Below are 72,089 nucleotides of genomic sequence, written 5' to 3'. Positions count from 1 at the left end.
AATTAGTTTATTGTTCCGCGCTGTCTCTTAAGTTATGCCAACATATTTGCAATTTGCATATTTCACCATGAGCAACAGCAACAGGACAACGCACCAGTGCCAGCCTTCAACTTTGCAGCCTTCACCTAGGCATCCTTCAACTTTTCGTGCGTCGCTGCTTGGTCGATGAGAAAGGTAGCAAGCTCACAAGCAAGCTACGCGCACAGTCCTGCCGTTAATCGAACGATTTTTTAATTAAACACAATAAATTGAATTTTTTATACGAAATTATCATACGGCCGAGCGGCAGCCAATCAAGCGCGCCGAGAGTAGGAGGCGATTAATAGAAGGAGAGGCATATAAGGGAAGCAAGAAAACAGTAATATTCGATTTGAGTTGCTGAAAATCTTTTTCAAAAAGCGTATGGAAATAATAGCATAAGTACATATGTACCAAAAATTGGGCCGATTCTGCGAAGTTACGGAAATTTAGCGTGAAATACCTGTAATATATATATACATATGTATATATAGCATATTAATATCTGTTGAAAATTAAAAAAAGTAATAAAAAAGTAATTAAAACGTGTAAAAACAACAGAGTAAACAATAATAACTTTAAGTGACTGAAAGTTATATTGCGCACCCGCGCAGGCGCACAGCCAACCACTCACTTACTGAGTGTATTTATATGTATGTATATACAGCCTTCAATCGCTACAGAAATCCGCGGTTATCCTTGAAATAGTGCAATGGCCGTAGATAGGCAATGCACACGGTCAGCAGATTCCTTTGACGCCCCACAACAATACGAAGCTGGCCGCCGCTCATACGCCACGACGCAAACGCCCGTCAACGCAAGCAGCAAGGTAAATACGGCGATGGAGGCTTGAGATAAAAATCAACGAATCGTATTCGAGCGGCTGAAACAATTTGCGATTAAAATAAATAACAGCAACAACAACAAAAACAACATACAACAAAAAAATAAAGAAAATATTGCTCTACATATGTGTGTGTGTGTGTTTCGGAAGGAGCAGCGCGCAACAATTCGCAACAGATAAAATTGGCAACAAAAGTCTGTGTGTGTATTTGTATTTGCTGATATACAAACACACACACACATAAGCATTGTATTGTATATCACAATGTGTATAATGCTTTATGCAAACAAAGTAAAGCAACGCGAAACACGCCGCACCAGGCGTACACCATTCGTACAGCAACAAAACTCGATTAACTCTTGCGCCGCATTAATTTTAATTCGACAGCCGCACCGAAGCGCGACAGGCTGTGCTGAATTGAACCGTGTTGCCGCCGTCGCCGCCGCCGTTTAATACTTCTTATAGTTGCCATTGTTTTGTTCGCGCCACATAGCCCGGCAGTTGCTGCCATTTTAGCTATAGCGAAACTGATTTTTAAATTACCTTTTCTTTTTTATTTATTTTTTGGCCTTTTTATATTTATTATTATTATTATTTTTTTTAATTTTATTCCATCTTTTTGTTACCGTTCTATCTTTTTTAATTGCCTGCTTTCTTCAGAAGTTAGAAATATTATTTTAATTTTTTTGGAACTCCAAATACATATGTAATTTTTCAATACACAAAGGTTTGAAGGAATGTTAAGAACTTTTTTTTTATATATTGTATACTTCCTGCAATTATCTCCTCCGCAGTTCCATTTTGTATTGTGCGAATTTCTTGAGAAATGAAGCAATCTGAAACCATTTCGAAAGCAAATCTATAATTAATTTTGGGTTGACCTAGGTATGTATGTATATAAAAATTTTGAAATAAAAAAATAGTTTTCAAATCAATTTTTCAATACCAAAAAAATTTGTTGTTAACACATAAAATTTTCAATACCAATAATATTTTTTTTTTGTTAACAAATCAACTTTTTAATTTTGGGTTAACATAGGTAACTTTTATAAAACTTAGAAAATTTTGAAAAAAAATTTGGTTTCAAAATTTTTAAAAGTTTCAATTTCAAAAATTTGTTTCGTTGAAAAATCTATATTTAGTTTTGGTTGACTTCGTATATAAAAATTTTTAGATATACAAAATTTTTGAAATAAAAAATTAGATTCAAATAAATTTTTAATAGCAATACCAATTTTTTTTGTTAACAAATCAATAATTAATTTTGGGTTAACATTGATAACTTTTATAAAAAATATTAATTTGTTTTTGCTGATATGATAACATTTTTATTTCAAAATTAATGTTTCCATACCAAAAAATAAAAAATTAAAAATAGTTGGAAAATCTATATCTTTAAATTTTACAAAAAATTTTAAAAGTATTAAAACAAAAAAATTAATTTCAAAATTAATATTTCAATATCAAAAAAAAAATGTTTAGTAGGAAAATCCATTTTTTTAAATTTTATAAAAAAATTTGAAATTATTAAAATAAAAAATTTAATTTCAAAATTAAATTTTCAATACCAAAAAACTTTTTTTTCGTTGAAAGTATATATAAAATCATGTAAATATATACATATTTATATATTTTTTGCGTGGGAAAATTTTTAAATTTTGGAAAAAAAAACATTCAAAATTAATTTTTCAATAACAAAAGTTGTCTATCCTTTCGGAAACCGGTATAAAAAGTTTCCGACATCGATGGTTCCGAAAAACAGCTGCTTGAAGAGAAAAAAGCATGTGCAAAATTTTAGGTGGATATGTCAGAAAACTGACAGACGAACAGTTAGAGAGACACACAGACGGACATGGTTAAATCGACTCGTCACTCTGATCATTACAGATATTCAGATATATGTGGAGGGTATATGGAATTATCAACCAAAATTCCACTAACTTTGAATGACTATTCCTTCCAACTAAAAAAAATATATTTTTATTAAATTTAAGCCCAGAGACCACCCAAAGGGTTCCTAAAATTATTTTTCACCTACAGCAGTTAGTTAATTGACTCAATTAAGGTATTGTCTAAGATACTTACTTTACCATCTGCTTAATTTAAGCTACATACACTGTTTCTATTTACTTTATCCTTCTAGAAAATCTCATTACTGATCTCGAAATTAAATAAGATTAAATTAAGTAAATAAACAATATTCTCACACACATTTTTCTTTTTTACTTTTATTTGCTATTTTTTCCTCTAAAACAAACCTAATTAAAATCGCGCTCTTGCCTTTTCTGCCGAACAGACTCATTACCGTTTTTATTACCTCATTGCTTTAATGCATTTCATATGAAATTTTCGAAATCTGATTTTCTTACGCGCTTGCTTTATTTCATCATTACATTTGCCTTTATTTGCTTACTTTGAATTTGTCTGCGCTTTTATTATTATTCACCGCATTCATTGCGCATTGCGTCTGCTTGCCTTTCCTCTCGTCTTTTTCTTGATTTCTTGGCACTGTCGGGAATTTTTATTTTATTTTCATTACGATTTTTTTCCTTCTTTTGCTTTAGCGTTCCGCACCATTCCTTTTTTAATTTGATTTTAGTTTTATGTATTCCATTTTTACCTGCCATTTCCGCTCGCGTTTATTAAACATTTATGAGTTTTAAATGAATTCGTAAAAATGGGTGGCAAAAAGGAAAGCGGCGACATGAGCAACGCTCGAGCCGCACGGACAGGTGTTGGGGCGGGCGGCGGTGCTGTGGCGGCAGTAACGAGTCCGTAATTTCAAATATAATTCCAAGTCAGAGCGACAGTGCAAATAAAATATTTTGCTTGGCCAGAAATAGCAACAAAGATAAATATGCACACACACAATCGGACGCACACACATTTGCATTTATTGATGGCGATAGCGCGCTTGCAATGACGCTGCAAAATATTTGCACGTCACTGCGCATATAAATTTTTCTTGCGCTTTGCTTTTATTTCTGTTGTAATTGTGGCATTTGGGTATTTTTTTACATAAATTTATATGGACACTTAAAAATAGAAATATATTTTCAAAGTATGCGCAATTGATTTAGCTATGGCATTATTAAATATTTAATCATTTTTCTATTTTTAAACTTTTTAAAATATTTTCGACATACATTTAGGATATACTTAGATATTTTTAACTAATTTATATTAATTTTTCTTTACAGGTAAGTTCTTACGAGGATTCAAGTATGACGTAATGTTACTATATTTATAGACGGTTGGTAAGTTCTGTGAATAAAATTTCTGATGATTTACGAAAAGCTGCAAATATAACAAAAACAAAAATAGTTGATACGTGATGTATATTTTCTAACTTCTATTTTCAAAATTTAAAATTTTTTCCCAGTTTTTGATTTAATTTTTTTTATTTTTTTAGTTTTAAAAGTTCTTATTATGATACATAGAGTACTAAGAGTACGAAAATCAGTTTACTCGAGTATAATGTATTCGTGAGATCTGAGAGCCCTATTACAGTTTTCAATCCATCTGCATTATGGTTGAAGTTTTTAAATTCGGTATTATCAATAACAGCTCAACTTGTCAAAAGAATTTCGATTGAAGTGTTGTGAACGGGTTTCAACTCTGTGCCAGTGGACTATCAAAAAATTTCAACTGCTACCAATTAGCGTATGTATTTTGGCAGCTTTTTCTTTACGCATTTAACATTTCTTTTGAAAAATTCAATTCAATTTTTATTTATTTTTTTAAACTTTAACAAAAATGTACTAATTAATTTTTTATATGCATACAAAATTTTGTTGAAATAATTTTTATATAATTTCTTATTTCATTTATAATTTCATTAATTGCCAAAATTTACCCCAATTTTTTTAAGTGCATTAGCCAATTTCGGTTCACACTTCCGCTTAACCAAAAAATTTAATTTTTTTGCTTGATTTCTCTCTGACTCATTGGTCTTCTGTGTACATGATTCACAAAATGCTGGTAATTAATAAACTGGAAGGTAAATACAAAGCACAATTTTGGGTAAAAAGTGATAAATTTAAAAGATTAAAAATTGTACATAAATATTTTGCAGAAATTATTATAGTATATCTCATTAGTAGAGTCATATTAAGCTCTTGCTTGAATTCACTTAGGTTTTCGAATATAAAAAAATTCCAAAAAATTGATATTTTTTTATTAACTACTTGCCAAATTAAAATACATTTAATATTCCTTTGCCATTGACCAAAGCTTGTCACTTCTGGCTGATTGCTTACTTCGGACAGTTCAATTATTAAGAGTGTAGATACGAATTAAGAGTTTGTTTATATGGGAGAAGCTCATAGTGTATTATTTCCTGCCAATTTCGCCAAACACACAACAAACCTCTCGTATCAGTCCATCCTGGCTTGACCACTGCTCTTCTCGGGTAAACCCAATTCGTTCAGGACCGTTTTCGCGTGACGTTGTCATAAGCGACCCACTTTTTATTGCAATTAACCATCCACTTCAAAAATGGATGCTGTTGCTATTTAACAGCGTTTCACATATGGTCATTCGGTCCATGAGTTTTTGCGTGGCAACCAATCATCGAGCTTCGTTTTGGATCCAGTCTTGTTTAGAAGGTTTATCTTAAATCCAAGTTGTGGTTTGCTTAAAAAATGAGCAGCAGAGTGAGTTACTTTATAGGCAGCCAACTGTATTTTCAAAACCACTTGTCGTAGCCAATCATCTCTTGTTCAACAAATAACCGAAAGTTTTTTCGCACGGTATCTATGCATGTATAGAAAGCATTCCTTCATACTTTCTAAATATTTGAGGCAACAATCGAATCTTCAATTTAATGTCCTGCTATTTAATACAGCTGAGCCATAAATAATAACATGCTATCACGGAATTTTCAGGTCAAACGTAAATAACGCTAAATTTATATTTTTCTCAAATATTTTCTACACATTTTAATCGAAAGAAATGAGTGGGAAAATTTAATGTAGTCACTTTAGTATCTTATAAATCTAAGTATGTGCAATAAATCTTCATATTGTAAATGCGCCCCCCAACACCGCCCACTGCACTTTTACGGCACAGAGCGTACACGAAGCCTGGCAACATAACAGTACATTAGCGGATGGCCCAGATTCGTTGCTCTCAAAACGTGAAACAACCTCGAATGGAGGCCAGTTTACGACGAAAACAAGTAGAAGATGCCGAAGAAGAAGCAGCACAGCAACAAAAACAACAGCGGGGCACCGACAATTGAACAGATGCTAAAGCTAAATATGCGCGCGACCGCGCGACTAAATATCGGTACGTGCTATATAGAGATATGGCGGACTCTGTGCATATGTATGTGTGTACGCGGCTGTGTGCCTGCAAGTGTCTTCAAGATACGACGCAATCTGCGCGAGAAAGGTGCAATCTCTAACTCAGCCAAGAAATAAACGTGCGAACGTGAGCTGCATGCCGGAGCGTAGCAAGATGCTGGGGCGATGCTAAGCGGCGTGAAGAGATGTGGTGCGCTGTGGAGCTATGTGGGACTATGCTCTGCGGTGCTAAGCTATGCTCTGTGGTGCTATGCTATGCTCTGTGGTGCTATGCTATGTTATGTAGTGCTTTGGTATGCCATGCTATGCGCTACACAGTTATACTTTCAGCGCTCGCTATGCAGCTTCGTTGACTTTTTTCTGCCCCACTTGTGAATAATTAGCGCAAAGGTAAAGTAGCGAGAGAAATCTATCAAAGGTGCCATTTACGGCTGTATGTTTGTATGTGAGTGCAGCAGCTGTTCTAAAACCGAAAGATATGGCAACAACGGCGCGCAGTTGTAGCGTAAACAAGAAGCCACCGACTGCCTGCTATCGGATTGAAACTCGCTACTGTTCGCCTGGCGATTGGCGACTTATCGCAGATAAGGCGATGACTCCGCTGGCGGCTAAAATGTAACTAAAATATCAAATCAAGTCCAAAATAAATCAAATTAGATTTGTGTGACATCAAACAAAATGAACGCTGCAAATAGATTTAATTAGATTTAATTACTTAAGTGCAAATAAGGTTAATTAACAACAATTAATGCAATTAGAAGCAGGCAACAGTGTCAGCAGCAGCACTTCATGTCACACCAAAAAGCAATAACAACTAAAAGGTCGTGGCAAAAATGACAAGCAAAAATTCGGTAACAACAACAACAATATGATAGTGCGCAAATATGAGTTGGTGAAGCGGTGAAGAAGAGCCTGATGGCGTGTGTCATAAATCAAAGTGACAAGGCGCTGAAAATTATGAAACAAACAAAACAAATAAATATATATATATTATATATGTGTACTGGGTTGTTAAAAAAACTTTTAGAAACTTTTTTTTTTAAATATCGTCCGAAAGACTGATCGGAAAGCGAATTAAATGGGATGACAGCTGATGAAAAGGTAGTTATTACCTTTTATAATCATCTAACAATCAGTGTGCTCATAACCTCAAAAACATTCGTTAATTTTTAAGCAAAATAAGATATTTTATGATTTTATGTCATTATTTTGTGAAAAAATATAATAATTTATAAAAATTATCTCGCGGCTTAAGGTTACACTTTGATCTTAAATAACTTTTGAATCAGTCGTCTTGGAAAAAAATCATCTTCGGCCTTTTTTTGAAGATCGTTAAATTTCCTGCAAGCGTAAGCTTCCAATTTTACTATACAAAATACAAGTCCAAACAAAATACATAAATATTGCTGTCCCGTTAATATCGGAAATCCAAAAACACAATTCGGCACCAGTTAATACTAATATTAAGCGCCAAAACTTTACTATAATTTTTGGTCTTTTCGAACGATATTTGAAGATGTGAATATGAAATTAAATATTTTTTTTGGTCCACCCTAATATTATGAAATATGTATGTACATATAAAATAGGGTATAGGAATAGGATTAAACTAATTTGTATGTGACTTACTCTCATTGAAATTAAATTTTTTCCACCCTAATATGTAAAGAAAAAAATTTTGGTCCACCCTAATATGTGTACATATAAAATGTAGGTAGGATTGTACTATTTTTCATATGGTTTAGTCTCATTCAACCATACATTTCTTAGAATCATCAACACTTCGCTAACTCTGCTTAATTTACTCATATCATTTGTTTGTTTTTATTTTTATTTTTTGTTTTAAATTTCATGGCTGAACTTCCTCATTTGCGTTGATAAAATAAATTAAATGATATGTGACTAAGCAACACCGACACCATGTGTGTAAAAAAACAACAAAAACCACTACAACAATGGGCATTAATTAAAGTGACTACGCTGAAGACAAAAGGCACAAATCGCTAAAACTGAAATAAAGCCCAAATGAGCGCGAAAAAATGTACATATTTACATATTTAAAACACGTTAAAGGTGCGTTGAACCCTAATTATGGAAAGCTAACAACAACAACAAAATGAAACATTCAAATAAAAAATAATGAATATTATAAAAATAAGAAAAAATAATAAAAAAGTAAAATAAAAGAAATAAAAAAAATTATGAAATCAAATATATGAGTGTGACAAATGAGTTATTTGGAAAAAATGCAGAAGACAGCTTGTTAGATACGCACAAAGAGTACGCGAAGAAGTGTATGTGCGCAAAACGCCATGACTTAAAACAATTATGCTTTTTTGGCACTTAATTACTGGTATTTTTAATGCATAAAATCATTAAAGGTCGCAGCAACTTTGATACATAATTTTTAAAACTCTGGCAGCACTTAGTTAAAAAAAAAAAATAGTTTTTCAGTGTTGGACTTATAGTTTTTTTTACATATTTAATTATTCTACTCAGCGTTTCACACAGCTTCTTAATTGAATCAATTAGATATATTAGAATCGGAGCATTTCAGGCAGCTTCTTAATTGAGTCAATTTGCAAATTGCTTTGTTACACAAAAATTAAAAAAATGCTTTCCAAAAATGCTGTTTATGAATTTAGTTGTGAATTGAGTGTTTCAGACAGCTTCCTAATTGAGTCAATTAGAAAATTGCTTTGTTAAAAAATAAAAAAACACAAGACAAGAAAGTTTTTTATGAATTTAATTGTTCTAAAGTAATATGAACTGTCTTGGCAAATTGCCTCAGTTTATATAAATATAGGAAAAAAATTAAAGGATACCAGAAATGTTTAAGAAACATCAATATTACTACTAAAATGAAATATGAATCGGATATAACAGCGTAAACAGTGTCTACGCCAATAAAGAAGAGATGAAATATGACTTAATAATTGTAGACTTTCGTGCAAACCAAAATCGTTAGACTAGGTCAAACAGAAAATCGAATTCGAATCTAATAAAAAATCCATATTGAGCCTTTCATTAATCGAATGAAAATAAAAATTAAATCCACAAAGCGAACGTACCGGTTATCATCATTAAATTTATGGCAGACAAAAAACTTAAAATAAATTGCGATTTAATTAGCGTCTCATTTCAGTTCTTTATTGAGTCAATTGGCAAAATGCCTCAATTTATTCAAAAACAGAAAAGTCAAATAGCATCTGAAATGCTTAAAAACATGTAAAATCTAGCCAAGATGGCTGAAAATGAACGCTTATGGAATAGAAATAAAACACTACATTCATCAACCAAATTGGTATGCATCTACTAATTGAGTCAATTGACAATTTGCCTTAATTTATAGTGACGGGATTTGTGAAATGTTTAAAAAAATATGAATAATCACATTAATATGGAATATGAACAAATTATACATAACGATTTCAATATTTAAGCCAATCTCCAAATTTAGTAAAAACCGAATTTTGAATCTATCGGCAAAAGCAAACAATATACACTAAAGGAAATAGTCTTCGAAAGAGTTTCTTAGGCATCATCATTTAGTTTATAGCAGACAAAGGCTTCTAAAAGCGGTTTTTAAAACGAGAAGTAGCATATATAAAAATAATTTGAATAAGTGCAGTTCAGAAAGACTTGGTATCCCTGGTATCTGTGGCAGACTGTCAATATGGTCTACATAATGTTCCTTCAAAGGAAAAAACTCTCTCTGGAGGACTAAGTGGGAAAAGATATGCAATAGAAATACCATTTATGTAACTGTTGGCTTCAGCTTTTTATTTGTCTTGCTTAACTTCTTTCCCAGTTTATAGCGAGCATCATGTTTTTATGTGTCTCAAATGGGGCATTCAAACAAATTTTTTCCATTTACCAACAGCTAATAGATTATATGACAAGCTTTTCTATGCCATCTATGCATTCGAAAGATTGAGATGACTTATCGTGTAACGACTACCATTAAAAAGCTCTTTTATAATTGTAAATTGTAAAGTTTTCAAATTTTTAAGCTTCCAGATTTTTAAAATCGTGGTGAAGTATCTACAGCGACTTGCGGAAATATAATAATATATTTAATTTATAATTATCTCCCTATATATTTGCTGTTATATTTAAATATAAGTACTTACGACTCTTTATATATTTGTTGTTACCTTTCTTGTTTCTGTTATTATACCGTAAGAACGCTGATTACAAACTTTCAAGGTGTTCGCATTGACGGCATTTTTGCAGTCAGTTCTTAATTATTTATTTCTTGTTTGCATTTGTGTTTTCCGTTACATTATTGTTTATCATTTTATGCATTCTTTATTTATTTTTTTATCTATATTTTATACTTCTTGCACTTTATCTGCGTACTTCGAGCTCTGATGATAAGAACGTATACCACGCACTTACAACTCACACACACACACACATACATAAGTATGTATTTTAGTTATCATAAAAGTTAATAGGGAGAAAAATTATCAACACCGTCGCGAAATGTAAACAAATTTTTTAATCAGTTGGATAAAATTTTTACTGCGTCAATGCTAAGTTTTATACCCTGTTCAGGGTATATTAAGTTTGCCAAGAAGTTTACAATACCCAGAGGGAAACATCGGAGATCTTATAAAATATAAAAAAATAATAATAAGGCAAAATAAGCTAATATCACTTTTCATAAGTTTACAGGCGAAGAAAAACGATATGCTAGCAACCACTGATATTGAAACAAAGCCTTAGTTTTGGTTATAAAATGGTTATATATTGGTTACTATATCATTATATCTGATAACGATAACTTAAAGTACTTTACTTGGTATGATTTAGATTAATTATTAATTTCTTGCTTAAAATTAATCTATGAATTGATTGCCTCAATGAAAAAATGTTAATGAAAATATTTTTATTTTTTTAATTCAAATATTATATTCATAGAAATTAAGCGCATAAATTAATTATCAACTCAAACTAATTGCTTAGTCAGTTTACAGAAAGGAAAGTAATATAATCATATAATATCTTACATTTATCCGTCTTGAATATGCATAAAATCAACTTCATTAGCAGAACAAATCACGGCTTTAATAAATAATAAAATTTTATTACAAAAACCCTTTCATACTATAATCTACTAAACCGGCAATCTTCATTTATTAAACTAACCAATTCATTACAGGCATTATTAATAATCATTAATTGTGGTAACTAATTAGTAATGCAAAATATGAATGAAATAAACATAAAACTCCAACAAATCAGTGAATTATATATGCAGCAAGTCAAGTCAAGCTTTAGCGCTCAGCTTGTTTTTCACATATGTATGCACATACGTATGTATTTATGTTTGTGTGAGTGTAAGTCAGCATATGTGTGAAAGGGTCTAGCACGAAAGGAATTGTGGAAAAGATTTTATTAGCATTTTTAAATGAAAGCAACGAATCGTGAATACGAAATTTATAGCGCTTAAGCCGCACTAAAATCTCATCATGGAATCAAATGTCGTAATTAATTTCTTTTATTATTATAAATATCTTCTTCTGCTTTCATACACTGCCAAAGTGATTATTAATGTCAAAGCATATATGTACATACAATTCACATTCATATAAATATTTATCAATTCATCAATGACTCAACAATACATACAGATGACATTATAAAGCTCAAAAACGATAATACAAATACAATATACATACATACATATACATACACTAGGGTGCACCCAAAAAACTGCAATAAAAGTCATCAATTTTATAATATAATTTACTATACATTTTAATATTTCCAATTATGTTATTATAAAATTTTGGTTAGCCTTTTTTCGAAATTTTTTAAAATTATTTTTCGAACATTTTTTTATATTTTTTTTGAAAAGATTTTTTAATTTTTCAAATAAATTTTTTAAATTTTTTTCAACTCTTTTTTTCCAAAATTATTTTTTCATTTGCTTTTGTTCTAATTTGAACACAAGTCAAATAATAAAATATTTTAGAATTTGTAATCTAAAAAATTATCTTTTACAATTTATAGTTGGACTTTGAACTCTAATAACTTATGAAAGAAATGACTAAACAAAAATTAGTTTTTTATATCACTCAAGAATAATTTTTATTTTTTTTTCATTCAAATACATTAAACATCCGAACAAAATAAGAAATTATTCTTGAGCTATTAGTATTTGAATTCAAAAATTGCAACATATAGACATAGAATTTAAGGGCTCGAACTTAAAACTATATATTTTTTTTGTAATTCGCAGGATATTTTCGTTATTTAAAAATAAATTAAAAAAAAAAAATTTAAAATTTTTAAAATAAAAAAATTGTTCTACCCTAATTCATATTATATATATGAATATGTACATGCTATTCAATATATTCATAAACTTGTATTATACTTGTATTTTAATTGAATAAAAGCTACTTTGCGCTCAGCTTCATTGAAAATTCCTTTCACATTTTAATTTAATTGATAAACTCTGCATCAAAATGGTTTTATTATTCAATAAGAACTTTTATTTGTATGAGCTGCTTCAATATCCAGAAATTGTAGCAAGCTGAGATAATATGTTTTAATTATAATTGGACATAATAGAACCCGCCTTTTGGGTCGCGTGCCCTTTTCACTTATGAACAGGCTATTTGGGAGAGAAAACAGCTGTAAGCAAGAGAGGAAAAGATAAGAATGTGAACTTAAAGCTACTTATCACAATGATTTTTGTTTAATTTCTCAGGAGTTGGCAAATATTTAGTGAAATTAATTGATTGGATAGAGCACCAAAATTAAGGTTATGTTTTTTAAATCCAAGCTCATACAGAATAATGATCTCACAATGCAGAAGAGGACAGTGCTACTGAAAAATAATAGTTCTTGTTGAATATTTTTTCGAAGAAGCATTTTATTTAATAAAGAAATAATTGGTGGTTTATTTTGAAAAATTTTGGACTCCCTTAATACCATAGCCGATCTCCTGTAGAAGCTCCGAAGAAATGTTTCAGGAATTAAGGAGGATTTTCCTGCTAGAAACTGTCTCAAATCCAAAAATCAAAAATGTTTTATATATTATCTCAAAAGCACAAAACCAACTCTTAAGCAAGCTGATTGTGTTTCCTGAATATTTTTTTACAAAAAATATATTTTTATCAAAAAAAGTCACCAAACAGTTTAAACCGCACTTATTATTCATAATAGCTTACGCTGCTACGTTTGTGAGTAATCACAGTTAAATGACAGTGTATTAAATTTAATGACAGCATGAATGACAATAATTGTCATGTTGACAGAGCAATATGTCAAACTACATAAGCAAGAAGTAATGACGATTATATAAGCAAATGGAAGTGGTATATACATACAAATAGCACAAATAGTAATCATAAACTGCTACTTCAACTGAAGTATTAATCAATACTTTAAGTTTGATTTATGCACATTCTGCTTCAGCAACATTTCTTTTTCATATATTCTCTCAAAGTGGCTATGAAGTGTTTGTGTGTGTCTATGACAAATACTTGCGAGTGAAATATGTGAATAATTGCAGTTCAACGAACTGAATATGGGCGGTAACGACTCTAATTTAATAATTATTATTTATTTGTGCCAAATACTTGAGAGACATAAAATTTGTAATAAAAAAAATAATTATATTAATAATGGGTATGGTGTTTACAGTGGGTAACAAAAGCTTTCAAATATAATATACAATTTTATATTTCTCTAATTTAATTAATTCTCTACAAATACAAAGTTTTTCGATTAATTTTTTATATCAATTTAATTTAACTAATTTTTTAATTTTTAAAATTTAATATCTTTATAAACAAGGAAGCAGGGCGTGTTATGCAAATTAGAATTGAAATTCTAAAATTAAACATTTTTTAATTCAATTATTTTTTTATGTTATTTAATTTAGTGAGTTTTCTACAAATAAATTTGTTTTATTAACTTTTTAACTTGATTGAATTTAAGTTTATTTAATTTTTAATTTTTTTAACATAACTTATTTTAGTTAATTTTTAAATTTTTTAAATTAAATTAAAATTTTGTAATTTTAAATTAATTATCTTTATAAACAAGAAACAGGGAATGTTATCAAATTAGAAACAAAATTCCAAAATTAAAAATTTAGTAAATTATTTGGGGCAAAATATAAATATACATAAAAATATAAATTAAAAATTAAAAATAAAAATACAAATTAATATTTTAACGTAATTTAATTAATTTTTTAATTTTATTTAATTAATTAATTTTTAAATTAATTTTTAAGTTAATTTTTAATTAATTTTTAATTAATTTAATTAATTTTTTTTATTTAATTTAATTAGCTTTTAATTTTTTTTTAATTAAATATATTTATATACTGTTGAGATTTTAAAATAATTAAAAAATTTAAAATTATTTAGGCCAAAATATAAATCTTAATAAAAATATAAATTAAAAATTACAAATTGCTTAAATTAATTTTTTAACTTAAATTTAATTTGATTTAATTAATTTTTTTAACTTTTAAAATTAACTTTAAGCTTTCTATAGATTTTTTGCAACATTTTTAATTTTTTTTTTAATTTTTAACTTTTGTTCATATATTTATCTTCATAATCTTCATATCTTTCTCCAAATTTTATAATACTTCCCTCTCAAAATTAATAAAAAAATTATTTCAGTTCCAAAAACCACATTAATTTTCAACTAGATACAACACTTTTAACAAATACTGTATACTCTTAACTTAAATATCTTTCTTATAGCTCGCCACCATTATTCACAAGCTGTCTTATTGATATAAAGTACCCATCTAATTCGTATTGAACCCGCAGCTGCCCATTAAATACACAAACACAGACACACACATACGTGCGCAAAAATTTTAGGATTAGCTATAAATATGGAAAGCACATAAAACATTTTTTTGTCATAAGCAAACATCACACACACACATACACATTATGATAAATACGCTATAAAAATTTAGCGCGCGCTTTTGCCAATTGTTGTTGTATTAGCCGCTTTTACCTTCACTTACGTTGCTATACACACACGTGACATATGTAAATATGCTCAAGCTTGCTCGAGGGAATATAAAAAGCCAAAGTGTTTCGCCTGTTGCCAGGTGTGCCTTGTTTGTTTGTAGGCCTGCTTGTAGTAAGTTATGAAAAGCCGTAAAGCAAATAATGTCAGCTACTTCGGATATAACGATATACGAGTGCTTTCGACAGTAATATATATGTTTGTGCTTACAAAATGAATAATGAATAATGGATGAATGGGCGCTGAAAATATATTTAAGCTTAGGCATTTTTTAAGAGATCTCTATTACCGCGCATATTTGTTATTGTTGTTAGCAATAAACATTAATAAATGCACAATAAACTGTTAGATCGAGGCATAGTAGGTAGACATGTGAAATCGTTAAGCTAACTGGGTTAATAGGTAGGCAAATAGGTATTTAGCGGGGTTGACGATTTTTACTGTCAATTTTCGGGAAACGAAGAATTTATAAGGCAATTAAATACTAGTTGAGCTTTGCTCAGAAATGTCGATTTCAAGTATTTCGTAAGCAAAAATAAAATTTTTGAAAAAAACTTTTTAAGAGAAATATTTCTTCGGAGATAATATGGTGGTATTTTACTGAAGGCATCGACAATCCAGCTCGGCACTTTTAAAATTCACAAAACATGATGAAAACTGTTCTCAAAATGACGGTTTTTCGACCCTTTTTATACGAATAAGTGAAATTTTTTAACAATTTTGAATTCTTAGACTTCAAATGACAAATAACAGCTAGGAATGAAAATACAATTTTTTTTAGTTGAAATTACCATCTAATCAAGTTTGACCCAGACTGACAAGAAATTATATTTTTAACTAATTTAAACCAATAACAAAATGCCAATAATTAACCCAATTTTTCTTAAACTTCCTATAAGCCTCGGTTGGTATGGCCTTGAGTGCCTTCGAGTTTTAGTTTTTTCGTTTTCGGCTCATTCTTGAAGCGTTATAGATTGTTGGACAATTATTATGTCATATTTATAAATCTGCGTCTCGTCACTAGTAATGAACACAGAGTTGTTAACTGTCTTGTCAAGTATCTCTTTTGCGTATAGGTTTGACGTGCTTCATACCCAAAACATTAACCAAAATGTTTTGAGTCCAACCATAACAGTTATTAAGACCCTCTGATATCTCTCTGTTTCTCTCTATCTTCCTCTCGCTCTTTCTCGCTCTCTCCATCTCTCCATCTCTCTCTCTCTCTCAGCCTACACAATGATTTTCAAGCACTGTTTATGAAACTTATCGTCAGCAGCAGATGTGGAGGAAAATTTTCGATGACTTCCCCACATTCAATGAACACTTTGTGTCACTCAAATATTTTTGCTCGTAGACTCCCGCAAACATTTCCGCAACATTTTCAACAACTGCGTGGCCATGATACCAATGGAAATACAAAATTTCAAGCGAACTCGTGTTCAATTTTCATTTTCCACATTCGCCACAAAAACTGTACTCAAAAAATAGCTGATATATGAACATCAAACTTCTCGCGAACAATCAACGAAAACATCGATCATTTTTTGGTTTTATAATGGACCAGTACGGGTAAATTTTGATCATATTGTAAATCATATATGTACATATGTGTATACATATGTACTTTTTAATATTTTATAAAAAACGTATGTTTGCAAATCTAGGAAAAAATCGATTCGGTTTGCGCGCGTAGCTTATATGGATCCGGGTCAAATTTGATCACATTGTAAACTACATATATAAAAGTTACTCGAAGTTAAGGGGTTAACCAATTCTTCTTTAGGGTGGAAAGAATTGCTCCTCATCACTACTCACCCAAAGAAAGAAGCATAACTCTATTCTACTTAGAGGAAAATTTAGCGGAAGGTTTAGTTCCGCAAGTACTACTAGTCTATTTGGCAACTCGTATAGTTTGTTCGATTCGATAATCTCCAACGCTTGGCGAATCGAAAACAGCATTTTACTCATTTTCCCACACTTGAGCGTCATGTAGGACTCACTACGGATGATAGATTGACTCTTAAAAATCATCCAAAAATAAAGATTTGCAATTACAAGCTCATTTCAATGACCTATTCTAGTGTTTTAACAATTTGCATACTCTTATCAGCTGTACTACTCTTCCAGCCATTGTTGCCAAGCCGCAAAAACTGTATTTACAGCGTCGTGCTAAAATAACACATTCGTGTTTTGGCATATCGGAAAGCGCATAAATACATACAAACAGCACTTTTTGCATACAATTTTGTATTCTTGTGTACAAAGTGACAAACATATTTACATACACACATACCAATAAATGTACTCACATATAATCAATATTCCATATTTTTGCGTCTACATTCATAAATACAAATTCAATATATACATGCATATACAATTATATAATTGTTTTTGTTGTAAATATTTTCGCGTAAATCTGACCTTGCACACTTTTCAAATTTATTTACAAAAACAGCATTTATCATATTTATTTTTGCAAAACGCCGCTTACGCCGAAGTTTTTATGCCATTTTATTGATGATGTTTTTTCCAGTTAGCAACCGCGCAAAAAACGATACAACAAAAATAACAATAAAGTTTAACTTTGTTAGCGTTTTGTTGTGTTTTATGTTGATAGTATTACTTGTTTTTGTTTTTTTTTTTGTTTTTTGTTTGCTTCAATTTTTGTTGTTATTCCCACAGCATTAAGCACGAGGTCAGTTAACCCTTTGCATGAGTTCAATATCCGACGTCAAATTGCGAATGCATACACACTCATAAACAGAAATACATATTTACTTACATGGATGTGGGGGCTTGCACACAAACGCCACGGCGCTGGCTGGCAAAACGTCAATGAGGAGCAACAAGCCAATGTGTGACGCGCACGAAGCAACAAATGAAGCGGCAATAAATGCAAGCGCAAAAACAACAACTGCAAACTTGTTAGTTTGCAAAATAATACACTTGTATATACATACATATACGCATATATATATGTATGTACATATATGTATGTACACAGAGTGCGGGTGCATTGTTAGAAAACACTATAAAAAACAGTTCAGCAGCTGCTTGTTTGTTTGCATGTTGCCCAAGTTAGACAGACGGGAGTGACAACTGACGTGAATACTACGTACATATGTATGTACATACGTACACACGAGCATGTATGTACATATGTATGTAATGTTATCAAACTTATTTATATTCGGGTTTCATACTGTATACCACATATAAAAAAAATTAGAAACATTTAATTTTAATCAATTTATTTATTGAATTTTAATTAATTTAATAATTATAAAAATTAAAATTAATTAAAATAAATAAAATTAAAATTAATTAAATTTGTTATAAAAATTAATATTAATTAAACTGACTAAAATTAATTAAATTAATTATAAAAATTTTAATTAAATTAATTTTTTTCTAAATATATTTTTGAAATCCAAAACACATAAATAAAAGTAAAAGAATAATTAGAAAAATAATTTAAAGTTAATATTATTATAATTTTTTTTTTTTTTAAGAAATTTGTACAATAATAAATTATTTAACAAATAAATATTTAGCAGCGCTAGCAACAAGGGCCTTAGTTGTTGAGAAAAAAATTATAATTTTATTAAAAAACTCTAAAAGAAATACTTTATAAGAAAAATATATTTAGACAAAATATTTTAAAAAATTAGTCATAGAGCAAAAAAATATTTTATAAACAGAAAAAACCAAAAACAATATAAAAAAATATTTTCTTTAAAAAAAAATTTAATGGGAATTAATAAAAATTTTAATTGAGATATAAATTTTATCATATCATTTATTTTAATAAAATGTTAATTTAATAAAAAATTAATACTAACCAATTTAATAAAAAAATAAAATTAAATAATTTAATAAGAAATTAATATATTATATTATAATTTTTTTTATTTGAAATTAATAAAAATTTTATTTAAAATACATATACATATGTATATACTTTTCAAAAGCGAAATGCTTAAAACACTACAAATTATACCACTTTCCATGCCTGTGTTCATAACAGAAGATAAAATTTCTCTTAAATGGCACTACAGTTGTGAAATTTAGTATGCCACACGTTGTGGCAACGTTCTTTAGCACTACTATATTGGCCTGATTTTATATAGTCAATAAAATAACAAGTAGATACACATATATACATTTACATATACATACATACATATATACTGCAAAAGAACAATAAATTTAGCATTTTTTGTTGTTGCTATTTTTTTACTTTTATTTGAGCGCTTGTTGCCGATTGTTAACAGACAGCTTTGATACGACTAAAAATAGTATATGATGTACATATGTATATATATACATATACCGGTGCAAAAATAGTAAAAAACAACAACAACAATTTCGTAGCTTAACTGAAAATAAAACACGCTTAAGAAAATAACCAAAAAATACTATTTTGTGCACATGTTTATGCGAATGCGCATGTATGCGTACACACACTTAAATAAATACATACATATATGTACATATATGTATATATGTACGGTATATACATTCGGCAAAACAAAATATTTAAAACAACTTTTCACAATTTATTGCTATTTTCTGTCATGTTGCACTCAAGTAAACACCGGCAAATATGCAATAAGAGCAATAACAGCAATAACAGCAACAACAACAGCAATAAAAATATCAATATACTTTTCGCGTGCGCATTGTCAACAAATTTTGAGCATTGTAGACGCTACGGACACGAATATTTGTTGGTGCATATGTATACATATAAACATACAAACACATAGATATGTATATATGTATGTATGTATGTGTGCCATTGTTGTTATTTTGGCGCAGGTGTTTCAAATTTATAATTAACACGATTTTTGGCAAGACAAAAATAACAATTAAATATACCAACTACTGGTGGCAAACAAAATTTGAAATAATATGTGATAAATACATATATAAGAGTATATAAGTATGTACATATGTACCTATATACATACATATATAATTAGTATCTACATAGATACACCAAAAATCCGCTTTAATTATTATGCAAAAAATCACAATTAATAGCGACAAAATAGCAATTAAACTTTTTGGCGCTCAAAATTTCTCGTTTAACCACACATACACATGTACATATTTACATATATGAATATTCGCATTCATTGAAATTATGATGATTTGCACACCTCATTCTCATTCGCTCATCAACTAAATGAGTCAACTTGAAATATAGTACGTTCTGGCATTTCCTTCATCACTTGAGCTTGACGAAATTTGCGCTAAATTTTAGACAGTGATTTTGAGTCATCATCGCTGATGGAGCAGGAATATAAGAGAGTGTATATATGTATATACATACATATACATCTACATACATATATAAGCATCTTTTCTTGCGTTTATGAGTATTTAAAGATTAAATGAATTGTTGACAAAAAGCGAAAAAGTTCTTCACAGTTGCTTCTCTAGTTAAATAGTACCTGTTAGTACCTGTCTGAAACTAGTTTATATGAAACTAAAAATAAATATGTGACAATGGTTATTAAATTTAATAACTTTAATGATCTTGATCAACAAGAAAAAAACACTTTACTTTTCAATTGTCTACTCAGTCCGCAGTAGCACCTGTTGGCAAGAGTTATCCTGCGTTGGATTTCGAAGCTGACGTTGTTGTTGGTGTTAATATTGGTTCCAAGATAAACGAAATTATCTACGACTTCGAAGTTATGACTGTCAACAGTGACGTAGGAGCCAAGTTACGAGTGCGGTGACTGTTTGTTTGATGGCAGAAGATATTTCATCTTGCCCTCGGTCACTACCAGACCCATTTGCTTCGCTTCTTTATTCATTCTGGAGAAAGCAGAGGCCTATGATATCAATATCATCGGCGTACGCTAGTAGCTGTACTCTTATAGAAGATGGTACCTTCTGTATTTAGTTCTGCAGCTGGAATTATTTTCTTCAAGAGCAGATTGAAGAAGTCGCACGAAAGAGAGTCGCCCTGTCTGAATCCATGTTTGATATCGAACGGCTCGGAGAAGTCTTTCTCGATCCTGAGGCAGATTTTGGTGCTGCTCAACGTCAGTTTACACAGCCGCATTAGTTTTCAGGGATACCAAATTTAGAAATCGCGACATAAAGGCAGCTCTTTTTCCTGCTATCAAAAGCAACTGTAATCACGAAGAGGTGGTGCGTGCCAAGATTTGGCGCGTGGTGAATATCTGGTCAATTGTTGATTTTCCACATCTAAAGCCACACAGTTAAGGTCCAATCAGTTTTTTGACGGTGGGCTTTAATCCTTCACACAATACGCTCGATGGAACCTTATATGCGATGTTGAGGAGGCTTATGCCGCGGTAATTGGTGGAGATTGTGGGGTCTTCCTTTTTGTGGATTGGGGAATCGGGTTCACCATCTCTTGGCGTTATACTTTCACTGCCATTCAGCAGGCTGGAGAAGTGTTCCCTCCATATTTTTAGTATGCTTTGGGCATCAGTTACTAGATCACTTCAGGGGGTTCTTCATAAATTCGTAACTGTGATTAAAGTTAACACTTCATGTTTTTTAATAGTTACAAGACTCATCTTTTTAGGACTAGTTCATTTTGAGTACAAAATTGTTCATATTCGGACTAGTTCATTCCAGATATTACTAGTATACAACCATTTCGATAAGGAATCAAATTTAATTTTTTTGAAAAAAACTGAATTAATTAAACAAACAAATTTTGTATTCAAAACAAAAAGCGAGTAATTCTAGATATTTAATTTCAGATAAAACCGTTATCAACATTTAATTTCCCAACCCACACATACTATGCAACTATATAAATCTATATCTATCTTAATTACCTTCCATTGATTTTTTCTCGTAAACAACAAACTCAGATAACCAAATATCCATTAAAACCAAAAAAGAAATCAACTCACTAAAAATTTTAATGGAAACGTGACAAAAGTTAATTACATACATAGTGTACGTTTTTGTGCGCAAAATTATATCAAAAGCCAAGCTAACCAACACCAATAATCAACGCTTTGTTGTTGTTTCGGTGGAAGTCGCGTGAGCATTAAACGTTCTTTGCCCCTTCATCAACCGATTTTTATTTTAGTCATTTACCGTTTTTTTTGCTTTATTGGCGCATTAGTCGATGAAAATCAACTCGCTTCAAGTGAGGGGGACCAGACAGACTAAGCGAGTTTCCTAAATAAATCACCACTATTAAGGGGAGTTTCAAATGTGTTTTCACTTTGTTGCGTTTGTTGTTGTTGTTGTTGTGCGCTGACTAGTGCTACTATTTAAACATGCAAGCTTCACATTAATTATTTTCGGTTGTCATTAGTAACAAAATACAACGCACACACACTTACATACGTATAGTAAGTTAGTTAGCTAATATATACGTGTGTCTGTGTGTGGCGATGTCCCCATCGCTCAACACGGTGACGCATAATGTCCGTAAAGCACGTGAGCAGTAAAAGTTTAGTAGCAAATGCATTCAAGTGAATTCGATAGTATACGCATACATACATACTTATGTACATACATACATACTTAACTACATGTGGGTTCTGTTTATACATATATTTAAACTATAATAAATTATCAGTCTTAGCGCTAAATAAAAAATAAGCTATAATGCAAAAATGAACTTTTTAAAAAGTTTACAAATACTAAGTAACAATTTGTGTACGAAAAACAAAAATATTTTTGTAGAGTTGCCATCTGACTTGAAATTAAAATTATTTGAATATACATATAATGTAAAAAATAATCTCAAAGTGTGAATACAAAGTTCTTAAAGTTTCAAAAATTTAAATTTATTTAAAAATTGCAGCAGAGTTGCCACGCTTATCGAATTTATTAAAACGAAATAAAAAAATTCAAATGCCAAAATAAAATATTTAAACATATTGCAAATATTATTTACTAATTTTTATAAAAAAAATATTTTGGAGAGTTGCCGTCTTGCTATAAATTAAAAATATTTGAATATACGTAAATACTAATCACTGCGAAATGTGAATACGAAGTTCTTAAAGTTTCAAAAATTTAAATTTATTTAAAAATTGCGGCAGAGTTGCCACGCTTATCGAATTTATTAAAACGAAATAAAAAAATTCAAATGCCAAAATAAAATATTTAAACATATTGCAAATATTATTTACTAATTTTTATAAAAAAAATATTTTGGAGAGTTGCCGTCTTGCTATAAATTAAAAATATTTGAATATACATAAATACTAATCAATGCAAAATGTGAATACAAAGTTCTTAAAGTTTCAAAAATTTAAATTAAAAAAAATAAATCTCACAGAGTTGCCATGTTTATCGAATTTAAAAGCTGGTTTTATTGATACTAAATTCTTAACCCACCTGAAAGAAAACAAAAAAAAATTATTATAATATATGTACATATATGTTTGTTTATAGTAATTTTTCATTATTACTTCAAAACAATATTTTTTCGACTTAACAGCTGACCTTAAATTAAAGCGGTTTCACAATGGCAACCTAGAAATGTGAATATAAAGCTCGAACTGCTTAAAAAATTTACATTATAGGTAAAATTTACACAGAGTTGCCACCTTTATAGAATTTCTAAATTATTTTTAACACTAAACTTGAAAAATTAAAAGAAATGTGTTACAAAAATACAATTTTTTAGCGTTGCTAACAAATTTTAATTAAAGAAATAATAAATTTTAAGAATTTTCGTTAAAATATTGAATTTTTTTTCAAACCCAGAAAGCAAAGCAATTTATTCAAACGAAATTTTGTACCGCAACTGCTACTACAACAAAAATTACAAATTTCAGTGGTGGATTATAATGAAAAAATTCAATTTTTTTGACTTACGCTGTTTTTGCATAAATTGGAGGCCAGCAGCAACACATAGCTGAAAGTTCTAAGTGTCTAAAGAGGTTAGAATTAACTAGAAGTTTCAACAGACTTGCTACCATTATTAAATTTTCAATTTTTTTAAACCAAAACTATAAAAATATTATAAAATAAAATTATATATAATGTAACAAAATTATATAATAAAATATAAAAAAAATAGTTTTTTACACATTTAATAAATTTTAAAATAAAAGAAACTTGGTATATACAAATTTTTAAAGATTTATTGCACCAAATTTTTTCAAATGTAGTAAGAAATCTAAACTATTTACTCGAAAATTTTTACTACAACACACTTTCAACTTGCTCTGTTTTTGCATAAAATCAAAATTATTTGCGCTGTTTTTGTTTAAAATCAAAATTATTTGCTCGAAAATTTTTACTACAACTGCTAATACACCAAAAAATTTATTATTTCAAAATTTTATATTTTCAACTTGCGCTGTTCTTGCATAAAATGTTTAGTGAAAACTTGCCAGCCGGACCACATGACTATATACATATGTATGTAGATACATACTACAAAAACATTTACATAAATTATTTTTAAACATATATTCATAATTGATTTGTTGTTATTGTTGACAGAAATGTCTGCATATAACAAACATACATGCAAATTTTATAAAATGCGAAATGAGGAAATGTCAAACAAGTTTAAGGCATAAAATGCATGTCATAGCCAATTTATTACATACATACATATGTACAAATATTTATACTTATGAATGAAGCTTTATGACAAATTGTATAAATTAATAGAAACTTAATTTCTTCGCTTTACAATTAGTGTAAAATCTAAACAAATACGAATATAGCAACAGTTTCAATACTAATGAACCTTCTTTCCACTCACTAACGCATAAAAGCTTTTAAACTGTGCATTCGATCGGAAAATGTTTAAATTATTTATGCCCGCTTCATAACAACCACCCACGTAATGTCTTCTCTAAGCAACCCACCCATATTGTTGTTTTTGTTTTTGTAGTCACTGTTCGAAAAGTGTCTACAAATCATTTTTGTTTATAGTTGAGTTAGTTTTTAATTAAAATCCTGTTATAATAAATTATAATTTATAGGGGTGGATCCAAGTGCGCGCCTTTTAGCCGCAACCGCAGCACACAGCAACATTTACATACATACATACACCAGTAACGGTATATAAAAACACTACACTAATACAGGCACATGCTGAAATATGTCGCTATAAATCGAATTTTTGTTATTTATTTTCATTGCTGTCGACTGGCGGTGGTCGATTTCCGCTTCTCTAAGGATATGCGCTTAAACAAACTCACACACAAGCTGATATACGTATGTATATAATTTTTGCTTTGTATAATTTTGTTAGGAATATTTTAGCTTTTTATACCCTGAACAGGGTATAATACAAGTAGAATGATGGCGAGTGGTCATTTTTGTAGGGCGATATACATACATATACGTGAATTAGTCGCTAATTTTCTGATATATCGAGCTGATATTTTGCACACGCTCTTTTTTACTCAGGATGTTGCTCTTTTGTCGGAACCACCGATATCGGACCACTGTTGCATATAGCTGTCATATAAATTGATCGATTAGAATCTAGTACTTGTATGGAAAACTTTTTTATTTGATGAGATATTTTCTCGAAATTTAACATAAATTACTTTTCAATACAGTGATATAATCTCTGAAAGAATTGAAAGAAAGAAGATCGGGCTACTATATCATATCGCTGTCATACAAACGGAACTATAAAAATCATGTTCTCTATATGGAATACCTTTTTATTTGACGAGATATCTTCATGAAATTTGGTATGAATTAGTCTTCAAAAAAGTAGTATAACCTCAGAAGAAATTATACAGATCGGACCACTATAGCATATAGCTGTCATATAAATTGATCGATTAGAATCTAGTACTTGTATGGAAAACTTTTTTATTTGATGAGATATTTTCTCGAAATTTAACATAAATTACTTTTCAATGCAGTGATATAATCTCTGAAAGAATTGTTCAGATCGGACCACTGTAGCATATAGCTGTCATACAAACTGATTGATTAATTCTAGTCCGTGTATGAAAAACTTTTTTATTTGATGAAATATTTTAACGAAATTTAGCTTGAAGTATTGCTGAAGCAAGCTACATACATACATATACATATATCCAAAGAAGCTGTTCAGCTCCTGTACTGACTAATCAAAATCAAGTCTTCTTGTAGAGTTTTCTATTTATCAAGGGTATTATTGTTTCATTGCAACCGAAGTTAACGTGTTTTTGTTTTTTTTTTCTTCTTGTATTTATTAGATGATTTTGTTTTCGTTGTTATTATTATTATGATTGCCATCGCTAGCGCTCTTGTTGTTTTTGTAAGTTTATTTATGACCCCAACATGCCAACAACGTAGCAAGGCAAAACAAAACAAAATCAACTTGAAATTTACGAGCGTACAATTATGCTAAATAAAATGCAGCATAACAAAATGTGACTACAAAAGCAACAAGCGACATATAACTACATACAAACGATATACATTTGCATACATACAAACATACTTGCACACATACTTCTATACGCACATCCATGGTTATACATATGTGTAACACACTCAAAGCAACCGATTTCCATGCCATCGGGTTTGCTTGCGTTGCCTCGCAAATTAAACCTTCTACGTACAGCGTTTTGCCGCAGCCCCAAACTACCGGCCCCCCTCCACCAACTTGTCACATAGTACATATTTGCGCCTCACTAATTTTCCATATTCCGAAAATTTTACATTTTACATTATTTTGCATTTTCTGTTTTCCATTTTGAATTTTGCATTTTCGTGACGCCATTTTTCTTCTTCACTCACACACAAACGCGCACATGTGCACACATACACTATACCCGCTATCCTGTGTATGTTTGCAAGTTTGTGCATACTTTTTGCTCGCTTTTTGTTTAGTTTTATTATAAACTCTATTTTTGCATGAAGTATTTTATTTGCATATAAATTACAAAGAAGCCCCGCATAATTGCATTACGGCACAATGCGCAGAAAAGGGATGGGTGGGAGAAAAGTTTTCATTCGAAGTTTTTCGATCGATTTTAAGGCGGAAGGTCGGTCGGCCGCTTGTACTTTTGGACGTTTGTGGAGGTATGTGTTGGTGTGTAGGTACGGTGTTTTGAAGATTTCAGCGATATTTAAAGGGTGTTGTATTTAGAGGTAAGAGACTGTTATTGAAAATAAATTGAAGGCAAAGGAGTCGTATTTGAAGGGTAGTTCGGTCTCCAAATGCGGAAAAATGTGAAACTTTAGCCAAATATGTTCTTCATCGTTCAAGATGATTTAATGGTAGAAATTTAAAATTCAGTTTACCTTAAAAAAATTAAATTTTAAAAATTAAATTGCAACGAATTTTAACATGTTTTAAGCTGTGTAAACGTTTTACATTGCTCATTTGACAATGTGTACTTAATATAAATATCAAACACATGTGTTTCTTTTGACAGCAGATTTGTCAAAATTCGGTCTCTAAAAAAACACCCTATATGCAGGAGCAATTTGTATTAAAAACGTAATATCTAATATGGAAAGTGCAAACATGTTTAAATTTAATTGCTTTAATAAATGTTTGCTCCACTAAAAGGCATATCTTCACTGGTTAAGCCTTAAACTTCGCTAACTGCTCAGCTTTTTATTAATTCAAACCTAAAAAAATATTATACATTCATAAAATTTTAAAAAATATATAAGTTGTTGCTCCATAGTTTAAATTAATCTCATTCGCTAAAGGTCTAAACAGATGCAAAATTTATTCAAGCCTGCAATGAAGATTTCAAATAATATGTTGCCTGCTTTTAGGGGCAATATACTTTTTTTCTGTATTTTGCTATATCCAGTTAGCTTGAGGAAAAGCACGTTTCTTTATAGTACTTGTTGTTTTTTTAAGCTCTCATTGGAGGTTTCAAATAATACGTTGCCTACTTTTAAGGGCAATGTCCTTTTTTCATATGTGATTTATCCTACAATTAGGAAAAGATCGTACATTTATCGTAATTGGGGGCATATATGTAAGTTTGGATCCTTCAGTAAGGGTCCTTGAAATCCAATCTTTCTCTTTACTTTTTACTTCACTAAAAATTATCATCAGCGTTTCCGAAGTAGCACCACAAATAGAAAACAACCAATAAAATGAGCTAGATAAACGGTTTTGTCTATAAATCGAAACTTGTTCAGAGTAAATAAAAAGTGATCTCACACCTTTCCATGCAAATATAAAAAAATTTTCAAGAAAACTATAAAAAAAAATTTAAAAGTTCCCCTATTCCTGGTCTCACACGTGATCATCTAAATCAAAAACCAATTAATCGAAACTAGTTCAGGCAATAAATGAAGTGATCTCACACTTTTTCATCCAAATACAAAAACTCTTTTAAGAAAGCCATTAAGAATTAAGAGTTCTTTCCTCACTGACCCTTCGTCGTACAAGTCATCATCAAGATCAAAGAAAAGATTTCAATAAAACTAGAAGAAGTTTGAAATTATTCCCCCTCCGATCTTTGAGATATATTCTTTTTGACAAATTTTTCTGTTAAGGTCGTAGAAATTTCAGAAAGTTCTTGACAGCATTTATTTTGATATTAAGGTACCTCTTTCTGATCAACTTTGCAGCGAAGAGTTTTGAAAAAGCGTTTTCAAATATCGGAAATCTATGAAATCGTGCATTAAAATAGCAACCCTCTAACTTTTTAAGGGGTTACTTAACTCATAATTTTTACTACAGTGAAATATGATATGATGTATAGTTTCTATTAATTTCAAACAAGTTTTTCAAAAATATGTATCGGTTATCAGGACTAGTTCGCAATTAGTCGGAACTGTGAATTATGATATGATGTAGAATAACTAGCTTCAATATACATACATATGTATTTCAAGCAAGTTTTTCAAAAAAATATATCTGTTACCAGGACTAGTCCGGAACTAGTCCAAACTGTGAATTGTGATATGACAAACATACACAATAGTTTCAATATATTTCTAGCAAGTTTTTTTCAAAAAATTAATCGGTTACTAGGACTAGTTCGGAACTAGTTCGCTACTAGTCGCATAACTTCAGAAATAAACCAAGTTTTATCGAAGTTGTAAATGTGAAATGACATAAGTAATCTATTAATTTTATCATCTGATTATACAAGAACAACTCATTCCAACATAACAACAACCATATAGAAATAAAAACTCGGTTTCACTAGAGCCATAAAATTTGTAAAAAAAATTGACTGCTAAAGTGGCTTTAAAAATGTTATTAACAACAAATATTTTGTTTTATCAATTAATTATTAATATTTCTACATATTTATTTTAATTACCGCAATCTGTTTTGCTACTTTTCCAGCTCATATTTCATCCGGCTAAAAATGCACAAAGCAAAATCGGACCGGTTTTTATTCATATTTATATTTTTGCGCGCGCTAATTTATTTACATAAAATATTAGTTTTTGCACTTTTATTTCTTCGCTTTAATTACAACAAAATGAAGCGATCGCCGCGCATTGATAGGCGGCATGTCAACAGCTCGGGGCACAATGCACTCGAAGTGTTCTCATGCAACACACAAACACATACAACTCACATATGCAATTTATCTGCATATGTATGTATGTATATATATTTAAAAATATGCATATATATGTATGTGAGTGAATGCATTTAACAGACCCCAGCGAACTATAAATAAAAGCAAACAAACTCACTCACAACTATCTAGTCATGCATTTTTGTATGTAGATACAACGCTTTGTGCATGAGCCATGCTGCAGCGATCGCCAAGTAACCAAGCAATGCAATAGCGCGCTAGCCAATAACAACAACAAGAACATGCATACTTATTGGATAAGCGGATGCTTATAGCCAGAGCCAGAGCCACGTAGTGCCGAGCAGCTCTTCCAACCAGCAACAGTGAAGCGTTGTTACTATTGTTGTTGTTGTTGCTGTTGATACGAGCAACTAAATTGTGGCCTTACAAGTGTTGTTGTTCTGTTTATGCAGCAATTTTTTTGCACTTTTTTAATTTTTTATTTTATTTATTTATTGCTTTTGCTGTTGTTGTTGTAGTATATTTGTTGTCAGTAAGCTTGACGTTTTCGTTGTGGCGGAAAATAGCAACAGCAAAAATAACAACAAAAAACAACATGCTTATAAATAATTGCATGCCACTTTAAGTATTTTTCCCCAATTAGTTTTAGAAAAGTGTTGTATTCCAGCGAATAAAACAAACTGTTTGTATGTATGTATGTATGTGTGTGTGTGTGTTAGAGATAGTTGATAATTTAAGTGAAAAAATATAATTGCGGAAAAATGTGTGAAATACTAGAAATTGTGCAAGCGAAATGCCGGAGAATGTAGGCAATGCAAACGAATTGTGTTGCCGTCTAACAGTAAACTTATGTAAATGATGGCGTGTTATGTAAATTTGCTGAGAAATTTTTATATAAATTTATGCAATGCAAGATGATCAATGAGATACTGATTTGGAAGTTGGAAAATCGGAGTTTTTACAAAGTCATAACCGAAATAGGTTAGAAGAAACAGCAGATAGCTCTCTCTCTCTCTCTATCTATTGTCACAATGAGGCTCCAGAGCACTTACAGCGCCAGCAGCTCATTATAGACAATATAAGGAATAAATAAAGATCTCACAACTAGCTCACTCTCTAGCTCCCCTCTCTCTCTCTCTCTCTCTCTCTAATATCATAACCTAAAAAAGTCGTAAGAAATAAATAAATAAGCTTCAGAGTTCCCTCAATACGAGGATCCTGACTATCACCGTCTCACCATAACGAAAATCGTAAGAACAAGTAGTTCCTTCTCTTGACATTACCCAAAAAAATCAAAAGGAATCTAAGAGACTTTAGAAACCTCCAACACGAGTGGCGCTCCCCCTCTCTCTCAAATTCTATTGACATAACCTAAAAGCTTTGTAAGATATAAATGAAGCGACATCAACTCCTATCACGAGTAGCTTTCACTTTTCTTCTCTCCTGACATAACCTAAAAAATATTTTGCTTCATTTTCATAATAATCAAGAAGAATAGGACCTTCTACAGCTTTTTTTCATACATGCATACATATTGTACATCCACTGAAACACTTGTATTTTTCAGTATACATATGTAAATACTTTGATCTTATAAACCTACTCGTTGTTTTATGGATCCTGAAACTCTGCTTTCATCAACATCGACAAACTTCAAAATAAACGGCACATGTCGAGAGAAGATACTTCTTATATCTTCTACTTTCTGATCTCAAATATAGAATATCATGTACTAAGCATTTCAAATATCTGGCAACCATGTGTTCCGCTTAAAATCTACGCTAAACTGCTGCCGAGATTAATTACACCAATTAAAAAATAGCAAGGCGAGAAATTTTCACACGAGTATTAGAATCTGTATAAAAGACAACAAATAAATTTATTAACGGGAATTTTATGAGGGAAATTTAAAAATCAGATTTAAGAAGAATGAAGTTCAGTCGAAGCTGGAGATACACTGAAAAAAATTTAGTTCACTCTGCAAGAGGCGTAAAATTTCCGCAAAATTATAAACTTTTACATTAACGAGACTCAAAAACAAATTTTTTATGAGAAAACAGAATAAGAATAATTAAAAAAAAAATAATAAAATTAATATAACAACTTTTAGCTCCACAAAATCGTTGAAAAGTTAGTTATAATGCACTCAGAGTTTGTATTTACAGTACCATTTGACTATTAACTCAAATATAGCAACTAAGAGAACTACTTTTCCAACATAAATTCTACCGATAGATGGCGCTAAGAACCAATTAATCTTAATAATCATACTGTAAAAGGAATAATTATTTCAGCAGAGATTTTAAGAGGTACACATATTATTTCATAAGAGATATTTATTAGAAAAAAATGTCCAGCTTTCAATCTCCCTGCTAACGAAACCACTAAAGAAAGTTGTTCTAACCTCAATTTTAAGGCGCATTCTAAAGGACAACACATATCAAAAATTTCTAAATGAAAGACCCGGATGACTCAATAATTTTCTCATTTGCTTTAGATCTACTAAAAAAAATTAATGCTTACTAATGAATTAAGCTTTTGTCAAGCTTTTATTTAGTGAAAGCTGTCATCTAAACCTTTTTGCTCTACGAAAAGATTGTATCAGCAAAAAGTTTATTTATGGATATGACTTTCTAGCAAAAAAATTAATGCTTACTAATCAATTAAGCTTTTATCAAGCTTTCATTTAATGAAAGCTTTCATCTAACCGATTTGATCTTGGAATAGATTTTTTGCCAATAAAACGAGTATTTATGGATATGACTTTCTAGCAAAAAAATGAATGCTTACGAATCAATTAAGCTTTTATCAAGCTTTCATTTAATGAAAGTTTTCATCTAACCGATTTGATCATCGAATAGATTTTATACCAAAGAAACGATTATTTATGGATATGACTTTATAGCAAAAAAAATGAATGCTAACGAATCAATTAAGCTTTTATCAAGCTTTCATTTAATGAAAACTTTCACCTAAGCCCATTTTCTCTTCTAACAGATTTTGTTCCAGCGAAACGATAATTTACGGATATGAACATAAAAAATAAACAAAAATATATGTACTTCCGCTGATGGTTTCAGCATGTGAGGTCCTTAAAATATACATATGCACAAAAAAAATGACAAAACAATAAATTATACTTTCACTAGACATATCGTTATAATCCCGCAATAATAAGCGCAGACTAGGCATCCACATAAGTATGTATGTGAAAATACTTATATAAATATGTACATACATACATATGTACATTCCTGTATAAAATACTCATTTAGAATATTTGGCTGAGGTTTATGAAGCTTAGCATAAGCTAGAGTGGTCTAAGCAGAAATTCATTTGTTTCTCACCAACTCTCGGCATTTACTCGGAAACCGCTGACAACAAACGTGCAAAATTAAATAACACGAAAAAACATACAAACACTTGAAACATAAAAGATACATTATACATACAATACATATGTATATATGTCCATCGTATATTTTATATACCTTTATATAAATATATTTGCATACATACATATGTATGTCTATATGTCTGCCGATCTGACTGCATGCTGTCTGACATATTTCAACAACATTTGAACGGATCTCACTACTTCAGCTGATCCTTTGAGCTGTGCGAACTTGACTCAGCCAACAACAGCTATAACTTACACAACAACAACAATAAAACTAATATCAAATCAAAAATCAAGAATTTTTTGTCAGCGCGCTGATGCTGCATTTACGTTCCATTTCAAATGCGAAATGTGTTTATTTTGCGCTCCAAATTCAAGCAACAAGCTGTTGTTGTTGTTATTGTTGTTGCTGCTGTTTTTGTTGTTGCGCTAGTTTGTTGTTCTGGTTCTAAAAAAGCTATTTGGTTGGTTGTGCGGTGCTTGTCTGCCATTGTTGATCCCCAGCGGTTGCCAAGCACATACTTATATACATACATATACATATATACATATTCGTATTTTTTGTGTGTGTTTGTGTTTTTGCAGAAAACTTGTACCTTCTGCTGGAGCTTGAGACGACGCCGAGATAAACTCTCGCTTGGTTGGCGCGCATGCGAATTCTATGCGCTGTCACTGTGCTTCTTGTTGTTTTGTTACATTTTGTATTGTTGTTGTTGTTGCTGTTGTTCTGGCAGTTGTTGTAGTCGCCGCGGAGTCTTGAGTGTTCTTTGTTGTTTAATTATTGTCAGACATGCCATTAATTTCAGCATGTCATGTTGTTAACGAATTCCTTTTTGTTTTCAGTTTTTTCTTCTTTTTTTGCTTTTTCGCTTATTGCTCGTTTCTTTCTTCCTTCGGTTTAATTTTAATGTTGTTTTTTATATTCACAGTGCTTTTTGTCTTACATTATTGTTTTCGGTATGCGTTTTTTATGTCTTATATACACAGTTTTATAAAAAAATATATTTTTTATTGTTTTTTAATTTTTTTTGTTCAACGCGGGATCGTAGCAAAGTTATTTTATTTGCATTACATTTTTTATAGTTTTATTTTACCTTGTTGTTGTTGTTTGCGAAAATAAATAAATTGTATTTTAATCAAAGCGGTTTAAGCTTCGTAAACTACATTTTGCCGGAGCGTTGTCATTGAAATGAATATGTGGTTCATTAATTCTCTAGTTTTTCATGAGCTACATTTACATTTTTATCATTTCGTGGAAAGAAGTCATTAATTAAAACTACATATACCATATATGTTTGCATGAGTATATGCATATGTATGTATATATAATGTATTTTTAACGTACTTGAACTGTAAATAATTAAGTAGAAATTTACATATGAATATGTACATAGATCACTGATTTGAGCACTGAAACTATTTCATTCTCAGTCGCGTAGTAATAGTTGTCATAAAAATTGTATAATTTGCGTATATAACGAAGACAAGTATTATATGTACTAGATATATTCAATTTACATACATACATCCAATATGTACATTTAAAGTCAATCTATTTTTTCCTAAAGTCATCCTTATTGTTACTTACTGATTAAAAGAAGATTAGATTGCCGAAGCTCAGCGCTGCTGTTAGTTTTGCGACTCCACTATGTTTTTAGCCTTATGTCGACGCAAAATATATCCCTTTATCCCTTCTCGAGATTCCCTAGTTTTTTACACAAAAAACACAGAAACTTCAAATTTAATGGAGAATATTTGTTATTTTTTGAAAATTATCTCTTTCAGATATTGACCGCGATTACATCTCAGATGATCCATGCGTTGAGTTTACATTTCGATGACTCTTTAGAGCATTTCGACTGTTAACTGGCGAATGACTAGCGTGATGTTTTGCTCTAAGGTCTGAATCGAAGCGGGATTTCCCGCATAGACTTTAGATTTTACATATCCCCACAAGAAAAACTCTATCGGTGTGATATCCCACAATCTTGGTAGTCAATCGACCGACCCAAAACGTGAAATTATCTGCTTTCCGAAGTATTCTCTCAATAAATCCATTGATTTATACGATGTGTGGGAAGTGACGCCGTCTCGTTGAAACCAAATGTTGCGAAATCACGAGCTTCAGTTTCAGGCATCAAATAGTCGGCTATTAAGACGCGATAGCGTCATACATTCTCGCCGGCATCATTTTTGAAGAAATATGGACCGATATTTCCACCGGCCCACAAACCACACCAAACCGTTGTTTTTTCTTGATGAAATGTCAGCTCTTGAATCTTTCCAGGTTTCTCTTCGACCCAAATGTGGCAATTTTGCTTTTTTACATACCAATTGAGCCAGAACGGGGTCTCATCGCTGAACAAAATTTTACTGGAAAACGTCGGATCTTATAACTTTTCAAGAGCCCATAAAGGAAGGAGATATCGCTTGAGAAGGTCGAGCGACTTCAGTTCTTGCTTAAGTTGTATTTTGTATACTCAATCTATCTCAATTCAATATCTCAAGGTAAAATGCGCCAAGTCGTTCCATATGTCAGTCAGAGTTGCTGGGAACGGCGCCGAATCCATTTTCCACGATCTCATATACACAGCTACGGCTGCTATATTTTCTTCACTCAAAAATTCTAGCCCCTCAGTTATACAGACGCAAAAACGTACGAACTTGACTAAATTGGCTCAGCTCGTCAGTCTCGTCATTTATATACTGTATATTACGGCGCCTCCGGCGTTTTCTTCTGTACACTGCTTGGTGTGACAAACTTCGTGGCTATTACTTTTGTCACCTTTTTCAGGGTATAATAAGCGCGCTATTCAATTAACCGCCCACTCACAGATTTAGAAAAAACTTAATCAGCCTAACTAAACCGCTTTCTATCAATATCAATACCTTTATAAAGTTTCATTAGAAACCTCAACTAAATTAATTATACATCACATTTACATATTCCATATGACAATATATCTAACCTCTGTCAATATTATACACAAATTATATAAACTTCAGAACCCACATTCAGAAAAATATTAATATTCATACAGATATATACCTTAAAAGAATAATTTATCCCTTCCATTAATTTCAAATTCCCGCACTCGCTCTAACTCACGTTGCATTTTCCTTTATTGATTTACATTTCTCTGCTATGCACTTAATGCAATCAGCAAATTAAGAAAGCAAAACAATTTGATAAATAAACTAATTAAAAATTCTGCCATTAAAAATCTTATTAAATTTAATTATTTACCCATGGATTCAGCCATTAACGTTGCACGACAACTTTGCAGCAGTTGCAAACTTGTTGTTGGCGCACATGCATGCGCCCAGCCAACCACCCACCAATCCACTCATCCAGCAATCCAGCAATCTGGCAAGCGAGCAGCAGCCAACCAACTTTTCGTAATATTGCACATATTACTTGAAGCAAATTTATTGCATACGAAAATTGCAATGACTCGCCATATACAACAACTAGAATATTCATATAAAACGCAACAACAAGTTTGTAACAGGAATGTACACCAAAAGGATGAATACTTGCTTGCTTTTAAGTTTACGGACAAAGTGAAAATGTTAGTAGGAAAAGTGTTTCAGTATCGCCTCTAGAGAAAAGAGGAATTTTAGATGAAAGAGAGCTTAGGTTAGTTAAAAAGTTCTTTCTATAATTGAATATGCTAAAATTATATAGCATAGACTTGCAAGTTTTCTTAAAACTATTTTAAGTTCGCGTTATCGCAGTTTCATTATTTTTTAAGTAATCTCTCAGTACCAGAGAGTCAGTAGTGACCCAGCGCTATATTAATTAAAAAACTTTTCTTACTTACTAAGTATCCAATTTTTGCTGTCAGTACTAGAATAACTCTACCGATGTATTTTTAATTCTCAAACAATGTGTATACTTTCTCGCTCTCTACTTTTTTTTCTTGTGAGTGAGATATCAAAATGCTCAACAACCAAATTTTAAATGAATACATACTTTATTGGAAAATTTTGCTTCAAGAATTTAGGCATGGAACAGCTAACCCCACTTTAACTTGAACACTTTCATATAATTAGCAAATCTAACACTCTCCAAACACTGACTTGCTGAATAAAGACTTTCAGTAGGCCCTAAGGATGAAAGCCTTAACATTAGCTAAGCTTGAGAAAAATATCGCATACCACTTTATCTTTGTTTTCTCAGCTGTTTAGTAACTTTATTCTAGAAAAACACGAAGTTAAAAGTGGTAAGATCACTTTATGTTATCAAAAAACAATCCTCAATGCTTCTGTATATCTAGTCAATCGAATCGAATACTCACAAAACACCTACTTACTGAAGAAAAAGTTTCAGGAGCCCCTAAAGATGAAGCCTTAACATTGACGAGCACTGGAACAACCCGACGTAGAAATTGATAAATCAATTTATTACATCAACTAAAGCAATTGTCAATGCTTCTGTAATCCTAGTCAATGAAGTGTTTAGACACTGACTTACTGTAGAAAAATTCTCTGGAACCATAATCATTAACTAAATTTCAAAAATTTAAAACTTTTTAACGTTGTTTTTTTACTCTCAACACTGAAATAAAAAAGTTCAAGAGATTACGAAGTAATTGTGTTCACAAAAGTACAAATAATCTCTTGTTCTCAATATTTTTAGAAACAGTAACCAAATTTTTTTATAATAATCTTATAAGATTGCTTTAAAAATTAAACTTTCCAAGCCTTTACCTTCTTCGAACAGTTTTCCATGGAAATTCATATTCAAAGCTGAAAATGCCTACGAGACTAGATCCAGAAAAAATCTTTCAAATCTAAGTTCCATAAGCTTAGAACCATTATTTAAAATAATTTCTATGAAATACTTCAAAAAAAAATTGAGAAAAATCGTTTAAAATATTGTACATTTACGAACATTTTCGCTTGTGCGTCGCCTGCGCACGAAGGACATAATAAAATTTCTCGTTTGTTATGCTGCAAAATTAACATTAATGAAATCAGAAACTTCACTTGATGTGAAGCTTTTAAAAAATCAACTAAAGCGCAAATAACATTATCGAGCTTAACATTCAGGTTGACATGTGAACACATGAAGAGTGCACGCAGTGAGAGAGTGAGTGAAAGTAAAGGATGACGTAAGACTCAAGGCAAAAGCAAAGAAGTAGGATAAGGCAGAGAGATATTAAACTAAAATGAGTATGATGTAAGTGAGTTTGGTGGCGAAGGTGTGTTTTAAATACATTAATATGCAAGCCAAGCTTTTAGGCATGTGAAGCAGAGATTATTGGAAAAAAATTAAATGAGTAAATTAATATTATAACTATATAAAATATTTATGCTATTGACAAGGTATCACAAAAATTTAAATTAAATTTTCATTAAATTTAAATTAAATTCAAATAAAATATTATTCTATAATATCGCCTCAGTCTTTTGTTTAAGGATAATTGGTAAAGCTCTAGTATTTCTATGATAATTAATATAAACACAATCGTCTCAAATGTCTCTCACGTGTACAGAAAATAATTAATTAGAATTTTGTTATGCAAAGCCATGCATATTTCAAATATTTTTTAGCAAATTAATCAACAAATTTGCCTTGCGAAGGAAAATTTATTCTCACATGCTTGCGAAATTTCAATTAATATAATGTTTATTATGCTAAGCAGTTAATACAATGCTAAATATAAGCGAAAGCCATAAATTCACAAGTAAATATTTACGAATTTCTGATAAAAACTAATTTGTAGCTTTTATTCAGACAGTCAGACAGTGCAGTGTTTAGTTTCCCCGAAACAAATTTGCGCTCAATGAATTATTGTAATTTCAATAGCAAATAATAGTTATTTGCACAGATTGTCTTACTTACTAAGTTGCTTACAAATGCTAATTAAAAGAAGATATACATATATACATATATATGTATGTGTAGTAAGCAAATGCAATGCAGATTCTATATTTGCTTGAGTGAAAATGCTGAATGTCCACTGACATTAATTTAGACGACAAATAATAGATTTGCAATGAAATAATCTTATGGCAGGCATATATGTGTGGCTACAAACTAAAGTAGCTTAAGTCGACACAAGATAATGCAAATAATTTCCATTATGCCAAGAAACTCCCTGAGGATTCGACATTATCTTTCAATTGGCAGACAATTTTTAATCTTCATTTTAGATTTAAGTAAAATAATGTTTATAAAAGCACGCATATTTTCACTAAGCAGCAAAATATCAAACTTAGCAGAAATTAACTTAAGCTATTTTGTCTTAATGTCACATATATTAGTATAAATATGGTATATGGGCTTAGTAGATTATATTATGTGTGTGTTTCTATTATTATTATATAATATTACACATATAAATGTGGTCATATATTTAATTTATGCGCTCGTAAGCACGTAACTCAATATGCGCTTGTGTATATATTTATGCACAGCACTGCCTTCAACAATAGTCGCCTAATTGCATGCTATGTACAATCTAATTTCACTGCACATATCAAATTAGTATAAGTTTAATTAAATAGCAACAACAAAATAGCTTTTATTGCGGCATTGAAGACAGCTGTGTGTGGTCACTCGCGGACTACAAAGCTCTGGAAAATACTGAAAGTCAACAAGAAAATCTTTGCAGCCGCACAGTACAAATTTATAGTTATTTATTTTGCGAAAGTGGACATAATATTAAGAAAAATTTAAATAATAATAATGATTAAATTTAATTATTTTATTTTATTATTTAATGAAGGAGCTACATTTATTAGAAGAAGTAATTATTAAGTTCAATTTTAGAAGAAACACTGCATAATCTATAAATAATTGTATTACCTATAAATCTGAGTTAGATACTAATGGTTACTTTTAGGGTGAAGCACTTATTTTGAGGTTAGATTTGTTGAGAATCCACTTAAAAACTATTTTAGACCAAAAATCATAAATAAAAATTTATTCTCAATTTTTTTAATGTAATATATGACTAAAACATAGGTTTTAAAATTAAAAATTATTTAATAACCTTCGATAACGCTACCAACTTAACTTTCAATTAATATACTCCTTACACAGCCACTAATTGACTTACCAACAACTTAACTTCAAATTAATATACTCTTTACACAGCCACTAATTGAGTCAATCACCATATATCTAAATCACTATTGCTATAGTTACCTTCTTCAGCTCTTCGCTTTTCAAATTCCATTAATTGAGTCAATTTGAGACAATTAGTAAATTGTCCACACACAAAAGTTTAAAGAAAAATTAGTTAATTGACTCAAATAAACGACAATCTTAGCCAACGAGAACCACTCTTCTTGTAGCAACCTCCATCGCACTTCGCCTATTCAAACTTGAGTCAATTAGTACATTATGCATTATTTAATTGACTCAGTTAAGCAACCACCTCAGCTATCCATAACCACTGATACTTTAGCAACCTTCATCAGCACTTCGTATACTCAAACATCATTAATTGAGTCAATTAGCAAATGGTGCACACGCAAAAGCGTGAAGAAAAATTTGCTAATTAATTGCTTAAATTAATAAATTATCCAAACACAAAAGTATTAAGTAAAGTTAGTTAATTGACTCAATTAAGCAACCATCTTAGCCATACAACACTAATGCTACTTTAATAACCTTCATTAACGCTTCTAACTAAACTTCAAATTCTTAAATACGCAATTCAGATAGCCACTATTGAGTCAATTAGCAAATATCTTACACACAAGGTATCGAAAAAAAATTAAGCGACCAACTCAACCAACCACAACCACTGTTGCTTTGACAACCTTCATTAGCACTTAGCCTATTCAAAGGCCAATAAGAAAAACGCCTTTCATAATTAACTATTTGCCACACACAAAAACACAAACAAAATAAACGAAAAGTTAAATTTTCTATTTAAATAATTTCTACAATCTTTCAACTGTATTTAAACGTATGTGTGGCGCACAAATTCTTACATTCTCATGCCACCGCTGGCTGACGGAAGAGGTTGTCCAACTCAATTTACTCGTGTAACGGCGCACCAACACTAACAAACTTGCGCTTGTTAGCCCACTGTATGCTTGCTGCTTTTGCTGTATTTGTTGTAGTGGCTGTTGTTGTTGTTATTGTAGTGGTTCTTGTTGTTTTTGCTGTTGATGCTGGAGGACGTGCAGGCAATTAAAAAGTTTTACGATAAGTACACTTGAAAGGATTTACAAAAAGTTGTGTAATTTATGTAGCACAAAAGATGCAACAACAAAAATGAAAAAAGTAAAAAACTTTCATTAATATAAGGGCAATAAATAACTATGTGCATAAATGCTTATATGTGTATGTAGGCATAGCTATGAGTGTAAATACTTATGGTGTACAGTGGTGGTCCCTTGTCCAGCTTGTAGACCACTTTCTGTGTGTGTGTTCGTTTACCTTGAGTATATGCCAAATTTATTTTCGAAAAGTTTTCAAATAAAAATGTTATAAATTAAATAGTAAGCTTCAAGTGCAACTCAGATTTGGTAGTCAAAGCAACATTTTATATAATTGTGGTGACAAATTTCTCAGCTTAAAGGTAAATATAATGAAGAAAGAATATTTCTTTAAAATTTTCAAATAGTTTAGAAGAAAAAACTCAATAAGAACAACTCAGTATATTTTTATGATAATTTTCTTATTATTTTGGATTTTGGGTTTGAGTTTATTTTAACCACATCTTCCTCACCTCCAGGCATGTTTTTTCGCAGGCTCTACTGGAAATAAGCATTGGATTCAAGTGAACACAAACTTTTACAAAGTAAATCAAAATTTATTATATAAAACAATAAATGCTGTAATTAAGCATTATTTTTATTTATTTAAAACAAAATATTCTTCCTAAAAAACTACCGAAAATCACGGTTTCTCTGACTTGCAGGTGGTTACAACCACTTAACACTACAGTAAATATCAATTCAAGTCGTTTGTAAGCTTTTCTACCGTAAAATTAAATTTTATTGTCCACTTGTCCAATTGCATTAAATAAAATTAAAATACAAATACAATTAACTACGACACACCAACAACTCCAAGGCGAACACTGAGCTTATAATTATTTCGAATTTACTTCAATTTATCTGCCGTGTTGAATTTAACTTTAATTGCGTCTACAATTGTTTCGTATTCATAAGCAAATACCATGAATTGTGCGCATATATACGTTTGAGCGCCTGAAAGCATGCTATGTTTTTACATTTACATCGAAATATATTTGTATTTATTTAGTTGAATTGCATTTAAAAGGCTGCAAGGCATGTAAACAATTTCGTTAAATTAAGATAACTTGTAGAGCAGCAAGATGGAGACTGCTACAACAACAACAACAACAAGCGATGTGTATGCAGCAAGTACGGACAGCGCAGCAAAGCGTTTGTGCGTGAGTTTGTATATAAACATGTAAAATTATCTTGTACAAACAGACGTGTGATTGCTTGCTGCTGCCAACAGCGACCTCACGCACACATCGATACAATTGTAAATGTCACGGCACAGCAGCAACTGCTTGAATGATAGTTAAATGCGAAATATTTTTTTTAATTCTATTTACTTATTACATTTGCACAAAAATTGCATAAACACACACATACATATACAAATATTTACACAGCTAATGATTCGTAGCCTATCCACAGGCGCTATGTGTTCTTATTCACCCAGCGGCAATTTAAATATTTCTCTACTATTTCAAATATATATATATACACATATGACATATTTATTTTTTGTTGAATCAATTGCATTTGCACTTTCGTTGACATAAAATACTCCATTGACGACAGTTCATTCATGCATTTTCTTGAATATTATTCTTTTATGTGCAATTCATTTACGATTTTCCTAATCATCTGCAAGTGTCTCGTAAAATTTTTGCAGACACTTTTATTTCACTTATACTTGCATTTAATGTTAGGCGAAGCATGTGTGCAGACAGTGTTGAACAAAATTATAGTGACAGTTTAACAAAAAAACTTAAAAATTTTTATTTTATCTGAAATATCCCAGAAATAGTAGTTTCCAGCATAATATACATATGTATGTATATTAGGGTGTGCCATTTTGAGGCAACCTTTTTTTTCAACTGAAAGACAGGCTCAAAACTTTCGAAATGTGTAAAAAAAATGTCACTCAAAAGATGAGCTCTTAATATTAATATTAAGACGTGATTCTTTCAAATTTTCTGTTTCCCATATAAATTACATGGAAAAAAGTCATTTTTTTTGTGGTGGTTATTGTACGGAGGTTATTATATGTGCAAGCGATGGCTGCCAGTAGGGATGGTAAACTCGATTCCGATTCTACTCGAAAATCGAGTTTTCTCGTAAAATAATCGATTTTTCGGAATCGATCTTCAGTAGTCGAAGTCGATTAAGAATCGATTCTTATCGCCCGATTCGAAAAATTTGAAGTTTCGAGAAAAAAATTTCGAAAATATGGCGTTTTCGAAAGCAATTTTTTTTTTAATTCTCTATATAAATTAAATTAAATTTTTAAAAACCTCAATCAACAATTTTTTTCGTTTTTGAAAATCCTAGACACTACAGAGGTTTTATATTAAGTTCCACGCTTTTAAGACCTTAAAGTATATTTACAAAAAATAAAAAATCGATTTTTTGAACCCATTAAGCCAAAAAAAATCGTTATTATGAAAATCAAAGACTGTTAAGTCAGTCCTTATCCTTTAATCTAGTCCATCTCTAAGTATACTTTAAGCAAAAACTAACGGTCTTTCTTCCAATCTCTATCGAGAAAAAATATTTTAAAATATTATTTCCCATTTGAAGCCTTCAAAGTGCATGCGTTTCTATTTATATACCCAACACTGCATATGCTAACGCTTACTAACTTTTGCTTTCGCAAACCACACGAACGTAGAAATCAAAAGTGTGGAAGAACGCCTCACGGGAGAAGACCAGATACTCCACGTTAGACAATAAAAATTCTCCTTTCTCCACTTTTTTCGTGCGCGCTGACCGCCAACATGACGCGCGACTATAAAGCAATTGACTGCCAGCTGTAAACAACACTGTGTATTTGTAAATTACATTTCAGTGGAGTTCCTGCTTGGCGGGCGCACACTGTCCCTCCCATTGCAATTCGGATTTTTAACACTTTTTTACAGCTTTTCTGAGCATTGCGCCTTGGCCGCACCTAATTGCAGTGACGTCCTTCCCTCGGCAACTGCAGTTTCATTCAGTCGCCTTTTGGGATTTTCGCCGCCAACTCGCTTGTAATTTGACCGCGCCGCCACCCCAGCACAGCTGCACCCAGTGTTTTTTTATATTTTTCTATTTTACTATTTTGCATTTTGTTTTCTTCGTTTTTTATTGTTTTTTTTTTTTTGTTTTTGGTTTTTTTACTGTTTTCCGCCTATTGTTGTGTGTATTTTACTTTGCATAAATCAAATAAATTTTTATGTCTATTTCTGCGCTGCAGCCGCACGCTGTTTCTCGTTGGGATAATTGAATACCTTACAAGGCAGCCGAGTGTTGGCCAGAGTCCAGCCGCCTGGCCGCCTAACCACCTCACATTTATTGCTTTTACAGCTTTTATTGCTTTGCATGTTTGTTGCTATTGCTATTGCAACGACTGCTGCTGCTGCTGCTGTTGACTCCAAATTCAACTCCACCTTTGCGCCCATATTGGGCTGGTTGTTGCTCATTTTTATGGGAATCTGCAAATTTAATGGCTTTCTTGGGTTTCTTTTCGGGATTTATGCCCATCCTTATGCATTCAGTGTCGCCGCAGCGCAGTGTATTACCACTTATATATGTGAGTGTGAGTGTTCACTCAAGTGCTTATGTATTGTGTAATCTTATGTGTGGGGGTGCGTGTGTCTGTGTTCTTCCTGTGCTTTGAATTGGCACTTGTATGCCATTTTAATAGCATTTATTTCACTTTCATTACTATTTTTCATTGCTCAGACAGTCGGGCTGAGTGTCGTGTGAACCTAACGAGCAAGCTGTTTTGCTTACTGTACATACATATGTAACTCTATATATTTGATACATATATGTCTTCTCGTCTTATTACTGCCAAGACTTTGCTTGATTAGAATATAAAAGCTAAAATTTGTCACAGATGGCAACACTAAGTGGGTTTCGATTCTCAATATTCACAAAATACGTTCGAATGCGTGTCGATTTGAAAAAATTATATAAAATAAGCCAATTTACAAAAAATTAATTTTTTGAAAGAAAATTTTCGATCAAAAATTGTACTGCATTCGTCAATAGATATATTTTTCATTTCTAATGGTTATTCTAGTCTAGGGAGATGAATTAGATATTTTTTTACGTCCCAAAAGCAATCTTCTGTAGGGTGCTCTCAATCAACTCTTGTTACAGACTGCCTAAAGTGTCCTCGTAGTAGTTTTTCTAGCTGAGTGGCAGCCAACAAGGTCGCAGCAGATGAACTTCTCCAAAATGCGGCTACTTTTAGGGAGGTTTGCATTCATTCCGATAACAGAGTTGCTACACAAGCCTTAAGTTCGCTGACTAGCAGCTCAAAGTTAGTCAGACAGTGCATGACCTCATCAGCAGTAGCATTACTTTCATATTAAATTGGTCTGTGTGCTTGGCTACAGCAGAATCACTGGAAATTGTAAAGCCGATGAGCTTGCAAGAAAAGGCAGCGATACCCAAACTCCATCAGGCTGGAAACGAGCAGGGCTTCTCATATCTTCGTGCATTCGGGGGCTGGATCTATGGGCTTAGCGTGAGCTCAGCAAGCTTTGGTCATCAAACAGCACTTTTGGGGTTGTGAGAGCCTTCTGGCTCTAAATAGAATGTAAAATTTTCGTTGAACAACTTAGTCAGATGTTTTGGTTTCAGTTTTCATTGTTGATTTTTAGTTTCAAAAATTTTGTTTTTTTTTTCGTTCAAAAAACCACTTTATTTTCTGGTTTTATGATTATATCAATTTATCAAGCAACTTGCTTCGTTTTGCAAAGTCCGCTCAACGTAGCTTTAATATGATTTATTTCATAGTGACATATTATTAAAACATGTAGTTTCAAACTACATTTTTGCTAATAAAATAAATTGCAAGTAATTAAATTTAATTACGTTTAACACCTTGCAATTTAATATCATTAATTGAAATGTAAATTATATAAATTATAATTAATAACTAATTAGTCAAACAAGTTTCTTTTGACATTGCAATAAAAGCGGCGATAAATCTTTGCAGTTAGTTATAAATTTGAAAGTACAACAACAAAAGAATAAAAGCTTCAGCTCAAAAACTTTAATAAATACTGAAGACAAATGTAATTAAATGAAATCAAAAATTGTCTTTCAACAAAAAGACTTGTTTAACTCTTCCATTCAAGTATTCTTACAAGTATAGTTAAGTAATACAAATAAATGCAAATAAATCAAAAAATTTCTTTGCACAAAATGTCACTTAATTTTAATTTAATGCAATTAAACTAAAAACTACTAATTCTAAATGGCAGAAAATATATTTTCAAGTGCTAAAAAATTGTCTTTTGGTTCAATTTTATATTTGTGTTTGTACATTTGTATGTATGTACATATCCTCATCTAAAATGCAAAACAACGCATCATCCAAAAATCGATATTGAGTTTTTTAATACCGACGATTCACTATGTCCTATTACATATACATATGTGCATAAAATTTTCGGCTTCCGCTGAGAGATATAACCAATATGTAACCAATATATAACCGATATATAACCAATATATAACCACTATATAACCAATATATAGCCATTTAATAACCGAAACTCAAATTTTTTCATTATTAATGCTTTCTATGATATCGTTCTTCTTTCGTCTGTAAACTTATGAAAAGTGATGTTACTTTATTTTGCATTTTAGGTAGCGAAATATACTATATATATACACATATATTTATCGCCGAAAGTATTTGAGTTCTATCTAAATATGCAAATATTCTCACAAGAAAACGATTTCCATTTGCGCAATTAGCAAAAACTGCGCCACACATAACAAACTTTCTGCACAACTAAGTAACTATATAAGTATGTATGTGTCCGTCCTTATTTGTGTGTGCTTATACGTGTATATGTATAGATAGATGAGAGCATATTTGTCGACCACAAGCAATTAAGCTTTACTTCAACTGTAATTGCCAGCGCTGCAGGATATTAGCTCACCAACACAAGCCGATTTCGGCACATAAACCCACACACATGCATATACACAACACATACAAAAGTCTACATATGCTTATAAGTAAGTATGTATGGCTATTATTGCTTTTTCTACTTCATGCTAGCCACAATAATATGCAGCACCTGCCAACGATGTTGCAATGTGGCAGCTGAGATGTATACCATAGATTTGTTGTTGTTGCTTTTTGTCGTTCTTTGCTCATACACAGCTAGCAGCTAACTAACTAACTATGATGGCAATATAAAGAGCATACTTACATACCAACTTTTGTTGTAGTTGTAGTTAGTGTATTTGTGCCGCGTCTGCTGTCGTTTTCATCTTGAAATATTAAACACCATAAAATACCGTCATAAATTTGCATTTACGCCAAATGTATTAACGTTCGTCAGGCGGCGGGGAGGAGGTGGAGTTGCTGTTGTTGGTGGCGGTGGAGGCGCAGTTGGCGTTCTGGGCACTCCTACAATCTAATTCAGCAACGCATTTTCTTATTATTCGTTATTTGCCGACCAAACAAGCACTTACTAGAAACAAATGTGCATGTGTGTGTTACATAAAAGTGTATATATATGCTTATATAAATGTATATAAGTAAATTACAGCCAAACAGCAATTAAGCAACATAAATAATTATGCAGAAAAATATAAAATTAAACTGACTCTCCAATTTAATCACTAATGTATGGGTTGCATACAATTACTGGCGAGTTTTGGCTCTTTCACTGTAGTCTTCTAGTTGTAAGTACATACTTATGTATGTCTGTCTGTAAATCTAGCTGTTGTAATGTTGTAGAGGCCATATAACTTATTTATAACCTCACTTTATTGCTCTCTTCATCCATAAATCTTTTGGCAGCAGCTGTAAATGCTGCACTTGACTGCTATTTGCTTGGCTTTAGTTTATTTGCAGCATTTTACTACACTGGTGCGTTCTTTTAGCGACCTTTGTTGCTTTCTTCAATTGTTTCGCAAAATAAAAGATGGTTTTTATATCAAAGAAACCTTCTAAATCAGCATTTAGTTTCCAGTTTTTAATACACAATAGAAAAAAACAGAAAATTTGCAAAATAATTTAATTATGATTTTATAAAATTTTTGTGGCCACTCTAACTCTTACATTCGTCAGTCTTCGGCGAAAGGCAGCAACAATACAATATATGCTTTCATATATTAAAAATTCTAATTTTGGGTAGCAGCAGTCACTATCAATTATATTTATATATAAGCGTAAATTAAATTCCTTTTCTTAAATTTTTTAAATTTAATAAAATTCTTTTTAATGTTATCTATGAATTTTTTTTTATTTTTTAAATTTAATTGAATTTTCGTTTTAAACATTTTTTTTTTTTAATTAAATTTATTTTTTGAAATTTTTCAAATTTAATCAATTTTTTTAATTTTATTAAATTCCTTTTTTAATTTTTTTAATTTAATTAAATTCCTTTTTAATTTTTATTTAATTAAATTTGTTTTTTAATTTTTTTAATTTAATTAATTTTTTAATTTTTAAATTTATTAAATTTTTATTTTTTTATTTTTGGAATTTTTTTTTAATTTAATTAATTTTTTTAAATTTTATTAATTTTTTTATTTTATTAAATTTATTTTTTAATTTCAATTTAATTAAATTTAATTTTTTTTCCACTTTACATTCAAAAAGAAATTGTTGATAATCATAAAATATTGCCAGCTAATTTTAAAAATAAAAATTGTTAAAAATTTTCAACTATTTTTAAAAGTTAATTAGTATAGTTTTATTGGAGGATGGAGTCATGTGTAGAAGTTCACGCAAGTGAGGAAAGTATAGTTTTATTAATAAAAAAGTTGATAATTTTTTTGTTAATTTATATTCTATGAGAAGTTTGATATAACTATATGACAATTTGTTATAAATTTTGAATAATTATTATTTTATTTTTTTTCTTGTTTTTAAAATACTATTCCAAAAGTATTTGGGAAATAATTACTATATATGCCAATTTTTCTCACATTTCTGTAGCATAGAGGCTTTCACTCAAGCAATAATACGCCTTATATAAAAAAACTTACAACAACAAAATGTAATTAATTAAACCCAGCGAAACGAAAAAAAATTATGCATATTTCCCAAAAGCACTGAATAGCTACAAAATATACCGTTTATTTTACTAAATAATTAAAATTTTTCCGCTGCCTAAGTTATTCATTGTTGCCTTTCCAGCATTATTCTATTTTTGTCGTGTCATTTGCATTTAATTGCAAATCGTTGAAACGCATTTTCAGCTAACCAGCCTAAGTTGGCCCACTCGCTGGAATATGGGATTAATTAATTTCAATTGGTGTGACGGCGCGTTAAATTTCTATATTAGCAATTAAAATTGCATGTGAAATGCTAAAATTGCCGTCTCGTTAGTAAAAGAAAAATTAATACAACAAAGCAAACAAAAAAATAGATAAATAATTTTAACAACAACAAATTTTTGTTATAATAACTAGGTATATGTGTATGTGAGTTTTAGTGCGACAAAAAGCTAGCACAGCGATTTAGAATGGCTAATGCTACTTGCTGTCGCATGAAGAATGCACATATTCCAGCAAATAAGTGGCTATGTGCGCATAGACCTACAAACGCATGCAAATTATATAGTCTATTTTGGTCTATTCATAGTTACACATACATGCATGCATGCGGTTGTATCGTTCAATTACATTTTAATTGCGATATTTAATTCATAAAATATGAAAATTACGTGTACAAAACTGGCATTATGGCGGTCAACGCCGGCCAACAGCGGCGGGTTCACCGCAAGCCAACGCCGCAAAGGTCAATCAATTGCACCCACAAACATATGTGGTGGGGACACACCCATAAAAATACTTAACTGTACATATATTATTATACATAGATGCATATACTATATGTAAGTGGTACATATCATATATAATATTTGTATATACTTATGAAATGACAGCGTGTTTACAAAAAGTAATAATAAGTTTGTAAGTTCAAACCACCAGCGCCGCAAAAATAACAGCCAACAACAGTAATGACAGTTAAGCTGGAATTTATGGCATGCAATTTGTAAACGTATGCAATTTATCGGTCAACAACAACAGCAAACAAACAAACATACATTAACATCAACGCACTAACTGCGTGCTTACTTATGAACATACATACATATATACTATCTAAATATGTATGTATGTGTTTGGGCCTTACTAGTATAGCGGCAAATGATGACAAATAAATGTTTTGGTTTTACTTTTAGTACTTTAGCAATTATATTTGACATTTAGTTAATTTGAGATTTTAATAGCATATAAATTCGACGTAAATTGCCAAATTGCTGGGGTCAGAAGTAACAAGATATTTCAGTTATAATTTACATACACATTAAATGTATTATTGGAAAAATTGATAAAAATATTAATTATTTATTGCACCGTAGCTGTAATACCCTTCACGTGTTCCTTTCTTATAACTTAAAAGGGTATAGAATTAGCTTTGTCTCTATTTTGAACGCTCAATTTGTATGACAGCTATATGCTATAGTAGTCCGATCTGATCAATTTCTTTGAAGGTTGTAGCGTTGACTTGGGTAATAACTCATGCTTAATTTCGTGAAGATATCTCGTCAACTAAAAAAGTTTTCCATACAATAACTTGACTTTGAGCGGTCAGTTTGTTTGACAGCTATATGCTATAGTCGCCCGATCTATACAAGTTCTTTGGAGATTATAGCGTAGACTTGGGTTATAATCCATGCAAAATTCCGTGAAGATATCTTGTCAACTAAAAAAGTTTTCCGTACAAGGACTTGACTTTAAGCGATCAGTTTGTATGGCAGCTATAGGCTATAGTGACCCGGTCTAAATAGTTTTTTGGGTGTATGTAGCATTGCCTCCAACAACAAGATATACCATATTTCGTGAATATATCTTGTCAATTAAAAAAGTTTTCCATACAAGGACTTGAATTTGAGCGCGTGGTTTATACGCTCAGTTCTGTATAGAAATACGATATCGGCGATGTCGACAAATGAGCAGGAGAAAAGGACGTTTTAAAAATTTCATATCGATGTCTCAAAAACTTAGTATACACAAACGGACATGGCTAAATCGACTCATCAGGCTATTCATTTACATATATCTAAATATACTTTATAAGCTCTCAGACGCTTCCTGCTGAGTATTACAAAACTCAAGACACACTTAATATACCCTAAGCGGCGTACAAGAATTTACTATACACACTATATGCAATATCTGTCTTTATATATTATATAACATCCTCAAAACAAAAACGTTCTCAAAACTAACTAACCATAATTTTCACTCATTCTCTCTTGCAGGCACGTGGTCGCAAAGCTTCAACCGCCAAGTCGAATAAATTAAATGCCGCCAACGGTGCTGCTACCGCCACAGCAGCTACCACATCGCCACGTCAAGCCTCAGCGACTGTGACCGCCGCCGCCAATTCGGCGTTAAGTCCGTCAGCTCAAACGATAGCCACTGTTGTGCCACATCAATCGCCAAATACGAATAGCGGTCTACTGGGTGTCGGTGCTAATCAGCAACAACAGCAGCAGCAATTGAATACATTGCAGCAACATCAACAACAACAACATTTACAACATCAGCAGCAACACAGTCAACAGCAAGTGCAGTCTAACCAACAGTTGCAACAGCAGCAACAACATCAGCAACAACATCAGCAACAGCAGCAGCAGCAACATTCACTTCATCAGCAACAGCTGCCACAACAGCAGCAACAGCATCAACATCAGCATCAGCAACAACAGCAGCAACATCAGCTGCAACAGCATCAAATAACCGCACAAATACAAACCATGAAAGATCAACCGCAACAACCGATGGTGAGTGTATAATTGGGGAATATTTCATTTAAACTTTTTTTTTTTTTTTTTGTCAAAGAACGTCAAAATTCGTAGGATTTTAAAGGATGGTTACTCGTTGTAGTAGTTTCTTTGGAAATTTACATAACAGTATTTTTTACCGATTATTGCTATTTTCGAGTCAATTATAAATATTATCAACTAGCATAAACAGTTTCGTTTATGCATACCAAATACTTTTGAGTAACGATTATGGTAAAGTGTTTTTTAAAAGTAAATACTATCAACTAACAAGCATAGTGAAGTGTATGCGTATAGCCTTTATTTTTTGGATACCAAATACTTCTGAGTAACGATTATTCGAAAATAATATTTGTTTTATAATCAATACTATTAACTAAAATATACAGTATCGTCTATGCGAAAATTTTTTTTATTGAATACCAAATACTTTTGAGTAACGATTATCCGAAAATAATATTTTTTTTGAATAATCAATGCTATCAACTAAATAGTAATGTGTATGCAAATACTGATATTATTGAATACCAACTACTTTTGAGTAACCACTATTGCACCAAAAATATTTTTTACAAAAAATTGCACATTTTGCATAAAATATAAAAAAGGAATTTTAGAGGTCTTTGAACCTCGGATATTTTTTGACACTTGAAAAAAGTGGTATTTTTACCACCCTTTTTTTAGAAGGCGCCCCTTTTTTCTTATCATGATTACCACTCTTCTCAAAATAAAAAGCACAATGTCGTATGAGCAATATTTTTTTAGAAATGCTCTGTGCCATAAAAATTTTCTTTCAAGAAAGATTTACCCAGAACCTTTACCCTAAAAAATCTTTCCTTTTTCTAAGTCGCAAAAACTTTCCATGAAACTTTTCTAAACTCTTAAAGTCTGTTGAGAAAAAATCTTCATCGGTTCAATTTAATTCTTTCATTTCGAACTGAAAATTTATTTGCGGGCTACAAGGTTGTCTTAAAAGCATTCGTATGCACACATAGCTTGTAACAGCAGCAAACTGTTCGACGCAATCGCTCCTTGCAACTTTTTCATCTATTTACCTAGCACCCTTAATTATATTATATGCAAGCGTATTGATTTTAAAACAAATATGCCGAGACAACACTTTGAGATTGCTGGTGTATAAAATATCAAGCTTGAGTATACTACTTGCATCAGTTTGCCTTTGATTTTGCTGCATTCTATTAATACCATTACATTTGCATTATCCTCAGCTCCCTAAAGAAATAGGAAAAAGTATACAAAAACAGCGCCAAAAAAAAACTTTGCACAAATTATATTAAAAATCAAAGTTTCGTCAAAGTTTTGTTGATGTTCTCTTTATACATATGTATATCTATACACTCACACATGTGTAGTTATATGTTTGCGAGGAGAAATGCACATGCAACACACTTCACTTAAACAGCTGTTCGCGCCATAATTCACGCTCCTTGGCCAAACTTTATAAATTTATATATGTATATGTATGTATACTATATGAGTATACTTGCACATTTTCGAAAGTGTTTTGCAGTTGAAAGCATTGAAAAAGCCTTTTAACAAACGAAATTGAATTAAAAATTTGTTGCGAACAAAAGACGAAAAGCTGAAAAGAAAAAGCGTATAAATTGCGCAAGTTTTCCCGAATGCAACCTTGGTGAGTGCACTTTCAAGGAGGAAGTTTGCACCTGGTCGACGAAGGCTTGCAAATAGGGCATATGCGTATATCATTCATATACATACATACGTATGAGTGCGGGCATAAATCATTATTTGTAACGGGGTCACTTGCCAATGATAAGACTTTGTCAGCCATAAATCGAATTTATTTATAAAAAAAAAAAAAAAAAGAACCGAAGATAGCTGACGTGTACTTTGTGCTGCATTGCAAAGACGTATGTACGTATACTACGTCTGTCATGCGAGTGCATAAGACCGTTAAGTTATGCAAATCAAGGCCACTATCGTAATTGCTTTGATTTAAGGTATTACCGTTATTTTTTTTTATGCGTAAACTGCGTGCTGATAAACAAAATGGCGCGTTCGCCAGGTTTGCCGCATAATTTAACAATTCCTCATAGTTTATATAAACGAATATATGTATGTATGTGTATATAATGTAAATATGTATATACATATATAATATGCATACATTTATACACACATCTGTGCATTGGCAGATAAAAGAAAAGACAGGCAATCAACTATTTAGAGTTTGCTGCCATTATTAACTCGGTGTTGCCCTCAGTTGTAGTCCTCTATAATTTACCTTATCGCGATTTGAGTTTAAAAGTAATTTAATGGCTTTACCTTGCCACCCATTTGCTTCCCACACAATTGGCACGTTTTCCATTTCTGTGGCAGTCCAAGAAATGTAAATAAATATAGTCCTACACACCCCTATAGCGGCCTTGTAGGAAATGCATAGGGTAAGCTGAACACGAAAATTTGTGTAGAGAAAAAGAAAACTGATTCTTTTGTCTATATATACCCTAAAACTGAGGGATTAGTTTTTGAGATATCAATCAAAAATTTAGCACAGATTATTTTCTCTCTATGACCGCTTATATTGAAGCATTATAGCCTATAGCTGTCATTCAGACTGATCGATTTAAGTCAAGACCTTGTATGGACAACTTTATTATTAAACAAGATATCATTTCGAAATTCAAGATAGATTAGTTTCTAAGGTAGCGCTACAATCTCCGAATAAATTATTCAGATCAGCCTACTGTAGCATATTGCTGCCATACAAACTGATCAATCAGAATCAAGTTGTTGTACGCACAACTTTTTTATTTGAAAAGGTATCTGCCAGAAAATTAGCATATGTTATTGCTCAAGCCTACGCTACAATCTACGAGCAAATTGTGCAGATCGGCTCACTATAGCATATAGCTGGCATACAAACTAATCGATCAAAATCAAGCTAAGTATATTTTCATACTTTTCTACGCTATCAAAAATTAACCTGTGTAATGTATTAAAGCTTGGGTGGAGCTGAAGTTAGCGGTTCTTCTTATTTTTGCTTAATTTCTCAAAATAAAATTTTTTAACACTGAAGTAGTTTCCTTTTAAACCCATTACCTCCAACTCTGCCTACTGGGTGGTTACACTCATTTACACCAACACATAAATATTTCCGCATACATATACGAGCATAAAAAACACAAATTTCTCCCATGGGACAACCCCACCTGCGTATAGGGCGCACTTCCGCTATACCAACCCCAACATTTCACATTCAATTTCACCCTGCCCGCCTTCCTCCCGCCAGCAGAGTATTCAAGGGAGGTTTTCCATGTGTTTGTATAGCGTTTTATGCTGACTTATTTTCCCACTCTTCTTATAAGCTTTCACATATTTCTTCTTCTTACTCTTGGCTGTGGTGTCACGAATTTTATCGGCGCAATCGCGCATAGGCAATTGCGCACATTGCAATCAATTGCCGTTGTTCGCTTTTAATACACACATACACATGCAGCAGCCATAAAATGGAAAGTCATACATTTTTCTTTGACATTTTTATTATTTATGCAATAAAAAAAATGTAAATAAGAAATGTTTAATCATTGTGGCTTGAAGTGGTAAACTTTTTAGTACAAGAACAACTTAAATTCGAACTTTCGCCCTTTTGACATATATCTTCAGTGTAAATTTTCAAAAAAAAATCTTCGTTGATAAGTGTAATTGGTTTTCAAAAAACTATTTGCTCCCTTGTGACGTCAGCAAAACAACCGTAATTTTCAAGTTTACACCCACACAGCAGCTCGCTCGTTGAGTGTCACATCATTATTCACAGAGGTGTCGACTAAATACAAATTCATAATTGCAGTAATTAATCATGGAATGAATAATTTTTTACAAGCACACTTGCTCGATGCAAATTACATAAGAAACTTTATATACAAGTATGCATATTTTTTGCACTTTAAGTTTCTAATTTATGACAAAGATTTTTGCAAATAAATTTTCTTCCTTCTACTTATGAATTTATGTTTATTAATATGCAAATTCTTGATTACAAAAGTAGTTACTTTTGATACTACATACAAGCACATCTGCATAGAACTGAACATCGTACATATTCATAAGGGAAACCCATGTATCCTCGGGTAAAAACACCTTTTTTCAACAATTTTTTTCTCATATAAAAAACTAAATATTTTATTAGAAGGTTTTACTGTTATAAATATACACTACTATTAACAGAGAAATTCTCAAATTTTTGGAAAAAATATTCTAAACTTGGCTATTGCGACGCCATTTCCGGTGACCCTTCGAAAAAAAGATGCGCCCGCATTGGCAGCATAACTCCTTACAAGATCATCTAAAGCGAAAAATACGTATTTTAGTTAAAACCTTAACTTAGAACTTGAACGAAAGAAAAAAAACCGAAAATTGGAAATTTGATAGACATTTTTATAAAAAATTAAAAAATTTCGCGAGATTTTTTTTTCAAATAGTTGCAATCGGGAAAAATCATTCGTTCAAGTCTTTAAGAATTGTATCTCAAAAGTGAAGAATCTGTGAAGAATTTCATGAAGATCGGTTGAGTAGTTCTCGAGAAATTTTGCCAAGCAACTTCAAAAACACAGTTTCGAGAAAAACGCGTTTAAAGACGGCGCATTTCTAGCTAGCTTCGAGCGCACAAGCTCCCAAGGCTGTATCTTCGAAAGTATTACTTTGATCAACTCGAAAATTTAGGCCAATATTTAAGGGGTGTGGTAAAGATTGATAAGACAATAAAAAATCGATGTTTTGAAAATCGTAAACCTATGTAACCGCTTAAACTGCTGCGAAAAGACTTTTGTCCTTGAAAACTAGCTACACACTTAGTTTATTAGTTGTTCATACTATTCAGGTCTAGTCTTTTACATACGAGCTCTACACCAAAGCTAAAATCAGAAACCTGATTTATTATTTTGCTCGTAGGAAATTTAAAATGTTCTCCCTCTTTATTCGCACTTTCTGAAGTAATTATTTTTCTAATTTCTTTTAAGTGTTTTTATGGCATATGTGTACACTAAGATTGCACATTTTATTGATAATATAGATGAATTAATGAAAATTTAATTAATTTATGATAAGACAAATTATTATTGCTATTTTATTTGAGTAGGTTGATGGTAGAAAACCCTTATATTTTCTATAAATTACAGTGCTGATTTGCTTGTAAAATATATAGCCCTATAGAATTTATTTTCCTAGATATCGGTAACGTGACATTTAAAAAAAAAAAAAGCAAAAGCAAAGTTTCAAACCTCAAAATCAGCGAAGACAAGCACCTATAATATCCTTAGAAATATTGTCTTATAAAACAGAGAGTATACTCTCTATATAAGAGTAAATGAGTTGAAAGTTATATTTTTAACATTTTTAAATAAAAATTGAAATTAATCGCATATATTATGTACTAGAGAAAAAAACACAAATTATGTCCATGGGACAAACCCACCAAGCCTTCAATTTAGCGAAGATAAGCACCTTTAATTTCACAAACGATGCTAGATCTCCGAAAGTACAGTCCTTGGCCGGTTAAAATCCGACTGTTGTGGGAATTGTGTTTCCCTTACCTTTGGATGATCTCAGTGACAACTTATCAGAACTTTACCACCCTAACGGGGACTAGAAAACAGTGACAACAATAACCTTTAATTTCCCAAATAGCAAAAAAATATATAAAAAATTTTGAAACTTATTTTTTTTCTAAGCTTATTTTTTAGTTGCTTAAATATTTGTAAATAAACTCAATAAACAGTCTTCTGAGTTTTTTTATAAAACTTATATCTCTAATCGGTGACTAAGTTTTCTGCTAAACATATGAAAAAAGCTTTTGAGCTTTCACTTAACTAGAAAATTATGACATTAAAATACTTGATTATTTATTTTTAGAAAAATTTAACAACATAATATCTACCAATATTTGTATTTCATTCATATCTAGTATCTATCAGTAAGAATTTCAGTTTTCCTTCTTATGGAATTTCGACTCTCATATATGAAAGTCCTCATTAAAAGCTGCAATTACTCATAAAGCTTATCATCTGCTCACTACATCCGCCAGCAGTCAGCATATTTCAGCTCATATATTTTATTTATGAAGAAAGCTCTTTCGCAAAAATGGATATTTGCTTACATAATGTGTATATATGTATATATATATAATATATATGCACATACATATTTATTTATATACTATATACATTAATTTCTGATATGCATAGAGTTTATGACATTTTCGTGGTTGATAATGTTGGCGCTCGCTTCTACTTTCATGGCACACCGGCGTATCATCAACACAGCCATTACTGGAATCATATTTTAACATTTTTCTGCTGCTATCAAGACTTATGTTGCAAGTGCCGTTAGATGCATTCACACATACTTATGCTTATTTATAAGAGAGTGCTCATATTTTGGCATTTAGCTTTCATGCCTTTCTGCTCATATTCACATATTATGTAGAAGGTGTGTGAATTTCTTTTTATATATGCCTAATACGCTGGAAGTAATATTTCCTACATACATATACGTATATGTACATATGTATGTAAAGCACAATATTAACTAACATCCACACATAAACATATTCTGATAAGAAAAAAATCTGGACAAAAATATTTTTCCTTCATTAGTCTACATTTAAAGCGAGAAATTGTTGCTACTATTCTTGTTGTTTATCTACCAAGCAATTTTTTCATACATACTTTATTCATACACATTTATTATATATGTGTGTGTATTCACACATTATTTATTTAGTATATATGTACATCACAACTACATGAAAAAATATACGCCTACAAAAGTTGTGTATAAATGTATATGTATACATACATATAACTGTATGTATTTATTCCCGACTTTTCATTCATAAATCGCCAAATTGTTATATTTATTTTTATTCCAATATCATATACAAATGTGCAAATGAATTTCGCAAAGCAAAGCAAAAAAAGGCGCGAGAAACGCCTGCAATTGAATGAAATGTTTTATTAACCCAAACCCAGGTGCAATTTTTCGCAACTAAAGTGAAAGTTGTTTTTACAGCGAAATGTGCAGAATTACGCAAAGTTTATCATAAACATATACATACATATGTACAAATGTGAAGTTAAAAAAAATGCTATAAAAATAACAAATACAGAGTTATACAATACATACATATGCATATGTATAGATACACTTATGTAAATACTACGAATCGAGGCAACACACAAATCCTGTGGCTGCAAACATTTTATAAATATATACATATGTACATATATGCAAAAAATGTTGCAAATACACTAATGTGTAATATATTTGTATCTTTGAGTTATATATTGTTACTAAAAATACCAAAAAATAAGTATGTATATTTATGTATATGTAAGGAGTTCAATTTCGGTGCTCCTTTCTTTAAAAAAAACAACATTCTTTGCCATTTATTATTTGAAGATTATCTCTTTCAAATGTTTGCCGCGGCTACGTCTTAGATGGTCCTTCCGTTGAGTTCAATTTTCGATGACTCGTTCGAGCATTTCGACTGGTAACTGGCGAATGACACGTGTGATGGTTTGGCCCAAGGCCTGAATCGAAGCGGGATTGTCCGCGTGGACTTTAGACTTTACATATCCCCACAGGAAAAAGTCTAACGTTATGATATCACAAGATCTGTGTGGACAATCGACCGACCCAAAACGTGAAATTATCCGCTCACCAAAGTGTTCTCTCAATAATTCCATTGATTAACGCGATGTGTGTTGTACCCAAATGTCGCCGAGATCACGAGCTTCAATTTCAAGCATCAAACAATCGGTTATCATGGCGCGATAATGGTCGCCATTGACGGTTACGTTCTCACCGATTTAATTTTTGAAGAAATATGGAGCGCTGATTCTACTGGCCCACAAACCACACCAAACCATTGTTTTTTCTAGACGAAATGTCAGCTCTTGAATCTCTTCAGGTTGCTTTTCGTCGCAAATGTGGCAATTTCGCTTGTTTACTTTCCCATTGAGCCAAAACGGGGTCTCATCGCTGAACAAAGTTTGGCTGGAAAACGTCGGATCTTCTTGAAACTTTTCAAGAGCTCATATATCGCAGCGATGTCGCTTAGGAAGGTCGAGTGGCTTCAGGTCTTGTGCAAGCCCGCTTTTTGAAGGCTTTCAATTTAAGATCTCGACGTAAAATGCACCAAGTCATTCCATACATCAGTTCGAGTTGTTGCGAACGACACCGAATCGACTCTCCACGGTCTTCGTGTACACTCTGCTACGGCTTCTTCACTGTGTCCTGAACCTGGTCTACTCAGTCGAATATTATCCAATAATGAATGCTGGGTCTCAAGAAGGGTGATGGTGTTGCGAATAGTATGCTCAGAAAGCCGATTGTGTTGACTATAAGTTGAGCGAAGCGCGCGAAAAACATTATTTGCAGAACATGAATTTTCTTTATAAAGTTGAACGATTTGTAAACATTGTTCAGGCGTAAGTCTTTCCATGATAAAATGCCAAACGCGTGATTTGTTATAAAAATGTTATTGAAAAAATACATATTGGTTCACCCGTTATGTATAAATGTAAACACTATAGATTATGGCATTCAAATATTAGCTAAAGTTAATAGACAATGAAATACTGGCACTCAAAATTTCAATAAGATTAAGCGCCTTAGTAACAGTGCTGCTCAGAATTCGCTTAATTTTCTGTGTTCTGCCACATAGAAAAGTCGGTTGGTCACTTTGTGATTACATGAATTAGATGCCAGTTGAAAGTGTTAAAAATCACCGATCTCTGCAAGAAATATTTTATTCCCATGGGTGCATATATGCTTTTTTTACCGTTGTCTTATTTATTTTTTCCGACATATGTATATAGTCAAATGAGGCATTTATTAGCATTACAATGAAATTTATTTAAATACCTCAACGATGCGTTTGCTTTTAACTACCCTAACGTTCGCTAATGCACAGGTAAACACACACACACATTCACATTCATATACATAAACTACATTTCCGTCTTGCGCCATTATCAGTTCTTGGGTATGCCGCAGCGAATCACTTTAAAACTCACCCCCCGAAACGGAGGAAGTGTGTTGATTTTCGTGCAGATGCTTAAATTTCGGGAATTTATAACCCGGCAGAGCTGACAGCAACCTTTAGCACCGCCTGGGGTAGCATTAACGAATGAAATATGATAGCTTAAATGTTTTAAAGAATGCTTAAATATTTATGTATCTATGTATATGTGGGTATGTATATGTGTATATTGAGCATTAGCAATTTTCATGGCCATTACTGGTTAAAAGCGCACATATGTGGATATTAATGCTTTCTAACGGCACTATAACAAAAGTATATGTATATGTGTATATGTATGTATGTATGAAAGTTAAGTCCTTATGCAAATCATTATCACTTGCTTACCTTCAATTACAGAAAATATTTATCAAATTTTAACTAATAAAATTCCACCATCTGCTTTTTCTTTCTGTGTGTGTTTTCCAGGCGCCCATGGCCTTCTACCCCACATGGCAGGCTGATCCCTCACAGGGTTGGCAAAATCAATTTATCCAGCAAATTCCACAGAACACACCACCCATCACATCGCTCAACTCTTTGGATTTCCAAACGCAATCGTATGCCTACCCATCAAATGGTTATGTGCAGACTGGGCTCGGATTTGATCCGAATTACGGACGTTCTCCGTATGGTGCGCCCGTACAGCGTTACGATTTCCAGAGTCAACAACTCTCGACTGCACCCATCAATCAGGTGGGACTGCAGGGTGTTGGCTTCAGTCCGGCCGCCGTTACATATGCCGGTCAGGTGTCGACAGCGCCAGCACCGCCTTCGGTTGGTTTGCAACAGCAGCAGCATTTGGGTGTGTCATCTGGTGATTTGAATAAGACGATGTCGGGAAACGACACGCCTGGATATCCGCGAGTGAGCAGCGTGCCGCCGCGCTCACTCAATTGTAACGGGTATTCAGGCGACTACAGCGGCTCAAGTCAACAACAGCAACAGACAACAACGAGCAACAACAGCTCAGCAGCTGCAGTAGCCGGCACCGCAATTGCCGGCAACAATGCGAACGCAACACCGCTAAATGGTGGTCAAACTACAGCAGCAGCGACAACGGCTGCCATTGATGCAACACCGATGCAACCGCCAGGCGTCCCCAATGTGCCACAATCGCCAACGCGTAGCCTGATGCAACAACAACAACAACAGCAGCAGCAACAACAACAACAACCCCGCCATGTTTCTCAGTCACCGAACCATATTGCACAATCGCCCAACGGCAATATGCCGTCGGCACAACAGACCTACGGCACCAACATTCCACCCTCGCCACATCACAATTCCATGCAGCAACAACAACAACAGCAGCAGCAACAAGGGCAAAGCCACATTGCATCACCGCCACAAGCACAGCAACACCAGCAGCAACAGCAACAGCAGATGCAACAAGACTGGAATTGGAACAGTCAGTCACAACAGTCACCAGCGATTGGCGCCGCCAGTGATCCTTACCAGCAGGGTGAACGCGTTAATCTGAATACGCGTATAAAATCGATGATACTTCGGAAAAATGATCCCAAAGATCCGCTCTCAAATACCCCTACCGATCTGCATATGTCCAGCAATCCCGCATCGCTCGGTGCCGGTTCCAATGCGTTGGGCACAAACCAACAAGCGCAGACCGGTCATTTTTTATCGTATAGCCACCATCTCCGCGGCGATTCAGTAATGAACGCCAATGGTACGACTGGTTCTAATGTGTCTGCAACACAAGCTGCTCAACAACAGCAGCAGCAGCAACAACAACAGCAGCAAATGCAAGGCATACAAACGTCCAATAGTTCGGGTTTGACACCCGGTCATGGCACATTAGCAGCCGAACCAATAGGGGGTGGTGGCGATCAAATATGGAAGCCACACCACACGAATTCATTTAAGAAACCGGTGGCAAGTAGTTTCCCCACAGCCGAACATCATCATCAACAACAGCATACAACAATCAGTCACGGTGGACACACCACTATTGCACACACTGAAGTCCAACCGAAAAAATCCAGTCGTAAGAGTAAAAGTCGGGCAGCAGCAGCGGAAGCAGCTGAACTCGATAAGAATAGCAATGATCCTGGTGGCGGACTCCATGGTCCACTACATGGCTCACACAGTATAAAATCTTTGGATAAGACTGGCTACCCACCCTCACATGGCTATCCGCCACCACAACATCCTGACTACCACACGCCATATATCAAGACCGAACCTGGTCTCTTGCCTGCCCAACATACCAAAATGGAGGGTTACGAGCGTAACTATCAGAACTTCATACAATATGCCGACTTTTGCCAGAATGAGGTACAAGGCATGCCATCACAGCAGCAACACCACCAAAGTCAGCAGGATTATGCCAGTTATCATAACTCACCATACTATGGCGGCTCGAGCTCATTCCAACAAAGTTATCAGCAAAACTTTGTGCCCGGCTATCAACATTCGTCGGGTAGCATGGGTTATGGCAGTACGCACGGCATGCATCCGCATCACTCCAGTTCGCTTGGCCATTCCAGCCACATAAAAGCGTCCAACGGTCCACTAATGAAGTCCAGTAGTAGTTCAAGCTTACATCATCACAACAACCATCATCTGATGGATATTGACCGCAAACCGGATACCAATAGCATCATACCATTGCCCACAAACTATGAAAAAGACATACCAGCCCATGCGTATCCCATACCACCACATCGGTATCCACTAGGGCCAACGCCATCGCACTTGGGTCACACAATGATTGAGCCGAAAATCGAAGACTTGGGTGTGCTATCTCATAACACCAGTTACCCGTTTATGGGTGAAGGTGGACCAGCTGCTATTAAAAATAGTTCTGGTTTTTCGTGTTGCCGACAAGGCGGCACACGCACACCCACCGCGGAACATCTCAAAGGCGGCACTTGTACGGGTATACAAACTAAGGATGAAATTATGGATGAGCCAATAGAAGAGCCTGAAGTAAATAACGGCGCAAAACCTAAGAAAAAGGGCGCAAAGCAGGAAGATAATGAAATTGTGGTTAAGCATGAGAAAATCAATCCAATGTTTGATACCACAGATAGATTGGAAAAGGGCAACAAGACGGAGATACCGGAGTGTGAGTGCTTTCATTCCGACAAGAATCCACCCGAACCGGGAACATACTATACGCATCTCGGTGAGTCGTAATGTGATGTCAAACAAGGGGACACAACTGAATACTTATACTTGCAACATTTCTTTCAGGTACTGCATCGACTTTATCGGAACTGCGTAGAGAGTTCGAAGAACGTTGTCAAATTTCTGGTAGGCAGTTGCGTATAGAGAAGATTATTTACACGGGCAAGGAAGGTAAGACCACGCAAGGTTGTCCATTGGCAAAATGGGTTATACGGCGCGCCGATCCAGAGGAAAAAATTTTGGTTGTTGTCAAGAAGCGACCAGGTCACAGGTAATTCAACACACTAGTCAAAATTTAGAATGTCCAAAATTAACAAGATTTTTTCAACTAACTAGGTGCGGCGCTGCTTTCATCATCGTGTGCATGGTTGCTTGGGATGGCATGCCGCGTCTAGAAGCGGATAATGCTTATAAAAATCTAATACCAAAGCTTAATAAATTCGGACTTCCAACAACGCGTCGCTGTGCCACCAATGAAAGTCGCACCTGCGCATGTCAAGGTATGACGAGCTGTCTTTATACATTGCCATAAGCGAATAAACATTTTGTATTACTTCCCTGTTCTAGGTCTTGATCCTGAAACATCGGCTGCCTCGTATAGTTTTGGCTGCTCTTGGTCCATGTACTATAATGGCTGTAAGTATGCACGCTCGAAGACGGTGCGCAAATTCCGACTGTCCGTTAAAAGTGAAGAGTCGGCCATCGAAGACCACATGAATCTTTTGGCCACAGTGTTGGCACCACTCTTCAAACAAGTTTGCCCCCGTTCATATGACAATCAAACCAAGTACGAGAAGGAGGCAACAGACTGTCGTCTGGGGCTGGAAACTGGACGACCCTTCTCTGGCGTTACAGCGTGTCTAGACTTTTGTGCGCATGCACATAGAGATTTGCACAATATGCAGGACGGCTGTACAGTGCAAGTAGCGCTGCTGAAACCATCAAATCGTGATGGACGTCCACCCGACGATGAACAGTTGCATGTGCTACCGTTATACACCATGGATACGACGGACGAATTCGAAAGCATGGAGGGACAACGTGAGAAGCATCGCACCGGCGCGGTACAAGTGTTGGACAAGTGAGTGTAGTGTTGAGTTTTAATAGCAGCCCATTGGCGCGTGCATCCCCACCTCGGAACATTCAATAATGCATCATTTGAAATATTTACACTTTCAGATTTCCCTGTGAAGTACGTGTGCGCTCCACACCGCTCATACCTTGCCGGCGACATGGCAAAAAGCGAAAAGAGGACGAAACGCCCGCACCTGATGCCGAAGCGGCAGCCACTACGGCCGCCACAACGCCGACAACACCAACGCCTACTGCCACGCCGCAACCGACGAACAATGCCGCTAACGCCAACAACAATAACGGAAACAATGGCACTGCTAACGCGGCTAACAACAACACCAACACGACCACAATCAACGGAAAGAAGGAAGGTGGCGGTAGCAATGGTAAATCAAAGTCGAAATCAAAAGCGGGGGCCGCAGTCAATACCGCAGCCACAACACCGTTATCAGCACCGCCATCCACACCGTCGCCGCGCTGTCAAACGCCAGTAACCAACAATCCCAGTCCGGCTGGCAGTGCTTTCACGACACCGCCAGTGAACAATAACAACAACCCACATATGAATACCGCTGTGAACAACGCGGTCGGAGGTAACCCACCTAATCAGCTCATGTCGTCCAATTCCAGTCTAATGAATATGGCGACTATGATAGATACCTTCACAGATGCGCAATTGCAATCCAATCAGATCTCAAGCACGGTGCTCGATTCGCCCTACTCGTACGACTACCAGACCGGTTCCTACATAGACTCACGCAACTACTACGGCAATTGGCCACCGCCGCATGCCACGCACGCCACACACGCAGTTGGCATGAGCGCAGCACCAGGCGCCACCGCAGCACCGATGGCACCGCCGCAAGGCAACGTACATCACACCACCACCGCCGCACCGCTAACACCACATCACGACACGACCAATGCAACATATGCTAGCAACTACAATAATCTACCAACGGCTGGTAGTCAACAGCTGACGCAAGTGCATGACGTGCGCGGCGATGTGAAGAGCCGCGGCAGTGAGGAGAACCCCGACTCAACCACCATAGTGAATAATACTTTAGCTGAAAGTAAGTTGACCACACTCACTCCATTGACACCAATGACTAATCTAACACAACACCATCAACATCCACACCATCATGCTACGCCCATTGAAGAAGGCTTTGTCAAACCAAAACCACCGGCAGACTATCAGTACACCCAGTACCCAAGCAACTATCAAATGTATCCGCCGCCACATTCGGCCTACTCCGCCTACGACGCGTACCAAAATATGAACTACAACTATGGTTATCATCAGGCCTACTCACCGTACAGCATGTATCCGCAGCAAACACCGCCGCACACGCCACCACCACCATCACCGAACTGGAATATGTACGGTCATCATCAGAGCACCGCCTCCACGGCTGCGTACGCAACCACAGTGCTACCGCCAAACGGTGGTACGCATCAGCACGCTTCGTTAGCCACCGCCATACCGCAGGCGCAAACGCAAATGCCGCTCTCCAATGGCAATCTGAAGAATGCGTTATCCACACCAGTGGCACAGATCACACCAACAGTTGACGCTCAACAGATGCAGCAAGTGCAAACGCAAACGCCGGTGCAGACGCAAACGCAGCTGCCAATGGTGCAAGCGCAGACTGTGCTGCCCGATCTCAACAACGGCAATGCGCAGCCGACGCCATTAAACACGGAGCTTACGAACTCCAATCCGACGCTGATTGCAAATGCTAATGTAACGTCACCCATTGCCAATACCGCTGTGCCGACAACACCAATTACTGCTATCAACAATGATAACAGCAACAACAGCACTAGCAATAGCAATGACAACGGTAGTCCAACAGCATTGAATGGCGCTGCAACCGATACGGGCGCAAGCACATGCGGAACAAGTAGCAGTACCAACACAACAACAACGGCAACCACCACTACTGCCACAGCGGCGGTGGCAACCACCTCCAATCCGAACAAGTTGGAACCGATTGGCGAAGTAACGGAAATCAATGACAATTACGAAGCATTCGCCGATCCACAAATGGGTGGTGTGGCCATTGCGCTCAATCACGGCAGCGTACTGATCGAGTGCGCCAAGCACGAGTTGCATGCAACAACGGCATTGCGCAATCCCAATCGACACGAGCCGACGCGCATGACACTCATATTCTACCAACATCGTAATTTGAATCGTGCGCGTCACGGTATTGACGAGTGGGAGGAGAAGATGCGTGTGAAGAAAATCAATACAGACCTCGATAATAAAGCCAAAGAAGAACGTGAAAAGTTGAAGAAAGAACGTGAGGGTGGCGATGGCGAAGAAGACGAAGACGACGCTGAAGGCGCGCTCACAAATGGCACTGCACAAGGGAGCAACAGCGGTACGGGCGGCGGTGGCAGCGCCAAGAAGGACGGTACGAACGCAACAAATAACGGTAATTGTGGTAGTGTGGCAACACCAATGGAGACGACAACGCTGGCAAATAACGCAGTAGCGGCACCGGCAACAGTGAAGAGCAGCGGGAATGGCGGTTCGGCAAGCAAAAAGAAAAAGGATTCGGGTAAGAAGAATGCCAACTCAAATGCAAATGTGAACGAAATTGCTAATGAGAATTCTGCTTCTTCCGTTGAGCAGGCAAAAAGCGGGAAAGCATCACTCCACGCGCCAACACTAACAACCACCTCATGGACGACCCTCTTTCCTATGCACCCGTGTGTGGTTACGGGACCCTACCAGGAGGGCAACACTAGTCCAACAGCGGCAGCAAACGTGCAACAGCAGCAACAGGAATTGCAACAGCAGCAGCAGCAGCAGCAACAACAGCAATTGCAGCAAGAACCGCTTAAGCAGCAATTGCAGCAACAACAGCAACAGCATTTGCAGCAGCAACAGCAATTGCAGCAACAACAGCAATTGCACCAAGAACAGCATAAGCAGCAACTGCAACAGCAACAACTACAACAACAGTTAATGCTGCAACAACAGCAGCAACAGCAGCACCAAATGCCAGCTTAAGTTGGCGCCGTGTGTCGGTCAGCCTGTGTTGCCTTCGTTCAACTTATGTATTAAGGTAGCTTTTGTTTTTGTATTTGCAATTTGCAATTATGCTAAAAATTACAGTTAAGCAGGCTTTTGTTCTCCTTTTTTTTGTCAGACGCACTGCTAACTGTTTTGCTCGTATTTTTTCATACAAACTTATTCTTAACACGTTGAGTGCCATATTTTTTATTATTTTTTGACATCTGTGGGTAACTGTAACAAGCAAAAGGTAGCTGTAAAACAAAGAGAGTGACAATCTAGCCGTTGAAAAATATTTTTGAAATTATTCAGCTCATAACACACATAGAATCATACTTTTACTTACATACTATTTGTTGTTCATACAACTGTTTACATAACGAAAATTTGAGAAAATTTAGCGTTGAATACAACAGTCTAAAGACAACATATAGCGAGTGGCATGAGACATACAATTTTTATAAAACAAAATATTACCAAGCAATGCTGCAGTCAAAAACTACTCATATTTAAAAAACTTGTTTTTCTGTGTTTTTAAAAGAGAAAAAGTTAACTAAAATATTTTTTCTATTTGCTTTATAAGAACCTGCAACAAATTACACACACAGAACTAAGCGTTAAATATCAAAAATTTTATTTGCATAAACATTTTTACTAAAAGTGAGTGTTAAAATTTATGCTGCAGCCAAGAAGTGTGAATATATTTCTAAAAAAAATCATAAATTTGCGCAAACTAATTTAGCAGTCGTTAAATATGACAAAAATTAGCACAAAATGCAAATATTTTTGAATTATTGGAATTACTAAAACAATTCAAAAACAAAATTTTCACGCTCACAACAACTACAAACATACAAAACTACTAAAATAAAATGAAGAATACTCTACAAATTACTAAAATACTAAACTAGTTAAATCAAATACACATAGCAGCAGCTACAGCAGTATCAAAAACAACCACAACAACAACAACAAATCACGATAGTAATACTCTACTTATTTTCTTAAATTAGTCATACACGAAAGCAAGACTATAAATTTAGCAAAGAGTGAAAAGCATAAACAATTTGAAAACACACATACTAATAGCAGCATACTTATATACATACGTACATACATACATGCATACATTCATACAGCAGTTTAGAGTGAAATACATTTTTTATGCAAATAGCCGACAAAACTCATTTAAAATACAAATGTAGCATACTTTTAAGTACATACATAAATACTAAGTGAAAAAGTCAACAAATTACAAATAAAAAAATTTACTGTTAGAAAACAAGAACATTGCCAAAAGTACAAAGAAAATAAAACCGTTTTTAATAGAAAAAATACAAAATTAAAATAAAAATACAAAATTTCACTACTCAAGTACAGACATAGCGCATACAAACAAACATATAAGCAGCTTAAAAACATGCAAACATAATTAATAAATCATAAATTTTACGAAAAAGCTGATGAAAGGCAGTTTAAAGGCACAAAACAGTAAAAAATACACAATTAAAATAAAAAATAAAAATAAATTCAAAAAGCAAACAATAGTTTCTAAAAATATATATAATTTTAGTATAGAAAATGTGTGAGTTTAATAACGTCGGAGCTTGCGCTAAAATTATTTGAGTTTAAACAAAAAATTTCAAAATTTTCTAAAAATAAAGTCTACAGTGCACATTTTCATAAAAAATCGACAACAAATTGGTAGTAAAAGCAGAAACCTTTAAGAAAATTGTTTATAAATATTTTTATAGTAACTTGACTTGGTAGTCAAAACTAAAAAACAAGATGTTTTGGATTAAATTACAATAATTTGCTTAGTGCACTAAAATTATTCTTTTTTCAAAACATTTCCAAAAATGCATAACTAAAATAAAAGGGTGCACTTGCGTAAAAAATAGAAAAAAAATTTCAAAACACTGCTGAATTTTTACTGGAAATTATTTTTAAATATTTTCGAAATTAATTCAATTGGTGGTCGAAACTCAAAAATATATTTTAGTTCAAATTACATTATAATAAATTTGTATTTGTTTATGACAGCTTAGTGTACTGAAATAAATTTAGATTTTTCCAAAAATTTCAAAACCATAAATAAAATACCTGCTGCAACACATTTTTGTAAAAAATTGCAAAGCAAAAAAAATAATTTTAATTGTTAGTCGAAACCGAAAAGCGATCATATTTTTGATTGAAAAACACTTTTTTTAAATTTTCTTTTATTGACTACAGTTTAGTTTGAATTTGTATTTTAACTAATTTTATTACTAATTTTGCATAAAATTCATGAAAAGTCTACATATTTTCGCATAAACACAAATATTTTGCAGTTTTCATAAGTATTTCAAATTCAAAAACAATTTAAAGCACACCTAACCTAACATTCACCCAACAAAATAAATTTAAAACAACAAAAGCAGCATATATGCTGCATTAAGTCTTTTTGAAAAAGTGTTTTGACTAATTTATTATTAATTTTTGTATAAAATGTATGAAAAACCAACATATTTTCGAAAAATCTCAAACGTTAATTGAGTTTTATGCACAATGCTGCAAAAATGTATTTTTCGTTAGCGTTTCTTAAAGTATTTCAAATTCAAAAAGTGGCCTAAACGAATCAAAATCAAACCTAACCTTAAATTCAAGCACCGGAATACATTAAAAATAACAAAGGCGACAGCTGTATGTATAAGCTACATTAACTTTTTCGCGGCGCACTCTAAATAAATTTTATTTTTAAAATTTTTAATTAATTTTTTTATTCAAAAACATTTTTTTAATTAATTTTTAATTTATAAAAATTTTAATTTAATTAAAATTTTTTTTTTATTTTAAAAACAAATTTTATTAAAAAAAAAATATTTTAATAATAAAATTTATTTGTTTCATGCTAAAAAATCACTTTTAGCATACAGTATTTAACACTTTTCCACATTTAGAATTAAATAATGCAAAAGTTGAGCGCAAATTGCCATAAAAATTGCGCATATTCACACATACACACACAACTTTCAACACTTGCCAAAAATGATGAACAAAAAATCTAAAAGGTTTGTAAAAATATGTAAAAATTATTATAAAAAAAAAAACTATTACGAAATGTTTAAAAATTGTATTTTCACAAGAAAAAATTAATAAATAACCGTAAAAATACTGAGCCTATAAACGCGAAAAAGCAGAATACTGACACATACACACACATAATTAGTTTGTAGGCAGCGAAAGACATCAAAATAAGCAAATGATTGAGCAAGAATATTTTAAATAAAAAAATAAAACATAAATACTTATCAAAATGTATACATACATATACATAGACATAGGGAACGAGCGTGTTTTACGCAAGATTTAAGCGAAAATAAAATTAAAAGTAAAAATCATAAAAAATTAAAATTTAGGCAAACACACACATACATTTAAAACAAAGCAGTTAGTGGCATTAACGATTATTGTTTTCAATAATTATGAAATACATGAATGCAAAAAAAATTTGCATGCGCGTATTTATCATTAAAAATATATATGGAAGACAAAAGAAAATAAAGTAAATTACAAAAATATAACAAAAAATATTTTTATTACTTAAGTAATAAAAAAATGTAGACTTAAACACACAAACAAACAAGCGGCAAGCACTAAGTTAGCGTGTATAAATATTGACGCTAAACATTTATATATTTCAGTTACTTGTATA

The 72,089-nt window shown here is 32.8% G+C and overlaps 1 protein-coding gene across 2 annotated transcripts; it reads left to right on the top strand.

Annotated features, from left to right (window-relative positions):
• The first annotated feature begins 51,942 nt into the window (after positions 1-51,942).
• LOC120778246 (DNA N6-methyl adenine demethylase) lies at positions 51,943-68,205 on the top strand. 2 transcript variants are annotated; one of them, XM_040110007.1, is made up of 8 exons: positions 51,943-52,079; positions 61,573-64,291; positions 64,360-64,564; positions 64,630-64,793; positions 64,861-65,374; positions 65,473-66,440; positions 66,531-67,937; positions 68,012-68,205. In XM_040110007.1, the coding sequence occupies exons 1-8, from the start codon at positions 52,053-52,055 to the stop codon at positions 68,125-68,127; spliced, it is 6,120 nt and encodes a 2,039-aa protein (XP_039965941.1). In that variant the 5' UTR covers positions 51,943-52,052; the 3' UTR covers positions 68,128-68,205. The 2 variants fall into 2 exon arrangements, with proteins under 2 accessions (XP_039965941.1, XP_039965940.1); XM_040110006.1 differs by having other exon boundaries at positions 65,473-67,937.
• The last annotated feature ends 3,884 nt before the right edge of the window (positions 68,206-72,089 follow it).

The sequence above is a fragment of the Bactrocera tryoni genome, chromosome 5, assembly GCF_016617805.1.
Source record: "Bactrocera tryoni isolate S06 chromosome 5, CSIRO_BtryS06_freeze2, whole genome shotgun sequence".
Lineage (NCBI taxonomy): Eukaryota > Metazoa > Arthropoda > Insecta > Diptera > Tephritidae > Bactrocera > Bactrocera tryoni.
This window is presented reverse-complemented; position numbering and strand designations above follow the sequence as displayed.

Coding starts and splice junctions, on each gene's coding strand:
- LOC120778246 (XM_040110006.1), top strand. CDS start 52,053: ATGAAAGATCAACCGCAACAACCGATG. Junction 64,292..64,359: donor AACATACTATACGCATCTCG/GTGAGTCGTAAT, acceptor CATTTCTTTCAG/GTACTGCATCGACTTTATCG. Junction 64,794..64,860: donor TCGCACCTGCGCATGTCAAG/GTATGACGAGCT, acceptor TCCCTGTTCTAG/GTCTTGATCCTGAAACATCG.